Source organism: Physella acuta, unplaced genomic scaffold (assembly GCF_028476545.2).
Source record: "Physella acuta isolate Inbredline_101_S28 unplaced genomic scaffold, ASM2847654v3 ptg000839l, whole genome shotgun sequence".
NCBI lineage: Eukaryota > Metazoa > Mollusca > Gastropoda > Physidae > Physella > Physella acuta.
Window position 1 is genome coordinate 165,743 of NW_026732356.1, and position 52,495 is coordinate 218,237.

The following is a 52,495-nucleotide window of genomic DNA, read 5'->3' on the forward strand; positions in this document are numbered from 1 at the left end:
TAGCATCGAATTACTAGTATCGTCAACAACGATACCGTCACCGCCTTGAGTTATAGTTATAACTATTTTAAAGGTCAATACACGTGTTTTGCTTGTTGCCTGATGTTTTAATAAATCAAATACAAACCAACTTGTCATTTGTCCTGTTTGTAAGAGCTACATAAACGATGTATGTTTTATTTTTTTATTTTTAGTGTTTGCTTCCTATTTCCCGGAAGTGACGTCAGTATTGTTTTCGCGAGCAAGTAAAAATAGTACATTATTTTTATAACAAAAGAAAAGTTCAAACTATGACACAAACAGCTACTAGGAATGAAAAAAATAATAATACTAGTAGTACTATTACTAGCTCGTTAGCTCTAAATGTTTACATTAATACAGAGCTTTACAGATCTACAGTTTTACAGATCTACAGCTTTACAGAGCTACAGCTTTACAAATATACAGCTTTACAGATATACAGCTTTACAGAGCTACATCTTTACAGATATACAGCTTTACAGATCTACAGCTTTACAGAGCTACAGCTTTACAGATATACAGCTTTACAGATATACAGCTTTACAGATCTACAGCTTTACAGATCTACAGCTTTACAGAGATACAGCTTTACAGATCTACAGCTTTACAGATCTACAGCTTTACAGAGCTACAGCTTTACAGATATACAGCTTTACAGAGCTACGCTTTACAGATATACAGCTTTACGTATCTACAGCTTTACAGATCTACAGCTTTACAGATCTACAGCTTTACAGAGCTACAGCTTTACAGATATACAGCTTTACAGAGCTACAGCTTTACAGATATACAGCTTTACAGAGCTACAGCTTTACAGACATACAGCTTTACAGAGCTACATCTTTACAGATATACAGCTTTACAGAGCTACAGCTTTACAGATATACAGCTTTACAGATATACAGATTTACAGATCTACAGCTTTACAGAGCTACAGCTTTACAGATATACAGCTTTACAGATATACAGCTTTACAGATCTACAGCTTTACAGAGCTACAGCTTTACAGAGCTACAGCTTTACAGAGCTACAGCTTTACAGATATACAGCTTTACAGAGCTACAGCTTTACAGATATACAGCTTTACAGATCTACAGCTTTACAGAGCTACAGCTTTACAGATATACAGCTTTACAGAGCTACAGCTTTACAGAGCTACAGCTTTACAGAGCTACAGCTTTACAGAGCTACAGCTTTACAGAGCTACAGCTTTACAGAGCTACAGCTTTACAGATATACAGCTTTACGGTTCTACAGCTTTACAGACATACAGCTTTACAGATCTACAGTTTTACAGATATACAGCTTTACAGAGCTACATCTTTACAGATATACAGCTTTACAGAGCTACAGCTTTACAGAGCTACAGCTTTACGGATCTACAGCTTTACAGAGCTACAGCTTTACGGATATACAGCTTTACAGAGCTACAGCTTTACGGATCTACAGCTTTACGGATCTACAGTGGCACGCGCCACCCAGCCCCCCCCCCTTTTTTTTCGAAAATGATGCATGAAAGAATCTGAGGTGATGTACAACCCCTTACATGAAGCAACGATTGGAATAATTTGGTTCTCCTTGTAGGCGTCAGGCCTGACCCAAAGGGTACACTAAGTCATACATGAACACATCTTGTTTAACACTGGGCTTCAAAGGAAAGTAACAGTGAAGTAAAAGTTAGACAACTCAAAGTAAAGTAACAGTAAAATAAAAGTTAGATAACTCAAAGTAAAGTAACAGTGAAATAAAAGTTAAATAACTCAAAGTAAAGTAACCAACAGTGAAACCCAAGTTAATCAAACTAATCCGTCTGAGTTATATAAAAAATCTTAATGCCTACATGTAAGTTAATCGTTAGGCTATGTAACTCCATAGCATCCTTAATTAACGGTATGCTTGGATGGCTATTGACATAAAATAAAATAAACAGTTTGGATATATTCTATTTCAATATGGTGGCCTGGTCTTCTGCAAATTTTATTTATATTATCTATCCATGGTTTTCTTTGCTATTTTTATAGCACGTATTTAGTTCACAACGACTGTTTGATTGTGTGGCTAATCTTGTAAGTTAAGTTGGCAGATGAAGTAGAGTTATCTGTTTCAGCAACCTCGGCATTTGAAAGGATAATGTGGTCAGCACTATGCCCAGCCGCTTTTGCTTTCCCTAACGTGAGTTAGGTACCCATCAGAGCTGGGTGGACTCAGGGACTTTCGGGTTAACAGTCTAGCTCTCTCCCGCTAGGCCACGCCATCCCATGCCACATACTTAAGTATCTGTCAAATGTTGGTCTCACCACATATATCAGCCAAATGTTGGTATCACCACATATATCAGCCAAATGTTGGTGTCACCACATATATCAGCCAAATGTTGGTGTCACCACATTTATCAGCCAAATGTTGGTGTCACCACATACATCAGCCAAATGTTGGTGTCACCACATTTATCAGCCAAATGTTGGTGTCACCACATATATCAGCCAAATGTTGGTCTCATCACATTTATCAGCCAAATGTTGGTGTCACCACATATATCAGCCAAATGTTGGTGTCACCACATTTATCAGCCAAATGTTGGTGTCACCACATATATCAGCCAAATGTTGGTGTCACCACATATATCAGCCAAATGTTGGTGTCACCACATACATCAGCCAAATGTTGGTGTCACCACATATATCAGCCAAATGTTGGTGCTTTGTTTCATTGTGTTGTCCTAAGGGCTAACTTAAGTGTTTTTTTCTGTCTAGCACGTGTATGTCACAATTTATTTACCCATGACATCAATAGCTTCGTTCAGAATTTCTTCCAGTATTTTCTATGGGGGGGGGGGGGGGGGGTGCCAAAGCACATCTCCCCCCCCCCCCCCACCTTCCTGTAAAAGAAATATAATTCATATAGAAAATAAATATATACTTTTAACAGTGTCCGACCCCCCAACCCGGAGAATAATGTCTGAAAGAAACACTGGTTTTGTTTAAAAAGGTATACAAGGGGTACGCTGAGGTCACATTATGGGTGAGTGTAGGTGGTGTTACCTGGAGGCGGCAGTTGGCCTCGCGTATGAATACATCGACGCCGGTATGGGATTGAGTTACTCGCGGCTTACAATTCGATACTGTAACAGTTTGGTGATTATTGATTCTGATCTTTCAAATATGTGTTCGGGTTGTGTTTGTGTGTGTGTGTGTGTGTGTGGGGGGGGGGGGGTTGTATATGTACAGCTGTGCATGTATGTGTAAATTGTGTATGTATGTGAAATTCTGTGTATATGTACGCGTGGCGTTTAAATAAGTATGAAGGCAGGCAGGGCTTTATGTGTCTTTTTTTACTATATGTGAGAATAATATACTACGTGCATGTATACTTATATCGGAGTATACTGGCGTGTAATATTATATATAGATTAACCCGTGGAGGATTATTTAGGAAGACATAGATAGGATCGTGTTCAAATTTGACGAAATATAGGTGCAACCATTTGAACGTGTGTCGACCACATGCGCGTGTGTCATCCTTTGAAGCACGTGTGTTGACGCGGGTAAACATGACGGCCTATACGACTTATTGATAAGTAAATCAATGACAACTATAGCCGTATATTATGTTCCCTCCCCATCCCCACCCACACCGCGTGAGACAGCCAGTTAAAACATCACCCCACTATGTACGTCTGAAATGTAAAAACAAACAACTAACATTGGAAAGTTTTCAAAGTCGATGAAGGTAAGACAAACTGTTTTTTTATGTTGAAAAAGCTGTAAAAATGTGTTTTCTTAATCCGGTGTGGATATTGAGTTTCCTTATCGCTTGGATTATGTTAGCTGATATTTTAGTTTTTCTTGAAGAGTTGTGGGACGAAAAAAAAACCACAACGGGAATGTTAAGATGATTGATAGGAATTTTTAAAAAATCAGAAATTCGTCATATGCAATATGTATATGCAATATTTGTGTGTTCGGCGTTGTCGTGTTCAACTTTGTGTAACATCATAGGTGTGTTAAAATTGGTGTGGACATCACTGTGTACAACGTAGAAGTGTTTAACATCGGTACGGACAAAATTGCACCATTGCTGCGCACATCATTATTGTGTACATTATTGTAAACGACATTATTGTGTACAACATTATTGTGTAAAATATTTTTGTGTACACTACTGGTGTGTACACTATTGACGTGTATAACATTGTTGTGTACAACATTATTGTGTACAGCATAGCTGTGTTAAACGTAGTGGCGCTTATTGAAAATCAAGTTAACATAGGCTTGTTTTTATATTGATCTGTTTAAACTGTTTTCTGTTTAATAGTGGTCTATTCAATATTGGTCTGTTTAACTGTGGTCTTTTTAGTATTAGTCTATTAGTTAGTCTATTGTTTAATATGAGCGCATTTAACATCAGTCTATTTTTAAAAATTAGTCTGTTAATAATTGATCTGTTTAATAGTGGTCAATTTATTATTGGTTTCTTTAAAACGGATCAATTTAACATTGGTCATTTTGATATTGGTCTCTTTAAAAGTGGTCTGTTTAGTGGTTTAATATTGGAGTGTTTAGTATAGGTCTGATTATAATAATTGGTCTTAAAATTGGCCCGTCTAAAATAAATTGGTTTATTTAATGACGTGTGTGTGTGTGTGTGTGTGTGTAACTGGAGACACGTGTGGTTGTGAAGACGTGCCCAGATGTGGTTTTAGGAGTGTGTGTGTGTGTTGGGGGGGGGGGGGGTGAACATTTGTTAAAATTAAAATCCCATGACTTTATTTACAGACATTGACGGTTATATTCCTGATTACAGCGACTCTCGTGATGAGGGAGGTGGTGGTACAATACAGAGATACAATTATCAGCGAATAAATAATTTCGTAGTTTTAATTTCATACACGAAATGTCTTGCACGTTTTTCAGAACGATGAAAGCCCAGTCACTAATCCACGTGCTGTTTCTGGTCTCCATGACAACCTGGGCCGATCAGAACTGTATGCAACAAGTCCTTAACCCCGCAGATATTTTTAGATCAGATAATGCAACGGCTGTTCCGATTGGTCAATACACAGACGAGAGTCTACAGGCATGTAACAACAGATGTTGCCAATCAGGTTAGCTTAAAGTTTGATTTCCAATATTTAATGGTAAAAAACATCCAACCCTGGCTATGAAAATCAAAATACACCATGGGCATGACGTTGATGTATGCCGGGGTTAAAGGTCAGATGAGATAAATATCTCCGACACAGATGGGATGGTGGCTGAGTGTTTTGGTTGAGTTAGTGGTCCCCTTTCAAACTCACCCCAGGGGTGGGGGGGGGGGGGGAGGTGACCTCGGGATGGGCTGGGATGGTAGCTAAGTGTGTGGTTGAGTTAGTGCTCCCCTCTCCCAAACTCACCCCGGGTATGGGGGGGGGGGGGCAGGTGACCTCGGGATGGGCTGGGATGGTAGCTAAGTGTGTGGTTGAGTTAGTGCTCCCCTCTCCCAAACTCACCCCGGGTATGGGGGGGGGGGGGCAGGTGACCTCGGGATGGGCTGGGATGGTAGCTAAGTGTGTTGGTTGAGTTAGTGCTCCCCCCTCCCAAACTTACCCCAGGGATGGGGGGGGGGCAGGTGACCTAGGGATGTGGTGGAATGTGGGTGAGTGTGTTAAGTTAGTGGTCCCCCGGGGGAGTGGGGGATGTTGGGAAACAAACAACCCAGGGACGTGACGCACTGACGTGTCATTATGTTTCTTCCCACCTGACAGCTAACGTGTAGACATCGCGAGTCATTCTATTTCTACTGAATACCTTCACTAAAATTTAAAAAAATCGATTCATGCTTTTCTTTATAGTTATTTAAATATTCTAGATGCAGACTAGATGACTGGATCTACGGAAAAAAACTAGACGTAGACGCTAAGATCTAGATTCTAGATTTAGACTCAAGATCTATCTACTCTAGAATCTATTCCAATAATAAATTTCTATATTAAACTATTTCAGGCCTTAATTATTTTATAGAAATCTTTGTTTGTTTAGCTATGGAAACTGCTAATTTGGGATAAAATATTTTTGAAAGAATACGCGTAAGTTAAGTTTTTTAATTACGTCTTTTGTTCTAATAAAACCATGAGGTACTAAATAGCTGAGATGATAGTGTACTTGATACCGCGCGGGTGGTACGGGTTCGAGTCACACCAAGGCAAAGTTAATATTTGTTTTTGCAATTTTTTTTTTATATGTGAATCTTCCGATTTTAGAATATAAAGAAAGGAACTATTTCATTCAAATTTGATTTAATTCTAGATCTATAGATCTACTTTTCAAGACGTACGCTATGAAATCTATACAATTTTACAAATTACTTAAAGCCAGGTTTTTAACGGAATCATTTAAGTCTTTTAATCAGTGTGTGCATTTAATTTGGTGTTCTAATGACTAATAATGTATATAATTTGGTTTTAATTTTTCGAATACGTATTGGTAGTCTATGTTATTTTAAATGTGTCGGATTTTTAGCTATTTAGTTATTTCTTTGCATGGTCACTAATATTGTTCAACGTGTAGTAAAGCACATTGCGTTTTGACCAATAACTATTTTATAAAATATTAGGATATTAGTGGCCTTTGTTTATTTAAATGTGCCGGATTTTTAGCTAATTAGTTATTTCTTTGTTTTGTCACTAATATCTCAATGTGTATTGTTGATTTTTGTATCAATAACTATTTTATAACTTATTATTTCCAAATATGTATAACATTAAAAATATATGGGCCTATAATTCACGTGTAGCGGGTACCGAGGGCTAGTATAGGAATATTCGGGAGGGTTTAGGGGAGGGATCACTCCTGGTTTATTAAATAAAATATTTCGATTATAGTCTCGATTGGATGCTCAGACAATAATCTATTAAACTGAATTTTTATCTAAGTATAAATTAAGAATTTGATAAACCTAACAGTTTTCATTTAAATAAAAGTCAAATAATAATTCTAAAATCAACGTGATATAAAGATTAAAAACCAACTAAATTGTACATAACTTTATATAATAATGTCTTATAACTTAATTAAAATGTGTTTTATTAGTACTAAATTTGTGATTATTTGTTATTACGTTTTAAGAACACTGCTATTTGTTGTCTCCCATTGCTAAATTGAAGTTAAAAATGGGAAGTAACTAGCATACATTATTATTAAACTACTTAATTATTAACATTGAACTTTTTTTAACCATATTGATACATAATATTTAATAATAAAAATATATACATGAACTTATTCATATAACATTTTCTAACATAGCGGTTATGTTCGCTTATCTAAATAAATATATAAAATATTTCATCTCAGTGAATGCATTTACCTTGTAGTTCTTGACGTCTATAAGTAAGAGCTGGGGGGGGGGGGGGGGTCATCTTGTAAGGGAATAAAAGTTGCCTGAAAGAAACACTGGATTAGTAACAAGTGTGATTTATGATTTGAACATTTAAAACTTTTGTTTTTTTTCTGGTACAATCAAGAAGTCAATGGAAAAGTAAAACGTAACAGGCCAACTGTGAATATTATATATATATATATATATATATATATATATATATATATATATATATATATATATATATACATATATATATATATATATATATATATATATATATATATATATATATATACTAGGCATACTGCCTAGCTTCGCTTAGGTTTTCAAAAACATTTGATAATTTGAATAGTAATTATTAGGTGATGGATGAGGCGTGGAGTGCTTAAATGTAAACAGTAATGCTAATTTTAGAGAAGATGTTGTAGACATATGCTCTTTATCATCAGCTTCTTGAGAAAGTGTTCGAAAGTACGCAATTTATAACTAAGATGGAAATAGAACTACAGAGGTTCCATGAACAGTATATCTCATAATTTATATTACATTGACTTTTAAAATTAATTTTTTATTTAATTATGATACGAAGCTTAATTAATAACTTATTTTTATCTAAAACAAATGCTATACTTTGTCGTTTTCTGTTTCTGTTTAAAATAGTATACAATTATTTGAAAAATAATTATTTAAAAAGGTTACCTCCCTTGGAAATTAACCGAATGACGTATCTCTGTGTTTACTTTTTTTTAAACAAACAGTTACTATGCTTATATAAGAAAATACGATATATAAACATATTTAACGACTACAATAGCTTTTTCCGACGGGATTAAAGTTTTTTTGTTACCCTCCAGGGTCGGTCTACGACCTCAAATAATATTAACGGGATCGATCGTCAAATTATTTATATATATCTCATATAAGGAGAATTTCACTCGCGGTCATCTTTTAGCACTGGTCGAGGGCTTTGAGTCTGACCAACAGTTTTTCCATACGGCCTAGTCATCTATAGAAGTGTATAAAAAACATTAGCATGATGTACAGAGGTTAAGTAACGTAAAAATTGTGTTGAAATTACCCTGTTTTTTTCCATAAAATACAAAGATTATATAGGGAAATACGACTGGTCAGTTTTGACCCCTTTACGAAGTTTTCCCAGATATGCCGAGTTTTTTGTGACACCCCAAGGCGTTCTCCTACCACCTCACAAAATATCAAGGGGGGTCGTCAGAGGAATTTTTTTTTCGTAATAGAGCTCATACAAAGAGAATTTCACTCGCGGTCACTTTTTAGCCCTCGTCGAGGGCTTTGAGTGTAACCGACAGTTTTCCCTAAAGGTCAAGCCATTGACCTAGGAGCATGCAAAAAATTAGCCAGATATACTGAGCTTAAGTATCCTAGTCTGCGTTGAAATGACCCTCTGTTTTTCCCATAAAATACAAAGATTATATAGGGAAATACAACTGGTCAGTTTTGACCCCTTTACGAAGTTTTCCCAGATATGCCGAGTTTTTTGTGACACCCCTAGGTGTTCTCCTACCACCTCACAAAATTTCAAGGGGGGTCGTCGGAGGAAATTTTTTTTCGTAATAGAGCTCATATAAAGAGAATTTCACTCGCGGTCACTTTTTAGCCCTCGTCGAGGGCTTTGAGTCAAACCGACAGTTTTCCCTAAAGGTCAAGCCATTCACCTAAGAGTATGCAAAAAATTAGTCAGATATACTGAGTATAAGTATCCTAAAGTCTGCGTTGAAATGACCCTCTGTTTTTCCCATAAAATACAAAGATTATATAGGGAAATACAACTGGTCAGTTTTGACCCCTTTACGAAGTTTTCCCAGATATGCCGAGTTTTTTGTGACACCCCAATGTGTTCTCCTACCACCTCACAAAATTTCAAGGGGGGTCGTCGGAGGAATTTTTTTTTCGTAATAGAGCTCATATAAAGAGAATTTCACTCGCGGTCACTTTTTAGCCCTCGTCGAGTGCTTTGAGTGTAACCGACAGTTTTCCCTAAAGGTCAAGCCATTTACCTATAAGCATGCCAAAACTGAGCCAGATGTAAAGAGGGTAAGTGCCATAAAATCCGTTTTGAAATGACCCTCTGTTTTCCCCATAAAATACAAAGATTATATAGGGAAATACGACTGGTCAGTTTTGACCCATTTCCCGATTTTTCCCGGACATGGCGAGTTTTTTGTGACACCCCAAGGTGTTCTTCTACCACCTCACAAAATTTCAAGGGGGGTCGTCGGAGGAATTTTTTTTTCGTAATAGAGCTCATATAATGAGAATTTCACTCGCGGTCACTTTTTAGCCCTCGTCGAGGGCTTTGAGTCAAACCGACAGTTTTCCCTAAAGGTCAAACCATTTACCTAAGAGTATGCAAAAAATTAGTCAGATATACTGAGTTTAAGTACCCTAAAGTCTGCTTTGAAATGACCCTCTGTTTTTCCCATAAAATACAAAGATTATATAGGGAAATACGACTGGTCAGTTTTGACCCATTTCCCGATTTTTCCCGGACATGGCGAGTTTTTTGTGACACCCCAAGGCGTTCTCCTACCACCTCACAAAATATCAAGGGGGGTCGTCGGAGGAATTTTTTTTTCGTAATAGAGCTCATATAAAGAGAATTTCACTCGTGGTCACTTTTTAGCCCTCGTCGAGGGCTTTGAGTGTAACCGACAGATTTTCCTAAAGGTCAAGCCATTTACCTATAAGCATGCCAAAACTGAGCCAGATGTAAAGAGCGTAAGTGCCATAAAATCCGTTTTGAAATGACCCTCTGTTTTCCCCATAAAATACAAAGATTATATAGGGAAATACGACTGGTCAGTTTTGACCCATTTCCCGATTTTTCCCGGACATGGCGAGTTTTTTGTGACACCCCAAGGTGTTCTTCTACCACCTCACAAAATATCAAGGGGGGTCGTCGGAGGAATTTTTTTTTCGTAATAGAGCTCATATAATGAGAATTTCACTCGCGGTCACTTTTTAGCCCTCGTCGAGGGCTTTGAGTGTAACCGACAGTTTTCCCTAAAGGTCAAGCCATTGACCTAGGAGCATGCAAAAAATTAGCCAGATATACTGAGCTTAAGTATCCTAAAGTCTGCGTTGAAATGACCCTCTGTTTTTCCCATAAAATACAAAGATTATATAGGGAAATACAACTGGTCAGTTTTGACCCCTTTACGAAGTTTTCCCAGATATGCCGAGTTTTTTGTGACACCCCAAGGTGTTCTCCTACCACCTCACAAAATTTCAAGGGGGGTCGTCGGAGGAATTTTTTTTTCGTAATAGAGCTCATATAAAGAGAATTTCACTCGCGGTCACTTTTTAGCCCTCGTCGAGGGCTTTGAGTGTAACCGACAGTTTTCCCTAAAGGTCAAGCCATTGACCTAGGAGCATGCAAAAAATTAGCCAGATATACTGAGCTTAAGTACCCTAAAGTCTGCGTTGAAATGACCCTCTGTTTTTCCCATAAAATACAAAGATTATATAGGGAAATACAACTGGTCAGTTTTGACCCCTTTACGAAGTTTTCCCAGATATGCCGAGTTTTTTGTGACACCCCAATGTGTTCTCCTACCACCTCACAAAATTTCAAGGGGGGTCGTCGGAGGAATTTTTTTTTCGTAATAGAGCTCATATAAAGAGAATTTCACTCGCGGTCACTTTTTAGCCCTCGTCGAGGGCTTTGAGTGTAACCGACAGTTTTCCCTAAAGGTCAAGCCATTGACCTAGGAGCATGCAAAAAATTAGCCAGATATACTGAGCTTAAGTACCCTAAAGTCTGCGTTGAAATGACCCTCTGTTTTTCCCATAAAATACAAAGATTATATAGGGAAATACAACTGGTCAGTTTTGACCCCTTTACGAAGTTTTCCCAGATATGCCGAGTTTTTTGTGACACCCCAAGGTGTTCTCCTACCACCTCACAAAATTTCAAGGGGGGTCGTCGGAGGAATTTTTTTTTCGTAATAGAGCTCATATAAAGAGAATTTCACTCGCGGTCACTTTTTAGCCCTCGTCGAGGGCTTTGAGTGTAACCGACAGTTTTCCCTAAAGGTCAAGCCATTGACCTAGGAGCATGCAAAAAATTAGCCAGATATACTGAGCTTAAGTACCCTAAAGTCTGCGTTGAAATGACCCTCTGTTTTTCCCATAAAATACAAAGATTATATAGGGAAATACAACTGGTCAGTTTTGACCACTTTACGAAGTTTTCCCAGATATGCCGAGTTTTTTGTGACACCCCAAGGTGTTCTCCTACCACCTCACAAAATTTCAAGGGGGGTTGTCGGAGGAATTTTTTTTTCGTAATATAGCCCATATAAGGCGCCGGTCAGTCGAGGTCAGTTTTGACCCCTTGTCCGTAGACTTTTTGCCGAACCGTCACCGGCCCTCGTGTTCTATCGCCATAAGGCACCATCGTGCCAAATTTGACGCGCCTGCGGCGCCGGGAAGTGCCCTATCGGGCACCTGACCACTTTGCTTTATATATATAGATATATAGATATATATATATATATATATATATATACATATATATATATATATATATATATATACACACATACCATACATATATATATACATATACATATATATATATATATATATATATATATATATATATATATATATATATATATATATATATATATATATATATATATATATATATATATATATACTAGGCATACTGCCTAGCTTCGCTTAGGTTTTCAAAAACATTTGATAATTTGAATAGTAATTATTAGGTGATGGATGAGGCGTGGAGTGCTTAAATGTAAACAGTAATGCTAATTTTAGAGAAGATGTTGTAGGCCTATGCTCTTTAACATCAGCATCCAGAGAAAGTGTTTGAAAGTACGCAATTTATAACTAAGATGGAAATAGAACTACAGAGGTTCCATGAAAAGTATATCTCATAATTTATATTACATTGACTTTAAAAATTAATTTTTTTATTTAAATATGATACGTAGCTTAATTAATAACTTATTTTTATCTAAAACAAATGCTATACTTTGTCGTTGTCTGTTTCTGTTTAAAATAGTATACAATTATTTGAAAAATATTTATTTAAAAAGGTTACCTCCCTTGGAAATTAACCGAATGACGTATCTCTGTGTTTACTTTTTTTTAAAACAGTTACTATGCTTATATAAGAAAATACGATATATAAACATATTTAACGACTACAATAGCTTTTTCCGACGGGATTAAAGTTTTTTTGTTACCCTCCAGGGTCGGTCTACGACCTCAAATAATATTAACGGGATCGATCGTCAAATTATTTATATATATCTCATATAAGGAGAATTTCACTCGCGGTCATCTTTTAGCACTGGTCGAGGGCTTTGAGTCTGACCAACAGTTTTTCCATACGGCCTAGTCATCTATAGAAGTGTATGCAAAACATTAGCATGATGTACAGAGGTTAAGTAACGTAAAAATTGTGTTGAAATTACCCTGTTTTTTTTCCATAAAATACAAAGATTATATAGGGAAATACGACTGGTCAGTTTTGACCCCTTTACGAAGTTTTCCCAGATATGCCGAGTTTTTTGTGACACCCCAAGGCGTTCTCCTACCACTTCACAAAATATCAAGGGGGGTCGTCGGAGGAAATTTTTTCTTGTAATAGAGCTCAAATAAAGAGAATTTCACTCGCGGTCACATTTTAGCCCTCGTCGAGGGCTTTGAGTGTAACCGACAGTTTTCCCTAAAGGTCAAGCCATTGACCTAAGAGTATGCAAAAATTTAGCCAGATATACTGAGTTTAAGTACCCTAAAGCCTGCGTTGAAATGACCCTCTGTTTTTCCAATAAAATACAAAGATTATATAGGGAAATACAACTGGTCAGTTTTGACCGCTTTACGAAGTTTTCCCAGATATGCCGAGTTTTTTGTGACACCCCAAGGCGTTCTCCTACCACCTCACAAAATATCAAGGGGGGTCGTCGGAGGAAATTTTTTTTCGTAAAAGAGCTCATATAAAGAGAATCTCACTCGCGGTCACATTTTAGCCCTCGCCGAGGGCTTTGAGTGAAACCGACAGTTTTCCCTAAAGGTCAAGCCATTGACCTAAGAGTATGCAAAAATTTAGCCAGATATACTGAGTTTAAGTACCCTAAAGCCTGCGTTGAAATGACCCTCTGTTTTTCCAATAAAATACAAAGATTATATAGGGAAATACAACTGGTCAGTTTTGACCCCTTTACGAAGTTTTCCCAGATATGTCGAGTTTTTTGTGACACCCCAAGGTGTTCTCCTACCACCTCACAAAATTTCAAGGGGGGTCGTCGGAGGAATTTTTTTTTCGTAATAGAGCTCATATAAAGAGAATTTCACTTGCTGTCACTTTTTAGCCCTCGTCAAGGGCTTTGCGTGTAACCGACAGTTTTCCCTAAAGGTCAAGCCATTGACCTAGGAGCATGCAAAAAATTAGCCAGATATACTGAGCTTAAGTATCCTAAAGTCTGCGTTGAAATGACCCTCTGTTTTTCCCATAAAATACAAAGATTATATAGGGAAATACAACTGGTCAGTTTTGACCCCTTTACGAAGTTTTCCCAGATATGCCGAGTTTTTTGTGGCACCCCAAGGTGTTCTCCTACCACCTCACAAAATTTCAATGGGGGTCGTCGGAGGAATTTTTTTTTCGTAATAGAGCTCATATAAAGAGAATTTCACTCGCGGTCACTTTTTAGCCCTCGTCGAGGGCTTTGAGTGTAACCGACAGTTTTCCCTAAAGGTCAAGCCATTTACCTATAAGCATGCCAAAACTGAGCCAGATGTAAAGAGGGTAAGTGCCTTAAAATCCGTTTTGAAATGACCCTCTGTTTTCCCCATAAAATACAAAGATTATATAGGGAAATACGACTGGTCAGTTTTGACCCATTTCCCGATTTTTCCCGGACATGGTGAGTTTTTTGTGACACCCCAAGGCGTTCTCCTACCACCTCACAAAATATCAAGGGGGGTCGTCGGAGGAAATTTTTTTTCGTAATAGAGCTCATATAAAGAGAATTTCACTCGCGGTCACTTTTTAGCCCTCGTCGAGGGCTTTGAGTGTAACCGACAGTTTTCCCTACAGGTCAAGCCATTTACCTATAAGCATGCCAAAACTGAGCCAGATGTAAAGAGGGTAAGTGCCATAAAATCCGTTTTGAAATGACCCTCTGATTTCCCCATAAAATACAAAGATTATATAGGGAAATACGACTGGTCAGTTTTGACCCATTTCCCGATTTTTCCCGGACATGCCGAGTTTTTTGTGGCACCCCAAGGTGTTCTCCTACCACCTCACAAAATTTCAAGGGGGGTCGTCGGAGGAATTTTTTTTTCGTAATAGAGCTCAAATAAAGAGAATTTCACTCGCGGTCACTTTTTAGCCCTCGTCGAGGGCTTTGAGTGTAACCGACAGTTTTCCCTAAAGGTCAAGCCATTTACCTATAAGCATGCCAAAACTGAGCCAGATGTAAAGAGGGTAAGTGCCATAAAATCCGTTTTGAAATGACCCTCTGTTTTCCCCATAAAATACAAAGATTATATAGGGAAATACGACTGGTCAGTTTTGACCCATTTCCCGATTTTTCCCGGACATGGCGAGTTTTTTGTGACACCCCAAGGCGTTCTCCTACCACCTCACAAAATATCAAGGGGGGTCGTCGGAGGAAATTTTTTTTCGTAATAGAGCTCATATAAAGAGAATTTCACTCGCGGTCACTTTTTAGCCCTCGTCGAGGGCTTTGAGTGTAACCGACAGTTTTCCCTACAGGTCAAGCCATTTACCTATAAGCATGCCAAAACTGAGCCAGATGTAAAGAGGGTAAGTGCCATAAAATCCGTTTTGAAATGACCCTATGATTTCCCCATAAAATACAAAGATTATATAGGGAAATACGACTGGTCAGTTTTGACCCATTTCCCGATTTTTCCCGGACATGGCGAGTTTTTTGTGACACCCCAAGGCGTTCTCCTACCACCTCACAAAATATCAAGGGGGGTCGTCGGAGGAATTTTTTTTTCGTAATAGAGCTCATATAAAGAGAATTTCACTCGCGGTCACTTTTTAGCCCTCTTCGAGGGCTTTGAGTGTAAACGACAGTTTTCCCTGAATGTCAAGCCATTGACCTAGGAGCATGCAAAAAATTAGCCAGATATACTGAGCTTAAGTATCCTAAAGTCTGCGTTGAAATGACCCTCTGTTTTTCCCATAAAATACAAAGATTATATAGGGAAATACGACTGGTCAGTTTTGACCCCTTTACGAAGTTTTCCCAGATATGCCGAGTTTTTTGTGACACCCCAAGGTGTTCTCCTACCACCTCACAAAATTTCAAGGGGGGTCGTCGGAGGAATTTTTTTTTCGTAATAGAGCTCATATAAAGAGAATTTCACTCGCGGTCACTTTTTAGCCTTCGTCGAGGGCTTTGAGTGTAAACGACAGTTTTCCCTAAAGGTCAATCCATTGACCTAGGAGCATGCAAAAAATTAGCCAGATATACTGAGCTTAAGTATCCTAAAGTCTGCGTTGAAATGACCCTCTGTTTTTCCCATAAAATACAAAGATTATATAGGGAAATACAACTGGTCAGTTTTGACCCCTTTACGAAGTTTTCCCAGATATGCCGAGTTTTTTGTGACACCCCAAGGTGTTCTCCTACCACCTCACAAAATTTCAAGGGGGGTCGTCGGAGGAATTTTTTTTTCGTAATAGAGCTCATATAAAGAGAATTTCACTCGCGGTCACTTTTTAGCCCTCGTCGAGGGCTTTGAGTGTAACCGACAGTTTTCCCTAAAGGTCAAGCCATTGACCTAGGAGCATGCAAAAAATTAGCCAGATATACTGAGCTTAAGTACCCTAAAGTCTGCGTTGAAATGACCCTCTGTTTTTCCCATAAAATACAAAGATTATATAGGGAAATACAACTGGTCAGTTTTGACCCCTTTACGAAGTTTTCCCAGATATGCCGAGTTTTTTGTGACACCCCAAGGTGTTGTCCTACCATCTCACAAAATTTCAAGGGGGGTCGTCGGAGGAATTTTTTTTTCGTAATATAGCCCATATAAGGCGCCGGTCAGTCGAGGTCAGTTTTGACCCCCTCTCCGTAGACTTTTTGCCGAACCGTCACCGGCCCTCGTGTTCTATCGCCATAAGGCACCTTCGTGCCAAATTTGACGCGCCTGCGGCGCCGGGAAGTACCCTATTGGGCACCCGACCACTTTGCTTTATATATATAGATATATATATATATATATATATATATATATATATATATATATATATATATATATATATATATATATATATGAGTATATTAATATATCCTTGATGATATTCAGTGTCTTGCAATGTGGCTGTGGTCGACGATTCTGATGTCAGCAGAGGATGTGAGCTCTACGCATGTCCGTCAACAACCTCGTGTAACCTGACACTTCAAGCCGGACAACTCGTGTTTGTCCGTCAGCCGCCGGGTCAAGTCAACGACAGCGACGTCCTGACCGACGACAGCAGCACCTTCCCGACGTCGGCACCTCTCGCTGAGGGACCTGTTACACAGGGACCTGCCACACAGGGACCTGCCACACAAGGACCTGAGGGATCTGCCACACAGGAACCTGCCACACAGGGACCTGCCACAAGGGTACTGGGGGTGATCCCCTCCGCTGGCGACGACTTGCTGACCCCCCTCCCCACCACGCTCAGCACGCTCACCTCCCCCAAAGCCACGCCCCTGGCGGACTACTTGACTCCGCCCACCGCCGAGATGACCGCTGTCAATCAACAAGCGTCCAGCATCAACTCCTTGACTCTCACTGACTCGCCGACGGCTGGGTTTGAACTCCCGACCTACCAGACCACGACCATCACTACGGTTCCCATGGTAACCGAAAACACCTCGACACAGCCCAGCCTAGCAGCCAATGACTCTGACGCCGAGGGAGAGTCATACATCAGCGGCGTGGACGCTCGCGTCAGCCAAAACAACTCCTTAGAAGGTAGTGAACAGTCTATCGCTACAACATCCCAGCTTTACAACATTGCCCCATCATTTACACCCACGCTCTTATTTACAACAACGACGGTGGAGATCACTGACGTCAACGCCACTAACGTCGTTTCAGCATCGTCATCGCTTGACGTCACAGAGGTTACTTCCGGTGACGTCATCCTCGTCTCGCAAGCTCCGAACAGCATGGTTGAAGCTATTCAGCTGACGATGCAGCTATCGACCACCGTGCCGCTAGACACACTCTACTACTCGGCCACTGTTGGTCCAGGAAGTGACGTAGCTGAAACGGAGCCAACAAACTCTTCGCTCTTCAATGACGTAGTGTCACAATCAGCACCAGGTAGGTTACTGTAGAGTGGAGATATTGCTATGTTTTAAACAGGGTTTCTTTCTGACATTGTTCTCCGGGAACATGGGAGGCGACTGTTCTTACAAATTTAGTTGAAGTGTGTCGTCATTGTGACGGAGGTAAGGGTATGTGTGTGTGAGGGAGGGGGGGGGGGGAAGGGGGTGGCGTCTCTTTGCAACGTTGTTTTTTTTTAAAGCTGGACAAAATTTGTATAAAACTGCTGAGCTTAAGTGGGCTTACTCTTTTACTACAATGATGATAGTACTCCGTTTTTGCTGATTTCTTCTTTTATTGTTAAAGACATTTTTTTTTAAATCAAGGGGAGTAATTCCCTAAAGCGTACATCTGAATCAATTATTTGTTGCTTCCCTTTGAACTTTAGTTAATGTCTGTTCATACTTGAAAACTTCTTTAGTTATATCTTACGGATTCTTATAATTCTGTTATTTCGGCAATTTATTAAAAACATGTACAATATATGTGACATGTAATGGAAAAGTTACCGTTACTGTCTATTGACCGTACCCTCGTTCCCCCCTCCCAACAGTGGTTGTCATTGTTGGATATTACAATTGTAGGTACAGTCGTTGTTGGGTATTACAGTTGTAGGTACAGTCGTTGTTGGGTATTACAGTTGTGTGTACAGTCGTTGTTGGGTATTACAGTTGTAGGTACAGTGGTTGAGCATTTCAGTTTTAATAAAGAAAATCAGTGGAGTACTATTATAGTACCAAACACAGTACGAACAGAATACCAAGAGAGTAACAAGAGAGTACTAAGAGAGTACCAACACAGTACCAAGAGAGCACTAACAACATCACATTACTTAAAACATCACTATCACAGCCCCATCACTGTATCAGCAAAAAAAAAAAAAACGTCGATACTATACTTTTTAAAGTCGAACTGAGCGATTAAAAGAACGAATGTACAAGAAAAATGTTTTTCTTTTCTTTGAAAGCATAATATATCCGGTCTTCTCGAATCATTTATTTCATGTGTAGGCTGTTTCCGTGAAAGAAAGCTTAAGCTGCAAAATTAAACATCAGCAATGTATCTTATATGTTGACTTTTTTCTAATAACGTGTAGGAAGATGCTAAAATCATTTCACTTTAATGGACTACCCACATGTTTTGTGTATTTAAAAAAAACCAAACTTTCTGAAGTTGGTTATATTGGGAATAAATGAAGAAATCTGATTCTGAGAGCTATTATATGGGCGTCTGTATGGGTAAGGGGGGTGGGTTGTTGAGGGCAGTATACCCCCCCCCCATTACCACATGATGGAAACTTATGAGCACATTTTACACTTAGTTTATTTCTATCAAATTTTGTGACTCATATGTGCATCACGTATGTGGCTAAAGCAGGGAAAGCATTGTTTATGGATTGCAATTACTTCAATCTTATGGATAACATTGACACTGTGGATAACATTGAAAAAAAACTGTTTTATGGATAGCTTTGACAAGATGTTTTATGGATAATATCGAAACTGTTATATGGATAACATTGACAAACTGTTTTATGGATACCATTGGCAAACTGTTTATGGATACCATTGACATTGTGAACAACATTGAAAAACTGTTTTATAGATAACGTGGACAAACTATTATATGGATAATATTGACAATCTGTTTTATGGATACCATTTATATCAAGCTTGAATAACTAAGATAACGTTTTCAATCAGTTTTCTCTATCTCTCACTACTTATTGCTTGGGAATAAATTTTCACTCAGACATGTCACTTTGACCCGAGCATAAAACCAGTCTGTTAAAGTTCACGCCACGTCTGTCTTAGATTTTTCAACAGGAATTTTAATTTCAATTAATTATTTACCCTAGAATTTTTTTAAAAATAACAATTAATTATCGGATTAAATATATCTATTAAATATGTTCTGTTATATTTTGTTATAGATTTTGACCTCGTGACTTAAGTAATTCTACATGTAATGAGCAGGCTCACTCACGTTGTTTTGTTACTCCGCAGGTAATGGGTCTCACGACTCAACAGTTTCAGCAAGCCAACAACCAACAGATATTGAACCAACGGGGTATTACACTGACCAGGTGACCGAGCTACCCACTAGCCCGCCGAGTGACCAAGTGACCGGACAACCTAGCATCCCGCCAACTGAGTCACCAACCGTCCAACCAACTACCCAATCAAGTGGTCAGCCGGTCCTATTATCTAGCGACCTAGTCACTGATCCACCAAGTATCCGACCCACTGACCAACAAACGGGCGTACCAAACGAGGAAGCGGAAGAAGAAGCGACATTATTAGGCGGGAAATCGGCCAACGAGTCAGGAACTACAACGGTACTTAATTATCACGGAACGTCCGAGGCGATGATTGCGATTTTAATTAGTGTTTTGGCTTTGGGTTGCGTCTTTGTGTTGACCATTGTTGGTGTGTTGGGGAAGAGAATCTACGACGGCTACCAGAAGAGGCATTATTCTAGATTGGACTACTTGATTAATGGCATGTATAATTAATTAGTTGTCAGATGGATTGATGGCATTGTGACAGACAGCTTGTAAGAATGACAGACAGCTTGCATGATTAACAGACCGCATGAATGACTGGCTAACGGCTTTTATGACTGACTGACTGACGGTATGTAAGGTTGACAAACGACGCGTAAGACTGACTTACAGACAGCATATATGATTAACAGACATACATATTATTGACAGGCAGAGAACATATTGTTATGTTATTTCTCACCATATAATTCTCTATGTACATATATATAATCTCGTTTTAACTGATGCGACCAATTCAAGTTTCTTTACAATACATACGAAATACATGTTAATTAATTTTACAAACGACTTAGATGTTTACTAATTTACATGCGACATACATGTCAACTAATTTAAAGTTGAATCGTAATTTATGTGAATTTATTTTCAGCAATGAACATTAAAAAAAAAGATTTATTTTACCACGGTGTCTCAATGTACCATTAGGTTATGCATGCTTTAAAATGCGTAAGTTTGGTAAAATTTGGAACCACCTTAGTTTAATGTTGCACGTGCTCAGAGTTTCTTTCAGGCACCTCATCAGGGGGTCTGCCCCCACCCTACTCAAAGAAAATCAACCGCACCCCCCCCCCCCCCGAACGAAATAATGGAATTTATATGGAAAATATATACTATTACCAGTGTCCGCCTCCCCCCCCCCCAGAAAAAATATATATTTATGATCAGCCCGCTATTTGATGAAAGAAAGTAAAGGTAAATATGTAAGTGTAGATGTAGCTACAGGTGTAATTGAGCAAACCACCTTTGGTTAAATTATCTGTGAATACAAAGCCCTGTTTGACAAAATGCCTCTGGACAACCCTTCGCTGTTGTCAAACTACGTGTGAGCTAATCATCTATGGTCGAAGCATATTAGGTCAACAGCAGCTATGTATATGTGATCGGAAAATATTAGCAATTTATGTTTCTATGCATTTTAGAAAGAGCGGTGGCATTTAAAAAAAATATTTTTATTGAAATATCCAGAATTGAAAAGTATATATTTGTCTCTGTATACACACAGACTCATACACAAATCAGGCATGTAAGAACAAACACACACATACACACATACACACATAGTCATAATCATCATTGCTGAAGGAACTGTGTGGAATTTTTTGTGTGAGCATTTGTTCAATTTGCGCATTGTTCTGTATGCGCATTGTTCTGTGTGCGCATTTTTCTGTTTGCGTAAATTTCTGTATGCGCAAATTTCTGTGTGCGCATTTTTCTTTGTGCGCACTTTTCTCTTGACGCATTTTTCTTGCTGTCCTTATATAAGTAGATTGTTAGACATTGGCCTATGTCAGGGGTCGGCAACCTTTTGAGACGGAAGAGCCAAAAGTTACAATTTTCAAAATTTCCCACTAACATTTTTATTTTAATATTTGATTATTTGATTAGGACTAGGTAAATAAATGTGATTTGTTATTTAAAATAAATATCCATAAATATGAAATAATATTTATTCATATAAAAACATACACATGTTTCGCAATAATAATGCGTTTAGTAATCAAATAAAATAACTATAGGATTATCCCAATCCACTTGAGAAGAAGTTAACTTTTTTTTCTCTCTTTAAAGTAAAGACATCACCGGCTCAGGAGGTGTCTGCCATTAGCCAGTCAGGCCTCAACGCGGCTAACTTTGACTAACTGGCTTGAATATCGGTTTGATAACAGTGTATCGGTCGCTTCTGTCCTTTCGTTCTCACCAGGCTTATTTTCCACCCCACTGAACGGAGGGTAAACTCGTACTCCATAGTCAGTACCCGGCTCAACAGTTGGAAGCTACTACGTCACTCAGGTCAAATTAATGATTACTTACACATAGGGAAATGCATTCTGAATAAAATAACATTTCCCATTTAAAAAAACATTCAAAAAAGTCGGCACTTGGGCAGTGGCAAACATGGGATTGTTATGAGTTTTGAAAACGAAATAATATAACTATTAATATTTGTGCAAGGAGCCGGAGAGCCGCATCTTGACGGCAAAAGAGCCGCATGCGGCTCGCGAGCAGCAGGTTGCCGACCCCTGGCCTATGTCAATTAACATATAGCAATTTAAAACAAAAATTCTTTCTAGTTACTTCCCATTTACAAACTCAATAAAACTATGGGAAACAAACAAAAGGAAAATAAATTAAAATCATCAAAACGACTGAGGGATTCAGCGGCTTAAAATATGTGTATATTTTAATATATAACCACATGTATACAAATTTAGTTGTATAATCGTTGTAAAGATTTTAAATTTTATAGATATTACAATTTTTATTTAAAAGTAACTTAAATGAAAAATCGTTTAATGTTTTAACATTTAAATTTTAAATATTATGAAATGTCCAACGTTAATGCTGTTTGATTTGAATTGATTTTTTGTTGGTTATATTTATAAAAAATTCAAATTTCGACAGGTAATAGATTAATAGATAATTATATATTTTACAGGTATATGAAATTTCACCTGTATATCTGAAACAGTATTCAAGTTATAGGCTTTGGAAAAACCAAAAGTAGAATAAATTTCACTTCCGTTTACCGGAAATCGCTGAAAAGTTGATACAGAACGAACATTTTGATGTCATACTTATTTATAAAATTTCATCAACACAGCTGTAACGGTACTCAAGTTATCGTGTTCACAGACACACACATACACACATACAGACAAACGGACACAATTGCAAAACTAAATTTACTCGCCTCACGAAGGAGTAAAACGTCGAGATTTTGTAAAAATACTTCCTCTACACTTCGTATACGCGAAAGTAAAAATGATGAAGAACAAAAATGTTAATTAATAAAAAAAGTTATGTGGATATACTGACAACCCTCCAAGTTTTGTTCAAAGCAAGATTGGCGAGTCTAAAGACGATGGTTTGCAATCTCATCGAGTAAATCTTTCGCCTTTTACTAGAAACAGTGGAATAGCAATAAATAGTATATATATATATATATATATATATATATATATATATATATATATATATATATATATATATATATATATATATATATATATATATATGTATGTATATATAAAAAACTTTTTTTATGTTATACACATCACACCATCCAACACCACCACCATAACCAAATGTTTAGCGACGCCCCCACCCCACCCCACACCACAACACCCCCCCCCCCCCCCAAAGAAGTCTCCACCTACGTATAGTTTCGCACACTTCTGTTAATGGAATTATTAATATTTAAAAATCTGTTTTCTGGTTAATACAATTTCGAAATGGAATTAAAAGACATAAGAAACAGATTATGTGTTTTTAAAAAAATATTTTTTATTATCTAATTCGTCAAGGTGATTATAAAATAAAAAAAAAAACTTAATTCATTTTATAATGGCCTCTAGGATAAAAAGTCAAGCATTAAATATAATGAATAAGATATTTTTTAAAATACAAAACTAAAGCTCAAAGGAAACCAGTCGAAAATTATTTTTTTGGGTGTTTTTTCATATTTGTAATTTTTTACCGTCTTTAGCTAAAATTTACATAGAACATACAATTATTTTTAATTTATTTTTGTCCAAACACAAATCAAGCATTTGAGATGCAAGACATTTTGCAGTTATTTAGTGACTGTACAAATGAGGTCAGGACAAATGATCTAAGACAAAATATCATAGGCAAATTATCTCACGGACAATTCTTCTCAGGACAAGTCCGTTAAAATCAATCTAAAATCTATACATATTTTGCTGTGATATATTTTGTAACTTATGTTACAACCCTCAGTAATTCTTGAACCTATGACCCCCCATCAGAAGTAAAAAGTCATGACCAAACAAACAAGTTCAGAAGTCGAGTCTTGTTGAACACTTTACACGTTGAGTACATAAAGGTTCATTATCTTGACCATTTCTAAGGCTGCCGTAAAGAATCACCATTTTCCCATATCCCACAAGTACAAGAAAAATCCCATTGCTACTATTTAACACTCAGCGAGAAATCACCCTCACCCCAGTTTTCATATTAAAAGGCAAAAAATTTTATTCGGAAATTTAAAAAAACTAAGAAATCCCTGAATGAAACTATGATCCACCAACCCAAATGGAGTTAGTAACCCCCCGCCCCCCCCCCTCCCACCGGACAACATTTAAAAAATATATAATTTATATAGAAAATATATACATGAATGAGTATCTACCTACGTGATTTTCAAGAGCTCCCCCCCTCCTTTAAATGCTCCACGTCGGAGAAAAAAATGTCTGAAAGAAACCCTAAGGCTGATCTTGAATTCTAAAATTTCAAAACAAATTTAAATAAAGTAAAATGTTTATAGAAGCGACCAATATCAGATTCAGCAAATTACGCTGACATTAAAACTATTCACGTTTTTTGAAAGCAAAGCGTTTTAATGTAAAGAATCTTCACGGTTTAAAAGGATAAAAACAACGCTTTCAATTAATCTTTAAAAAACTCACTGTATTAAATACAATTTAATACATAAATCAAGCAAAAACTTGACATTTCTACCTTGGGTTTTCCCAGAAAAAAATCAATAAAATGTTTCTTTAAGCCTTACATTTTTTAGCAACATATTTTTTAAAATCTAGATGTTTATACAGAAAGTTGAACAATGCTGGCACTTATTGCAAGTTTATTCTAAAGCAGATCTACGGTCCAGACATTCATTATTGTTGTTTATATCTTGCCTTGAGAGCTGGCAGGTATCCGAATATCTAGGTGCTATGAACCCGGTTATCTTAAACTCAGAGGCGTAGCGACCCTTCCCGGCGCCCGGGGACAAACTTTCAATTTGGCGCCCAATAGGGAGCAAATTCGATTTGCACCCCACTCAAACTTTCGATTTGCACCCCCCACCCCCTCAAACTTTCGATTTGCACCCCGCCCCCCCCCTCAAACTGTTTATAATGCAAAAATGCAGCTAAAATGACATTTTAATTTGTTTTTACAACCCATTTTGGCGCCCCCTAAGGTCGGCGCCCGGGGACATATGTAACCCCTGCCCCCCCATCGCTACGCCTCTGCTTAAACTACGCCTATTGTAGGATGCAAAGTATCCGAGTATCTAGGTGCTATGAAACCGGTTATCTTAAACTACGCCTATTGTAGGATGCAAAGTATCATAGTATCTAGGTGCTATGAAACCGGTTATCTCAAACTTCGCCTATTGTAGGATGCAAAATATCCGAGTATCTAGGTGCTATGAAACCGGTTATCTTAAACTACGCCCATTGTAGGAAGCAAGGTATCATAGTATCTTTGTGCTATGAAACCGGTTATCTTAAACTACGCCTATTGTAGGATGCAAAGTATCCGATTTCATTGGAGTTTTGTAGCTAATTATAGAGTAAAATACGTCATTAAAACAATGGCACATATCTGTACACGTTGCAAACCCGGTAACAAGTAGAAATGTATATATATATATATATATATATATATATATATATATATATATATATATATATATATATATATATATATATATATATATATATATATATATATATATATGTATGTATACAACCCTTGATAAAAAAGCTGTAATTATAATACAAATAAGAAAAAAAATCTTTATATATACTAGTAAAATTGTTGGATGACTATTAAATCTCTTAAGCATCTTTTAGCGACAAACGTTTATATAATAGCGAATCACATTTTTTTTCGGACATCATTATTGGCTAAAATATTTGTTTTGAAACTGATAAGCCCATCTAAAGGGTATTATCTACCCTAATTAGCATCCATCGTCTATCTTGTAGGTAACATTCGTGACTACCAGCTCCAATGACGGACCACTTCAACTGTTCACACCGAGTCAAAACTGGTGCTATTGTGTTAAGTTAACTTTAAAATAATTTGGAGCGGCTAATTCAATTTCAAAGAAGTTTACATATTATTTTTTTCGCGTAGTAATTGGAGATGGATTTGTGTGCATAATTTGAAAGAAATCGCTCTATTAGAAATGGGTCAAAATTGATTTGTAAACCAACTTCACACACACACACATGGAGATCCAAGGCAATTCAAGTTTAGAAATAGCTGCGTATAAACAATTTATTGGCTAATAATGACTTTGACACAGGTTGAGGGGGGGGGGGGTTCCTTTCTCTTCGCCTAAATGCCGTACTGATGCTTACTTAAGTTACAGAAAACTCAAGGCAAATCTCTTTCCAAAAAACACAAAAAAATGACAAAGTTTATTTAATAAAAAAACACCCATACAAGAACATAATTAGACTACTGCTATAGCTGCCCATGACATAGTGATCAACTCCCAACAAACTCCACCTCTACTCTTGGTGTTACCCCTCTGCCACTATTTCCTCCACCGGTGTCTCAACGCAAACTTTACCTTACATCTGATTAGTCACGCTAAAATTACAGCTCTGAGCAGTTTATTTAGTCACGTGACTGTAGTCTTAACCCTGATCAGTCATTACTGGACGCTTCCGGTCTAATTGTCCAGCTTGACCGCTAGTTTTGTAACCCCCCCTAGCCTAGCTATAATAAACACAACCCTGAGTCACCACATGTTCAGTAGGTTCAAGCGACGACATACTGGATCTTATACCGCAACCTATATAAGCAAGTTAAAAATAAAACAACTTCAATAAATGATGACCTCATACCGTTTTCACGCGAACGATACAGAAGCCGAATCACATTCGGTGTAGGCAGACTCCTAGTTCCTGATCTTTTGAACTCAAACACCACCCCCTCCTTTCCCCTCCCCTCCTCACATTTTCAACAGGATAAATAAATTCCTCAAATAAATTAGGATTAAAATAAGATAGTATTAGGAAGATTCGTTAAGTAAACTGTTCGCTTTTTTTTTCTTTCTCGCAAGGACAGTTTGATTTACGATTAGGGAAGCTAAGATGGAAATTGCGTCAATTAATAGATTAATTAATTTTTTTTTTAAACGGATGAGAGAGTTGGTTTTGTTGTTAGTGCTAAAAGCTGGCACGGAGTCTAAAAGCAGGATTAACATTTTTTTTTTTAAATACAGCTTATTTTAATTTTTATAAAGTGGTGGGGGGGGGGGGGGAAGAGTAGGGTGGAGGTTTAAAAGAGACAGGAGTAAGAACTAATGCTAAGGTGGGTGTAGGTTAAATGAGTGCTGTTAGGGCAGTGGTTCCCAACCTTTTTCGAGTGGCGACCCCCTTTTATAAAAAGTAAGTGACCCGCGACCCCCATAGAATTAAAAAGCCGAAATTAGTATGGAAATTAATAAGAACTAAAATAAGATTTTCTAGTAGACTTTCAATATGAACTACTCTTGATCAGAGTTTCTTCCAGGCATCTCTTCGGGGGGGCGAAGCCCCCCCGAAAAATTTTTACCGCCCCCCCGAACGGAATGAAATTTATATAATTTATATAGAAAATATATACTTTTAACAGTGTCCGCCCCCCCGAAGAAAGTTTACCGCCCCCCCGAAAATTTCAAGTGCCCCCCCGGAGAAAAAAGTCTGGAAGAAACACTGCTCTTGATAACTATTTTAATAGCATGAGTAAAATTGCATACTATTCACTAGACCTTCGTGGTTAAGTTTTTAATTAAAACAATTTTTTTGTTAACGCTAACCTATGTCATTATAATTATCTTAATTTTGTTTATAATCAAAGAATAGTGTTGAAAATATATTCTCGAAAAGTCAATCCATTTTACGTTTGGGTATGAATAGTGAATACTACACCAAAATTGTGTCTGCAGTTTTTCATCTTACACGGAATCATTCTGCAAATCAAAGAATTCATCTTGTAATTCATCGGAATGCTGGTAACATCAAGGAAAGAAGAGAATGGGTAATGCGTAAATGCAGATTCTTCTTTTTTTAGCTCAGAGAAATAGCGATGCAGTTCGTTTTCAAGAGATTCAAGATGCCCAGAAATTGCTTCTTTCAAAATTTTAATTATCTCACAATCAGATTCATCTACCACACCGCAGAGTTTCTCAAATTTACAATATTTCCAAGATTTATTTTCTTTACAGATTTTGCAGCTTTGATAAAAATGCCCCGAGATTAGCATGGTATAATATTCGTTCATTTTCCCTGAAGCTTCAGGTTAAGTTTATCTTGATGTTCGAACACATCTGCTAGGTATGATACTCTCTCCAACCACTCTATGTCGTTTTAACTATACCAAAAAGTTTTGTTTCCTTCGCACTTCCAAGAATAATTTGATTTCAGATTTCAATTCAAAAACACAATTTACAACATTTCGTTTGACAGCCAGCGTACTGTAGTGTAGAAGAGCAGAACCTCGTGATCTATATTAATGTTTTTGCTCAGTTCTTTGAAGGCTCCAGATTTTATATAATTTACGACTTATACTAGCAATGGACTCTTGATGTCGATTGGTTAGAGCAGTGCTTAGGGAGCTAAATATTTTCTGTTTTCTGAAAGCCCGATTATGAGCTAAATATAGATGGCGCACCAACCGTACAAACCCCCACAGCCGTTCTAACCCATTTTAATCATCCAGTTTCAAAAAAATGTATTTATTTTCTCCATGCTATCTTCACAAAAGAGCAACTCTTCTTTGCTATCATCCGCATGAATATAGACACAGACCAGCAGCTGCGAACACGAACTCACGTCTGTTGATTTATCAAAAAGCAAACAATAGTGTAAGCTTAATTTCGATTAAAAAAATGTGGTATTTAACATTTACGTACATGCAGCGTTTGATGAGATTTTCTCCAAATTTTTTTTTTTTTTTTTTTTTTGCTTGGCATTTTTTCTATCGCGACTTCATTTGATGCTTGCATTAATGCTGGTGAAAACTTCATGTTCGATCAAGTCTCTGGCGTTTGCAACTAGCTTCTTACCGACGAAAGAACTCCATATATCTTTTGGTGTGTTCCGAATTACTCGTCTCAAATGGCATTTTAGTTTTGAAGATTTCATAGATTCGCGACTGAGAACAACTTTGCACAGTGCGCTTTGTTTCTTCTCTATTACATTTCCAGTGATGTTAATGAAGCCGAATTACAAAAATTCTTTTAAATATTTATGTTTTGTTTCAAATTACTAAGGTTTAGTATACCAGTTGGCGACCCCCCAGAAAGACCTTCGCGACCCCCAGGGGGGTCGCGACCCCCAGGTTGGGAACCCGTGTGTTAGGGAGTTGGCTTGTAATGTGTTGCCTAGGTTGTTAAGTGACGGCGTAGTTGGATGGTAGAGCGCTGGACTGCTGAACCAAACGTCTGGTGTTCGAATCCTGGGTCTGTGTCTCTAGCTTTGATGAGTACCTGGATCACGTCAATGAAACTTAAGGCGACTCGGCATAGTGCTGACCACATCATCTCTTCATATGCTAAGGTCACAGAAAAGGATGAATTCGACTAGATGGACCGCTGGGTTTGAAAGGGTAGTTTTACTAGATAATTATTAGGCGTATAGCTTTTTAGTGATCACGTGGTTTTGACCCAGTACACATGATATATGTGACATCGTAAGTTTATGATCTATAGCAGGGAGACATGATTTATGTATTGGTGAGATTTCTTTTGTGTAAATGAAAATAAAGGTTTTAATTGAAGAAGATGAAGCGCAGAGGATTAAAATACACATCACATTTTTCATATGTTAATCAATTACAGATAAGACATACAATGGTAATATATTCAACACACATACATACCCAATACAAAAAATACACACCCAACACACTAGACACACACACCTGCCACATCAGACACATACCCATCACACACACAACACAACACAACACACACCCAACACACACCCAACACACAACCAACACACACCCAGCACACCCATCACACACCCAACACACACCCAACACACACCCAGCACACCCATCACACAACCAACACACACCCAACACACACCCAGCGCACCCATCACACAACCAACACACACCCAGCACACCCATCACACACCCAACACACACCCAACACACACCCATCACACACACAACACACAACACAACACACACCCAACACACACCCAACACACAACCAACACACACCCAGCACACCCATCACACACCCAACACACACCCAACACACACCCATCACACACACAACACACAACACAACACACACCCAACACACACCCAACACACAACCAACACACACCCAGCACACCCATCACACACCCAACACACACCCAACACACACCCAACACACACCCAGCACACCCATCACACAACCAACACACACCCATCACACACACAACACACACCCAACACACACCCAACACACAACCAACACACAACCAACACACCCAACACACCCAACACACTTATCTCACAACCAACACACAACCAACACACCCCAACACACACTCAATATACTAAACAAACACCCGTTTGACACTAAACACATATCTGGCAGATACCTAATATATCATACAACCAGATACCCTCCGACACACAGTGGACACACCCGACACACAACTAACAGACACACCCGACACACAACTAACAGACACACCCGACACACAACTAACAGACACACCCGACACACAACTAACAGACACACCCGACACACAACCAACACACACCCAGAACATCCAACACGTACCCAACACACACCCTACACACACCCAGCACACACCCAACACACACCCAACACACACACAACACACACCAACACAAACCCAACACACACCCAACACACACCCAACACACCCATCACACCCAACACACACATATGTCCAGTACTTGTGCACGCCTGTGTATGAACTGTGTCCATTAAACTCAGCCTAGAACACACCCACACTGAAGTACATCTTGACCTCTCAGAAAAAAATACCAACCTTACAATTAACTTGACAGGCACACATAGAATCTGTCATCTAAATGACAATCAGACATAAAATCTGTCATCTAAATGACAATCAGACATAAAAGCTGTCAGCCCAACGACAGCCAGATGAAAGGAAGTCATCCAGTTCACATTTGACCCAATGCCACAGAAATCGTTACAGAATCTTTTTGTTCGAATTTCAAACGTCATGTCACGGAAAACTGGGCCCTTGTTTTTCCAAGAGTGCAATGAAAGCCCCCCCCCCTCCCCCCCCTCCCCCACTTACCCTCGCATACCGGTTTTTTTTTACAAAAAGAAAAACCGTGGCAAAATTATTTAATAACCGCTAAAACATAATGCGTCTATTCATAATGGTCTGCAACGAAAATATGATTTTTTTTTTAAGACGAAGAATTTTAGTCAGCAAACATTAGTTACAGAAATAGAACCAGTGATTTGTCTAAAGAAACATTAAGGTTAATAGCTCTGGTTGGCGGAGAAGGGGAGGTATTTGTTTAGAAAGACGGAGAAGGGGGGGTATTTGTTTAGAAAGACGGAGAAGGGGGGGTATTTGTTTAGAAAGACGGAGAAGGGGGGGGGGGGTATTTGTTTAGAAAGACGGAGAAGGGGGGGTATTTGTTTAGAAAGACGGAGAAGGGGGGGGGGTATTTGTTTAGAAAGACCGAGAAGGGGAGGTATTTGTTTAGAAAGACGGAGAAGGGGGGTATTTGTTTAGAAAGACGGAGAAGGGGAGGTATTTGTTTATAAAGACCGAGAAGGGGAGGTATTTGTTTATAAAGACGGAGAAGGGGAGGTATTTGTTTAGAAAGACCGAGAAGGGGAGGTATTTGTTTATAAAGACGGAGAAGGGGAGGTATTTGTTTAGAAAGACAAAGGAAGGTCTTCACGCATCTAATCTTGGTAGTGGTCGAGAAGTCTTTAAGGTAGAAGACCGTATTAGATTTTCACAAATCTATAGCATGAAAGGTCTTTAGAAACATGAACATGAAAATCTGAACATGAAAAGAATTTGAAGGCGAAAAGTCTTTACAAATCTAAACGCTAAAAGTCTTTACAAATCTAAACGCGAAAAGTCTTTTAAAAACTAAACATCAAATGTCTTCACAAATCTAAACGCAAAAAGTCTTTTAAAAAGTAAACATCAAAGGTCTTTACAAATCTGAACAGAACAATGTAAACACGAACGGAGTTTAAAAGTCGTAACAATGAAAGACTGATATATTTATTCACATTAAGGTCTTTATAAAGATACCTTGTTCTCAATTAAAAAAATAAGACAATGCTTATCTTTAATAAAGAAGATATGAAGTCGCTCAAAAAAGAAACACAACAATACCTACGTTTAAGACCTATTGAGCAGAGAGAAAAATATTCAAGACAATTAAAATTAATTGTCATTTCACACCATCAGAAACTGAATATCTCATCAAGCCTCGTCCTGAAGGTTCCATCACTTCACGTGACGTGCCTCCCACAATCCTGCTTTGATTTTAAATCAAATCTTTGCTTTAACTTCCCGTACAACTGTTTAAAATTCTCTTTCATCTGACTTTCAGGAAACACATTTTGTTCTTTTCTCACCGTAGGAAAAAAAAGTTTCGAAAAATCATTTCCGGTAAAAGATATTGACAAAAACATCCATCAAATATATTTCCAGCTATAAAAGTACACATTACGATTTATAACTGGTGTTTTTTTTTTATAAATAGTTTTTCTAATTCTTTTGTTATTCGATTTATTTAATCGTACAAAATATTTAAAGAAAATACATATAAATCGTCAAATAAACATATAGATAAAAATGGGTCGAAACTTAAACATACGAAGAATTATGGCGGCCGTACCAAGTCACGTGAACAAAATCAACCAATCACTTTAACCCGCCTTTAATCTGCATGCCATAATTTAGGTATAAAAACGAACCATTCAGATTTTTTTTATCGCAAATGTAAATGTTTCATTCGGTTAATGGTGTTTGGCTATTTCTGAAGTCAGTTTAGCATTTCGGTGATTGGTCTTGCAATGATTAACCGAGTGACGATGTTTGCGCAGTAGCGTGTGTTTATTTGGTGAATTACGGTAGAGGGGTTTAAAAACTTGGGCCAAACAAGGCCATTTTCTTTCATCTTCGTCTTGCTGTGGGGAGTGATAAAAGCTTCACGGAATGAAGAAATCGGAAAATGGGGTTTATATACAGTTAGTTTCAAAACGATTATATAGTGGGCCCATGCGTTAGAGGCGAATGGGGGGGGGGGGGGGTAAATTGTAGTTGAGTATATGTTGGCGTGGAGTCATGATTTTCAGGAGAGTAGTGTATGAGGGCGTTTGTAGAGTGAGTGAGTGCGTAAAGGGCAAGGAATGAGGGCGTTGATAATGAGGGAGGAGGGGGCAGAGGGACAGCAACCTACGTGCTCTAAACGTGTGTAATGGCAGGGGGGGGGGAATCAATGGATAAGGACGTTGATAGTAGTGGGCGATCAAAAGAGTGCCGAACTAGAAGGTGTTATTTGAGGTCAAAGGTGTTGGTATTGTATGTCTGTTGGGAGGGGGGCACGCTAAAATAATAAGCGCAGCTTATAAGGGTATTAGAAGTGCTAATATAAGTAGATCTATTTGAGGGTGGGGGTGTAGGGTGGTGGGTGAGGTAATCGTTTTTCCTTGAACTATTTAATGATCTCGTAAAAAAATAAACTAATGATTTTCTCCAGCGTGAGACAGGCCGTTTTAGATATAAAATCTCCCAAAAAATATTCTTTAAATGAGAGATAAATAACTCACTCCCACATAAGCTATTATGTTATCACGATCCAAAGTTCAACATTTTTTCGGACCACTTATCATTACAAAAATAAACATATTTCATCGAAACTCTACACTTGAATAGACAATTTTCTAAATAATCTGTTAACAATGTACGTAACATTTCTATATATATAATCTTTTCAAATTTCCATGAAATTTATTTAAAAAATTAGAAAGAAAAAAACGAAAGGTTTCCTTGTTGGCGAAAAATTAATTTTCCTGTCTCTATCCGTTTACAGTGCAAAAGAAATGTTTTTACAATTTTTTTTTCAGAAATAATGATCCATGTTATTCGTCCTTGTGGTAAAAAAAATGTCTAAGAATTCAATGGCAGATTCCAATGTCTAGAGCTAATGAACGTCCTGTGATGCCTTTTGCGTGCACTCACTGTTTCTTACGATAAAGAGCGGTTAGGTTTCCTCCCCTTTCTTCTATTCTCATGTGCCCGGACTCGAGAGAACTTAACGCTCTAATGAAACCATCTTTTTGCGGAATATTTTATCCGCTCCAAATGTAGACATTTTTAATCCGGTCCGGAATGGATAAATTTATTTTCTATGTTTGAAAAATTAAACCCCTTTAAAATAATACAATCTTATTCGTTTCTTTTTTAAATTAAAAAAAATTAATAGCAATTTTAAGTAAAATATTCTACATTAAAAGCATGATTTTCAAAACACATTTTAACTTTTTTTTTGTTGTGTCAACATTTAAATGCGCGCGCATGCGTATGTCACAACTTCCTCTACATCAACGAAACAGTCTAGTTTTTTTTCTCTCTATTTAATAATGTGATTATAATAATAAATAAGGATTACGTAGTTTGAGGATTTTGAAGCAAGACAATTTTTAAGGAGAATAAGCTTAAAATATATCGTCCCTATTTTATATACAGTTAATTATTCAAAGATGATATTTTTTTAAAATTGTAAACGTGGAAAAGGATAACGAATGGATAAAATGACGTTTGCTGCCTATAAAAAAAATCATTTTTTGAAAGCATTAGAGATTGTGTGTATGTGTGTAGCGTACATATGTATATGTGGACGCTATACCGGTGTGTATTTTTCTTTAGTAAAGCAACGCCCCGTGTGCTCATTTGCCCTTGATAACCAGTTGTGCTTTATGCTCATTTACTCTAAATCGCCATTTATTACGTGTGTTCATTTGCCCTTTATAGCCGTTAGTCCCATGTGCCCATTTGCCTATTATAAAACAAATCTCGCCGTGTGCTTATTTGCCCATTAGACCTACCTGCCCTCTTTAATCACTTGCCCTTGTCTATGAGTATGATATCTCTACGTGTATATGTGTGTATGTGTTTATGTGTGTGTTTGTGTGCGTGTGTGTCTTCCATATCTCCATCTCCTCATCTGTGTAACTATAATCTTATATTTCCATCTGGATATTGCGAGATCTTGCAATTATCTGCATGGCGTCCTGCAGATAATACGCCTGTGAACCTGCCCGCCTGTCATTAACCACATCACAGGCGGCTAATGAGCTGCCTCTGATCGTGTCACGTGACAATGGCTCCTCTGTCCAGGCTGACCCAGGGATGAAACGCAACAATGTCCGGTCGTAGATGGAAGCCGCTGGGCGGTGCCTTGTGTCCAGTTTAGGCCGAGTTGATTAGCGAGACTAATCTAATGAATGTAATCCTTGTGAGGTGCTTAGAGAAGATTATTTACGTGAGTGGATTAGCGAGCGTAATCCACATGGGTAGGTTAGCAAACGTAGTCCATAAGAGATAATTAGCGAATGTACTTTAAGAAAAAAATGTTTGCGAATGTAATACATGTACTTTTATTAGCGAACGTAATCACAAAAGTTAGCGAACATAATCCAAGAAAATTAGGGTTTTCTGGCTCGCTCCTGGTTGTAGGCTCCTGGTTGTAGGATGAATGGCCATTTGTTGCTTATATAGCCTACATGTCATTTCGCTGAATGATATTTTAAAAAGGGGCATGGGGGTGATGTTGGTTTAAAGTGTTGGGCATGTCATTTGGTCTAATGTTGGTTTTAAAGTGTTGGGCATGTCATTTGGGCTAATGTTGTTTAAAAATGTTGGGCATGTCATTTGGTCTAATGTTCATTAAAAGGGTTGGGCATGTTATTTGGTTTAATGTTGGTTAAAAGTGTTCGACATGTAATTTGTCTAATGTTTGTTAAAAGTGTTGGGCATGTCATTGGTGTAATGTTGGTTAAGTGTTTGGCATGTCATTTGGTTTAATGTTGGTTAAAAGTGTTGGACATGTCATTTGGTCTAATGTTGGTTAAAAGAGTGGGCATGACATCGCAATACAGCAAAATTTTAGTGCGAGTTGTCTGAAATGATTTTTCTTGCGAGCTTTTCTGCAAAGTTTTTTTTGACGTTTTTGTAATGAGCTTTATCTAACATGGTTTCTTGTTTTTTTTTAAAAACTGGTTTATGTTTTTTTTTTTTTTTTGAGTCTGATGTAAAATTTCAGTTTCGAATAAAGAAACAATAAATCTCCGCTTAAGCCTGCAAATCCAGAAAAAAAGCGATCACACTAAATGCATTTAATCCAACGCCTTAATCGATATAAATAAACAATATAACTGTAAAATATTTAAAATTTTGAATTTCTAAATGAAATTAAGGGTTAAGCACAGGATTACGCAAAGAAAAAAAGGTTTAACAAAAGTGAAATCCCAGCAATTTGAAGACAAAACGGTCGCAACTTTGTTAAAAATTATCAGATTCAATAAATGATGATTTAATATTGATATAAAATTCACTTTTTTGTTGGAAAAATTTCTCCAGCTAAGCTAAGAGAAGGTGGAAGCTTTTTAAACCGTCATTATAGGTTTAATTCGTGCTTTGTTTTGTTTATAGACAAAAAAAATTTCTATAAACCCGTTAATTTTTTTTCAGAATTTCTTGCAGTATTTGTGTATTTGCTCTAGGAGTTGGTTTTAATTAGAAGAATTTTGATTTTCTTTAGTCAACCCACGCAGAAGCGTTAATCTTTAAGCTAATTTGTTCAGCAGATTAAAAAAAAGCTGATTAAAGCAGTTTCTCTCTCTCTTTTAATTTGATTTAATTGACCGTCCAAGTTTCTGCATAGTGTCCAGGTACAATCAGCATATGGAATACATGCATGCCGTGCACACATCACATAGCACTAAAGGAGTGGAGTTCAGGGCCAAATTTAGACCCTTAGCTATGTTCATTATGGGGACAGTTACTAGTCCATATATTACAAAGTCAGGAACGGCGTTGCCTAGCAGTAGAGCAATAGACTGCTACTCTGTAAGTCACAAGGTCGAATCCGGGTTCGTTCCTGAGTTCACCCAGCTCTAATGGATAACTAATTCACATTAGGGAAAGTAAAGACGGCTGCGCATAGTGCTAACCACATTACCCCTACATATGCCGAGGTCACAGAAACAGGTGAACTCTACTTCACTTGCCCCATGGACCGTCAGGTTCAAAAAGGAAACTTTACATATTTCAAAGTCACTGCCAAAGAAATAAGTTTTTTAAAAAAGAAGTTCGGAAGTTCCTCATCAGGTGTCTGACGACTCTGACGATGAGTTCGGCTCTAGTGTGTCCAATGGTACCGGATTACACATTTGATTTGCTTACCAGTTGTTCGGCGTTGCTGTCTAACACAGAAATTCGGGTATCCTGCGTGTTGTGTATCCACAGCCTAACTGAAGTAAAAAGACTACTCGGCCACCACTACGGTTTGAAAAAAAAATAAAATAAAAGAACAGATACATTTTAAGACAAAATGCCTACCGCGGTTGGTTATAAACATATTTTCGATGGGCCCCACAAGAAAGCGGGGCCCTTAACAATAGCTTGTTCAGCAGATATGTAAAATACTGCACTTGTGTTTTTTGTGTTATATTAGGGCAAGGGTGGCTGGGTTGTTGTTTTATCATTTTGTCATATTGTGTTTAACGGAGTGTGTTGATATATAACAACACGGCATAAGATTGCGTTTTATAATATTTTTTTTCTTTATTTTTTTCTTATTTAGAATGGTTGGATGAATCAGTTAACGAAACGGGCTTAAATATTTTTTTATATGCAACACAGAATGCGGCTCTAATTGAAGCTGTAATATGCAATTCTTCTGAAGATGATGCTATTTCCATAAATGATTTTTAAAAAAAGTTTCAATTTTTTTTTTGCAGTAAAAAATTGTGCTTTGTATGTGTAAGAGGTGTGTGTGTATGGTATGTGTGTGTGTATGAAGTGTGTGTGTGTTTGTGTGTGAGTGAGAGGGTTAGATTTAAGAAGGTTGGCGTGGTTTCCTAGAATAGTAAAATAAATGAGTTGTGGTATCTATGAAAATGGTCTACAACGTCTTATGAAATATGTATATTGATATATATATATATATATATATATATATATATATATATATATATATATATATATATATATATATATATATATATATATGCGTGTGTGTGTGGGCGTTTATTTAGCCACATAGAGAGCTTGGTCGCCATGGAGTTAACCAGTAGACACGGCGTGGCGTCCTACAGACGCCATTGTCTCTGGAGTCTACCAGACTCCCCTAATGTTACCCGCGCCCCACTGACCAGTAGAAGATTTCAGCAAACCCCTAACCATCTTGTGCCCCCACCGTGATGAAAATGTGATATGAATAGAAACCACATGACATACGGGGGCAGACAAAAATATTGGGTGAAAATTAGGAATAAAATAATACGAAAAGATTTTGAGTTTTTTTTTCTTTCTTGGGTTTTCAAGAAAGGGAGGTAATAAAAGCCGAAAATGAAATTAATGCTCGATGAGTTATCTGTCCGCGGAATAAAGTAAGAACAGGTGTCTGGCTTGTCGATGAGATCGGAAAAAAATTCAATCACTGCTTATTTCTAATCAGATTGTGTTTTTTGGGGGAGAAAATTAGCTTCGAGATTTTACATAATATCAAACAATGGGGATAGGGGGAATAACTCCATCAACGATAACGAAATCGGTCAGTTTTTCTATTACCAGCCCACATCACTGAGAAAACTTGCACATTAGGATATAAAAAAAAAATCAACATCTCAGCACTTTCTGTTTCAGATGTTTGGACAAATAAGCGCCCGAGGGTCAGATTTTTGGAGAGATGGGTGCCCGGGGGGTGAGGCCAGGACACATCAGACAGGGCTGCAGACGAGGGAAGATAGGCGCCCACGTTTAGACAGGCTGTCTACAGCTTCCGGCGTTTGTCGGACATGCGCGTAAACAGTTGCCAGATAAACAGATTAATTTTGGCCACTTGTGTAACCTCTGGCCAAAAGACACAGTGTCAAAACAAACGCCAAGTCTATCCATAAAAGTGCATGTGTTCCATAGTGGACATATTCTTAGAATGTTCAATCATTATGCTATTATTTGTCAATAAGTAGAATATTCAACATATTCTTTGTGTAATGCAGTGGATGAGCGGTATCATTGTCTCAACATACCTTGAAGTCGCCTATCTATTTCCTATCGATCAAAACGTCAAGGAATCAATATTAAAATCAATATATAAATCAATATTAAAAGTAATATTAAAATCAATATAAAAATCAATATAAAAATCAATATTAAAATCAATATTAAAATCAATATTAAAATCAATATTAAAATCAATATTAAAATCAATATTAAAATCAATATTAAGATCAATATTAAAATCAATATTAAAATCAATATTAAAATCAATATTAAAATCAATATTAAATCTATATTAAAATCAATATTAAAATCAATATTAAAATCAATATTAAAATCAATATTAAAATCAATATTAAAATCAATATTAAAATCATTATTAAAATCAATATTAAAATCAATATTAAAATCAATATTAAAATCAATATTAAAATCAATATTAAAATCAATATTAAAATCAATATTGAAATCAATATTAAAATCAATATTAAAATCAATATTAAAATCAATATTAAAATCAATATTAAGATCAATATTAAAATCAATATTAAAATCAATATTAAAATCAATATTAAAATCAATATTAAAATCAATATTAAAATCAATATTAAAATCAATATTGAAATCAATATTAAAATCAATATTAAAATCAATATTAAAATCAATATTAAAATCAATATTAAAATCAATACTAAAATCAATACTAAAATCAATACTAAAATCAATATTAAAATCAATATTAAAATCAATATTAAAATCAATATTAAAATCAATATTAAAATCAATATTAAAATCAATATTAAAATCAATATTAAAATCAATATTAAAATCAATATTAAAATCAGTATTAAAATCAACATTAAAAATTTGTTTTGTGATTGTTTACTTTTTGTCAACAAGACTTGACTATTTGGTTTCAAATTTAAAAAAAAATCAACTCCCCTGCATGTGTAATAAATTACGTACCGGTATTCACACAAAGGATCTATAAGAATAAACATTAATAAAAATACATTATTTTTAAAACAAGGAAGTAAACCATAATGTTAATTAGAGGTTATTTTTGAAATCGGTCCGTTCTCCGATAAACATTAAATTGAATGGGATTTATATATATATATATATATATATATATATATATATATATATATATATATATATATATATATATATATATATATATATATATATATATATATATATATATATATATATATATTTATTTATTTATTTATATAGTGGTGTGTTTGTACATCGGCTATATTTGTAGGCTATAATAAATATTTTTCTGTACGACATTTGAACCAGTTCAGGAATTTCCCTGCTAAACTTCAAAAGGTAACCAAAACAAAAGATCTAAAATGTCACAAAAAAAAAAAAAAAAAAACTGACATCGTACACACGTCTTTCAACCGAACACCCACAACAAATCGCATCTTAGGATCCCGCCCACGTCTCATGCAATATTCACCACAGACCAGTAACCCCTACCCCCCCCCCCCCACACACACACACACACTCCCAAGTCTTTAGGGAGAGGATTTAAACTGACTCGTATAAAAGTGAGTACCAACTAAAGCCTGTGTTTGTGCTCAACTTGGAAATTTTGAGATTTTAAAACTTTGACGTGTACAATGTCTTCACCTCTCTATAAATATGGCAGGTGAAGTAGAGTTATTCAGTAAAATATATCGCAATAAAAGTCACCGTTCAAGAACCTCACTATTTCAACTTGCCCATAACCTGCCCGGTTAGGGCTATATGATATTCCATTTCCCGTACTCGCGTACTAGCTATGAGCTTTTATTCATATTCAGAAACTCGACGACACAGATTCTTTAAAACTTGTATTAGGCTTAGATTGAGATCCGTGGTTATGCGTCGCGTTGGATTAGGATAATCTCTTGTGTTAGAGTATCCTCGATACACGATATATGAATACATGTCTGGCTAAAAAAAAGGTCACACCGAAAATAAAATAAAAAAATATATATATAAAAAACAGAATTATAAAATCATAATAAATCGTTACATAATGTCATCTTCAAAACATCTGCCCAGCTTATTCTTACGTCACAGCCAATCATAGAATACCCGGGCATTCCGAGTTTCTATGGATACATGAAATGAGGAACTCAGCCCAGAGAAGAAACGGATTAGCAGACGAGAGTTTCTTGAAGGTTAACATGGCGCTGTGTGCGGCAAGATGGCGTCTGATAGCAAATCTGGTCACGTGATGAAATCAGAGCTCAAACGTAAACAGATAAAGATCCCGTCAGAGTTTGGAGCAGCGGCCACAGGAGATTTACACGAGCAGACGGGAACATGGCGGGCTTTTCGGCTGGCGTCTGCTGCACAAGCTGGTTAGAACGTCGACTTTAAGAATATTCGGATCCATAATGGACGTCGTGCTTTTTTTAAAAAATAATTTTACCCCCCCCACCCCCCGTCAGACATCGTCAAAAAAAAAACAAAAAAAAAACAGAACTCCAACATTAAATTCACATCTCCACATACAACCTGCTTAAAATTGGCAGTTTTTTTTTTTTAAAACATCCATTTCTTTCTAAATATTCTATGAACACAAAAAAAAACAGACTTTTACAAACGCAAAATTACTGCTAAAATTCTGTTTTCACACTACTAAAATGCAAAATGAAGACGTCACACTTTTTGAACGACCCATCTCCCAAGTCGCAAATCGTCACTAAATTCTTCATCCCCCCTCCCTCCACTCACATAGGGATGTGACGTCATATATTAATCACCGAAAGAGAACTTTTATACATTATATATATATATATATATATATATATATATATATATATATATATATATATATATATATATATATATATATATATATATATATATATATATATATATATATAGAGAGAGAGAGAGAGAGAGAGAGAGAGAGAACAAATTTGGCGATGTCTCTCTGGTACGGACAAACTGACCTCTGATTTGGTTGTCAGGTCAGAAGTCTGGCTAAACAATTAGAAGTGACGTAGTTATTTCCCTTGATAGGAAGTTAAAATTATTTAATCCCTTGAAATAGAACTCGATTGGTTGAAATAATTTTCTACTGCTAGACTTTTTTTTAACCCATTAGTTTTTCTTTCTACTGTCTCGCTGTAATCGTTTACAGATTTTTAACTGTGAATAAAAATAATTAACTAAATACACTTGCCCATTCACCGCAATAAATTTGTGATCGGTTGTTCAACACGGTTAAGTGAAAAACAACACATTTTCCCATTAGCCGAAACATTTGTTTTTGATATACGGTTAAAAAAATACAGGACACAAAAAAACTAGATACTTGCTGGATACTACTAGATACTAGAAGTTATGATATGGTGCTATTTTGCTCCTTGGTACGGTGGGATTTTGTTCCTTAGTACATTGGGATTTTGTCCCTTGGTAAGATGGTATTTTGTTTCTTGGTACGGTGGGATTTCTGTTCCTACTCTATGCAAAATTTGTTTAGTCTGTAGTTTTTTGGTATGTAGGCGTAGTTGTCTCATTTTTATTGTTTGGTAGACGTTTTATCGGGGAACGGGGAGAGGACCCCCCTCCCCCCCCCCCTTTCATCAGATCACCTCACCCAGCTCTGTAAGTATTTTGGTAAAAAAAAAAACTTAACAAGCCCAACTCTCGTAGAGTAAAATTCTAGCCCATTCTAAATATTTGAAATGTCTATATATAATGTGTTCTGGGTTTCACTATTATATGTATCTTATGGTATGGTAATCCAACATAAAACAAGACTTTCTCTATACTTCGTATATACGAGAAAGCAAAAAGGCAAAATATCTTTGTGAAATCAATACTCAGTGCAAAAAAAAAAGCTAACAACAAACAAAACGTGATTAGAATTACCATATTTTAATGACCGTAGTATGTTCTAAAAATATGTTGTTTAAAATATTATGAAATTAGACAGACGTGTCTCTCATTAGCGATAATGAGTGTACGCAATTAGCGAGATTTTAAATAAAAATGTATCATTATGTATATCTGGTTGGTTTTTTTTAAAAGTGATGAGTTTACAGTAAGATGTTTGTGAGATGAGTGTGTGTGAGTAAGTGCAAGTGGGTGAATGTGTGTGAGCGGGTGAGTGTGTATATGTGTGAGTGTGTGTGTGTGTGTGTGTGAGTGTTTGTGAGTGTGTGTGTGTGAGTGTGTGTGAGTATGTGTTTGATGATTGTGTGACTGAATGCTTTTCTGTTTGTGAGAGAGTTTTTGTAAGTGTGAGATTGAATTCGTGTGTGTGATTTTATGTGTAATGTGTTAGTGTGAGTGTATGTGAGTGTCTGTGTACGTGTGGCTGAGTGTGTACATGTGAATGTGTGTGTGTGTGTATCTCAGTGTCCACGCTACAGAGTTGATAGTGGACAGTTCAAATTGAAATTTAACTTATAAACGCACTGCTTACATTAACGAAACCCCCCCCCTCACCTCACCTTACACCACCCCTCCTTAACACACATCTCCTGCAGTCGCGCTGGTTACATTTGAATGTTTACTTAGTGATCAACAAAAATAATTCTTCGGATTTTATTTTGTTTTTGGTGATGAAGTCGCTGTTTTGTTTTTAGTCATTTTAATTGTTTAAGTCAATTATTTAAATGTTTACTGTTACATTGTTTCATTGCTATGGTTACAGACTCATGACTTCTCTAGTTACAAGAGACAGATTAAGTGGGGAGGGATGGGTATGTGTGAGTGAGTGTGTGTGTATGTGTGTATGTAAGAATGTGTGAGTCAGGGAGAGTATGTGTGAGTATGTGTGAGTATGTGTGTGTGTGAACGTGAGTGTGAAGGAGAGTAGCTGTGTGAGTTTGGGGGTGGGACGGGGAAGGGGGTTCTGTGGTACCCTTTGGAGTACAAGCAAGGTATGGTAACCGTGAGTTCAAGAGGAAAACATCAGTAACTCACACCCCAGCTGTCTCTGTAAGAACAAGTCTTGTGCAGGTATTATATGTTTTATTGAGCGCTTTTAACGGAGACAAATTTACACTACTTTGATGGATGACGAGGGGGTGGGGGCACCTCTGGGGTCAGCCCTGATAATCTACAAGGGGGGTGGGGGCGTATCTAGGGTCAGCCCTGAGAATCTACAGTGGGGTCGGGTGGTGAACTTGTGTTAGATGCCCAAACTTGTGTGGTGCTGATGACATGAGAGTAAGCAACAGATGGTGATGTCTCGGCAAGAGTGAGAGACAGAGATAAAGAAAAGAAAGAAAGAGAAGAAAGAAAGAAAGAAAGAAAGAAAGAAAGAAAGAAAGAAAGAAAGAAGAAAGAAAGAAAGAAAGAAAGAAAGAAAGAAAGAAAGAAAGAAAGAAAGAAAGAAAAGAAGAAGAAAGAAAGAAAGAAAGAAAAAAAAAGAAAGAAAGAAAGAAAGAAAGAAAGAAAGAAAAAAAGAAAGAAAGAAAGAAAGAACAAAAGAAAGATAGAAAGAACGAAAGAGAAATGAGATAAACAGAGAGATTAATTAAAGTATGAACTACTTTAAACTGTATCTACACTTAATTAGTAAACTCGTTAGGTCAAATGGCAATCTGAAATATAATTTTACGTTGTAAATTAAATTTTAAGCATCCGGATACATTCCTAGGTATGTCAGGCTCAGAAAAAGTAGAACATTGTGGAAAATCAATTCTGGTTTTCCTACTCACGACTTCTAGTTTGATCACTAGATGAAAGGGCACGATCAGAGGCGTAGTGGGGGGGGGGGGGACGACATATGTACCATGTCTCCTGTTGCCGACCTTAGTGGGGGCGCCAAAATGGGTTTGAAAAAACAAAATGAAAGTGTGCAAATCAAAAGTTCGAGGGAGGGGGGGGGGGTGCAAAGTGAAAGTTTGAGGGGGGGGGGGGTGCAAAGCGAAAGTTTGAGGGGGGGGGGTGCAAATCGAGAGTTTGAGGGGGGGTGCAAATCGAAAGTTCGTCCCCGGGTGCCGGGAAGGTTCGCTACGCCTCTGGGCACCATCACCATCTTTAAGGTGAGACTAGACCATCACCATCTTTCCAGTGAGACCAATTCATTACAATATTTCTGGTGAAACCGATACATCACCATCTTTAAGGTGAGACCGATACCTCAGCATCTATCTGTCCAAGCCTAAAAGTCAATGTTGAATGTTCGATACCTGGCACAATATTGAGTACTGCGGTTTACATAGCCATTTTACCTATCAAAAGTAGAACATGCGCAAATTTCCCCTTATAGTCGTTGAAATTAAGAAAGAAGCGGCTCTTTTTCAGCTATGTAATAAAGCAAGCGATGCATCAGTTACTGAAAGATATGGGACTTGATTCACACGTCAACAAAGAAGAAGAACTACCTGAACTAACACAACACCATTCCTGACAATGTAATACATTTCTCCCTGCACGTATTCCCTCAGTTAACCAGATTTAAAAGCGCACAAGTCAGACCACCTTAAACCAGACCCCCTTAAACCCAGACCCCCCCCCCACCCCAGGTTTTTAAATTTTCGTCTCATCTCCGACTGTCGTATCTCGCCTACATAGTCCCCCCCCCTTACCCCGCCTACACCTCCTACCAACGCAATAACATTTTCCTCTGCTCGGAAGTTACAACCACCCATCACACGATTTCATTAGCTCCAGCCCACGACAGTCCCCACAAATTATCTCCCTGGACCTTGGTTTGTTTAACCGCCCTACCCTAGAGCCCAGTAAACCATGATTCGCACCCCTCAGTCAACCACCAAATCGGCGGAGTTAAAAAAAAACACGACCCCAACACATAAACAATGGAGAGGAAAAGCCAGAGATTTACTACCAGGGACAGTAACTCTGGAATAACCTCCTCGTTTTCTAATCAGGACCTAGTTTTATCGTTTTCCCTGAGCGGGAGAGTTGGCGTGAGTTGGATGTAAATAAGAACTGAGTACCTACTAGAAGACGGTGCTTGAAGGGAAACCAGAAATCTCTGGGATGGGTCCCTGTTTGTCGATCTGTCGGTTTATCGCTCTGGGTTTTATTAGAGACTGTGTAAGATAAAAAAGGTGGGATCAACGCTCTAAACCTAGTGGCGAAATTTGATGAGGTTATGGCGAATGGTAAGGTAATATAAAAAAAGGTGGGATCAACGCTCTAAACCTAGTGGCGAAATTTGATGAGTTTATGGCGAATGGTAGGGTAATATAATAGAGGTGGGACCAACGCTCTAAACCTAGTGGCGAAATTTGATGAGTTTATGGCGAATGGTAAGGTAATATAATAAAGGTGGGATCAACGCTCTAAAACTAGTGGCGAAATTGATGAGCTTATGACGAATGATAAGGTAATATAATAAAGGTGGGATCAACGTTCTAAAACTAGTGGCGAAATTTGATGAGTTCATGGCGAATGTTAAGGTAAGATAAAAAATGGTGGGATTAACACTCTAATCCTAATGGCGAAATTTGATGAGTTTATTGCGAACGCTAAGTTGCAAATGGAATCTAAGAAACTGATGACTAATGTTGAGCCTATTCTTATCGTATGTTTTCATCCTGCTTATGTAGCGGTAGAATTTATCATGTAATGAGATGTCTATGCATGAGACATTATGTAGTATGTATTTTATAGCACTGATTTTCATATAGAACCCAAATAAAGTGCATGGTTTAAAAACAAATATATTTTCTTTAAGGCACTATGTAAATAATGTTTATTTTCCCTTAAAGGTGCAAGCAAAGTGCATGTTATCTTAGGAGTACTATGTAAAGTACTCCTTCTTCTTCGTTCTTAATTGTAATGTTGGAAGGGAAAAAAAACGTCAAACACAATTAAGTATTTCATGTCAACTCGTTGATTACGATTTCAGCCTGCTTTTGTTTTTGGATTTGTTTCCATAGCCTTTGTCCCACCAAGAACAAAACTACAAGACAGCTGTTGTTTGATTTTGGAGTTATCTCTCCTAGATGGGTTGCAGGCTGTCCCCAGCTAACGAGCCTCATCTGCTCGTGGGTACGATTTCGAGACTTTTCGTTTTGACCAGTATGAGATTTACCGACCCGACCCTATGAAATTTAACAAAGTTAAAAATTAAAAGCACAATATCATAATATGAGTGTTTTTTATTGAGTTCATAAAAATAGACATAAACAGTCTGAGCACAATGTAATATTCAAATCGTCGTAAATTACATGTTAAAGTACACACGAGAATTATCTTTACTATCAGAGCAAGGGCGACAAATATTTACATGCGATTGTGAAAAAACCCATTGTTTCCTAAAATAGCTGATCTAAATCAATGCTAGCAGTATATTCCCAACGCTAGGAAAATGGTTCTTTATAGCTGTAAGACGGGGGGGGGGGGGGGGGGGGAGAGTATCATAAATCATCAAAGCTATTCTGTATGCAAATGTCTCATTAGCACATCAGGCATGTCTGATGTTGTGGGTTACAAATGCAGTTTGACAGATGAGCTCAGCATGTCGTTTGGCTTGTTTGTTGGACGTGTTGGATGTACATCATGTTTGACAGATGAGTTGGCCATGCTGTTTGGTTTGTTGGATGTGCATGCTGTTTGACAGACGACTTAAGCATGCTGTTTGGTTTGTTGGATGTACATCATTTTTGACAGACGACTTAAGCATGCTGTTTGGTTTGTTGGATGTACATCATTTTTGACAGACGACTTAAGCATGCTGTTTGGTTTGTTGGATGTACATGCTGTTTGACAGACGACTTAAGCATGCTGTTTGGTTTGCTGGACATGTTGGTTTACATCCTGTTTGGATTTTGGATCTACATGTATGTTGGACTTGCCCCTTCTTCATCTAGCTAATCATAGAACCTGAGCCCAGTGGCGTAGCCAGGTATTGGTCATGGGAGGGGTTCACATATTTTTCCATATGCATAAAACCACTGCCTGAGCCCACATTCTAATCACTCAACCCAGGCCACGTCTCTGTGTCTAAGTCCAAATCATCTCATTGACAGCGGATTGTCGTGTATTTGAGCGTTATCTTGTAGCAATATCAATAACAACATACACGAATGCTGTATACACATTCACAACTTTTACGATTGTGATGAAGAATTTCATGAAACTTTAAATTACGATGTGATATTATTTCCTGAAATGAAAGTTTTCGTGAAACTTTCAATTACGATGTGATATTCGTGATGTTCTTTCCTGACATGAAAGATTGCATAAAACTTTAAAATTACGACGTGATGTTCCTTCCTCAAAAGCTGGCATGAAACTTTAAGTTATGATGTGATATGAACGATGACATGAAAGTTTAAATCACCAGGCGCCTCTGATCAAATTATTCACAGACCTGCAATCCTGGCAGCGTCACCAGACCGTAAAACATGCATTGATGACGTCATCTGTCTCCCAAAAATTATCACCCCCTGGAAATATGCTGGCAGGTCCCTCCCACGCAATGACTCCTTCCCCTCCCCCCTCTCATCATTTCCTTATTGCATGATGTGATACGGCTATTTGTGGCTTTGATGAAATCATATCTCAATACAGCCGATAGGGGCGTGGTCGTCGATACACAATACAGCCGATAGGGGCGTGGTCGTCGATACACAATACAGCCGATAGGGGCGTGGTCGTCGATACACAATACAGCCGATAGGGGCGTGGGGTCAATACACAATTCAGTTCAATACACAATACAGCCTAAAGGACAGTTCAATACACAATGCAATTGATAGAGTTCAATACTCAATATAGTCTAAAGGACAATCCAACACACAATACAGCCTATATCAGGGGTTCCCAACCTTTTTTTTTTTTTTTTACTCTAGAGCACATTCTAAAATATCGGTAGGGTGGCGGGCACCACCTATTTTAAATCGACAAACTCCTTCCATAACTTGTCATTTTCCCATAATTTTTTTAATTTTCTTATTTTCTTATAGTCATAATGTATTAATAAATAATAAACAAAAATTCTGTCTCTGTCGAATAGTGAGAGGCGGGCACATTCGAATCGTTCAGCGGGCGCCATGGCGCCCGCGGGCACAGGGTTGGGAACCCCTTGGCCTATATGATATTTGGAAACAATTTGTTTGGTCTCTACCGCGACGTACAGGGAAGTTCATCTGCTTATGTTGACCTTGAACTTGATAAACTCGTGCCGTCCTGGCAGCTGGATTACGTTTCCACCTGGACTTGTTGTCAGACGATGAAAGATCTAGAACGTAACGTGAGACATTTTGTCCCGGGGACATTTTAATTGTCGCCTTGCTGTGTTGGCAGATTGCGATCGGAGAGAAATTATAAGAAAATCTGCTTCATATTATAAAGTCGTTTTTTTGTTTTTGTTGTTATTGCGAGATGGGATATTAGCTGTCTGGATAATTTCCGTAATTTTCTTGTCACGGGGTGAAATGTGACACCTTACGTCACATCATGAAATGTCGCCGTTAAGATGACACGTGATATGACGTAAACAAAGTCTCAGCTTTTTGTCACACTGAGTTGTGACAATATGGGTGACATGAACACAGGACATCACTTGTCACATATTTACGGGTCGGGAGGAAGAACGTATGATTGCTAACTCTAAAAGTCCCGAGTTCGAACCCCTTGGGGAGATAAAGCTTTCAAGCAGGGGACAGCAACCCGTCAAGAAAAAACTTCTGAATTAAAAAACTGCCGACTTGCAGATTGTTCTTCGGTAGATAAAGCTGTGAAAGCAATCCAGAAAGAAAAGCAGGCTGAAATCAAATTCAACGGGCTATATGGCGCGTAGTATGTTGACACGGAATAGGCTACTTAATTTTGCTGAAGGCAAGACCCTCCAATATTAAAATTAAAAACGAAGAAGAAGAAATATAAGTCACATATAAGTATGATGAGGCGTGTCACTTAAAAGTTATGAAGAAAAAGAAAAAGTCACATATAAATATGCCGAGGCGTGTCAATACAAATGTGTAACAATGTGTTTCTTACAGACAAATCCTGGCAATTTTCATCACATGATTTAACATAAACAACACTCAGCTATTTTAAGCCGTCCACACACTCAGGTCAACGACCTCTCCCTCCCTCACACACACACACACACACACACACACACACACACACACACACACACACCACCACACCATGACAAACACATGTTCAGATAATTTATAATATCTCTCTTCCCTCCCCCCTCCCACCACGGTAACCATCATCCACCAGGTCGATTCTCTCGTCCATCATCGATCTCCGCAGGTCAATCATATTTCTAATGAATAATTGATTGATTCACACACTCCACAAAACTATTTCACAACCTGATCATTATTTAACACCGCGCCGTGTGGTATCAAAATCGAGATTATATTTTTTAAATTTAGTTTTTTTTTCTTCATTAATATTTCATCTCCAGTAGGAAATACCTTACTCTTGTACCCCCCCCCCCCCCTCGCATTAAACCACATCGCTTTGTTTATTGTCGTGTTTGTGCATTGATAATTGTGTCATGCGCATGTCGGGGGGGGGGGGGAGAGGGGAGTAACCATGTATACACAGATAACGGACAGGAGCAGATAATCACATCATGATTACAGGATCTGTGAGGGCATGAAAGTTACCTCCCTTAAAAGGATCTCTTCTAAGACTGGGCGCAGCCCTAGCAGGAGTTGATATCCGTACAACTGTTTTCTACAAACAAGTAGACGATGCGGATTTTTTTTAAAAAAAAGATAATTTCTGCGCTTAAAAAAATATTGTAATCATGCAAGGATAATTAACGACCTTCATTCTTTGGTCTATTTTTTTTTTACTTTCTCGTATAAAGGCTATAGAGAAAGTATTTAAGTGTGCACACACATCAAATGGGATCTTCACTGTTCTCGACGAATTACACATCCCTATAACGTACACGTAATATAAAGGATGTGTATAATCGTGAAAAAAAATAAATCTAAAACGACTTTTTAAAATTGTTTTACATTTCACATTATTTACAACCTTCCGCAGCCGGAAATTAGTTTTGCACTCCTGTCCATCTCTATGTGTTTGTGTGTATATGTATGTGTGTGTGTGTGTAAACTCGATAACTTGAATACCGTTTCAGTTAGGCCGGCGAAATTTCATTTATAAGTATTATATCAAATTTGCAGTTTTCTTTTAATTTTAGAGTGATTTCCGATAACCGGAAGTAATACTTACTCAAATTCAGGTGTCTCAAAAAGCAAATAACTTGAGTACCCATCAAAGTTAGGAGGATGAAATTTCAAATACAAGTATTAGATTGTATGCACACATTTCTATTGGCTTTTTTTTTTTCGATTTCCGGTAAACGGAACTTGTATTCAATCATATTTTCCCAGATCCACGACAACTTGAGAAATAATTTAATTAGTTTGATGAATTTTCTTATATAAGATCTTATACTTGGATACTCTCATATTTCGAGTCACCTCCTTCTTTCCTCTATTTCCAGTTTCTGAAAGACCGATAGCAAAAGTAAAGTCGGTAGACGAAATAAATTTCATACAAAGTTATAAGATCTTACTCTCTTGAATTCTTGAAACTTTGAATCATTAACGGTGACCGGAAATAGTATACGCTATTTCCGATTTCTAAAAAAAAACAACATAAGAATTTGATAATTTTAGATCACTTTTGTTGTCCAATTCTTTTTCCTACACGGTTCTAAAATTTACATTCTATCAAAAGACCCTCTCTCCACACAACTGATGGACCTGAACGACAGAACGTAACCTGTACATCAGTGTCGCAGGAGCTGCCTAAAGGAAACCAGAGTTGGCAATCCTATCTCTCCAAGATAGGTTGTTTTCCCCAGCTAACGGAGCCTCATCTGCCACAGAGTTTGAACTCGAGACTTTCGGGTTAGCAACCATGCGCTTACCCGCCCGACCACTCCGTTCCATAGTGTTTTATTATAATGTTGTTTTTCTTTCGTTTATATGTTATTTTCTTCATTCAATTCAACTTTTTAATGTAATGAGCAATGTGGGCTGTTGCAGTGGCGGAACTAGAAAAAATGGGCCACCCCGCAAAAAATTTTTTGGGCCCCCATATATATATATATACATATATATATATATATATATATATATATATTATAATATATATATATATATATATGTATATATATGTATATATATATATATATGTATGTATATGTATATGTATATATATGTATATATAT

At 37.4% G+C, this 52,495-nt stretch overlaps 1 protein-coding gene across 2 annotated transcripts; it reads left to right on the forward strand.

Moving 5' to 3' along the window:
* The first annotated feature begins 3,566 nt into the window (after positions 1-3,566).
* LOC131951929 (mucin-2-like) lies at positions 3,567-20,712 on the forward strand. Of its 2 annotated transcripts, none has more exons than XM_059314382.1 (4): positions 3,567-3,750; positions 4,935-5,125; positions 16,741-17,751; positions 19,761-20,712. In XM_059314382.1, exons 2-4 carry the CDS (start codon positions 4,939-4,941, stop codon positions 20,267-20,269), a joined length of 1,707 nt encoding a protein of 568 aa, XP_059170365.1. In that variant the 5' UTR covers positions 3,567-3,750; positions 4,935-4,938; the 3' UTR covers positions 20,270-20,712. The 2 variants fall into 2 exon arrangements, with proteins under 2 accessions (XP_059170365.1, XP_059170366.1); XM_059314383.1 differs by lacking the exon at positions 3,567-3,750 and adding an exon at positions 4,025-4,075.
* The last annotated feature ends 31,783 nt before the right edge of the window (positions 20,713-52,495 follow it).

What these genes read in the sequence shown, in the direction of transcription:
- LOC131951929 (XM_059314382.1), top strand. Translation starts at nt 4,939, where the DNA reads ATGAAAGCCCAGTCACTAATCCACGTGCTGTTTCTGGTCTCCATGACA. An exon ending in CAACAGATGTTGCCAATCAG is followed by an intron (nt 5,126 to 16,740) that starts GTTAGCTTAAAG and finishes GATGATATTCAG; the next exon opens with TGTCTTGCAATGTGGCTGTG. An exon ending in AGTGTCACAATCAGCACCAG is followed by an intron (nt 17,752 to 19,760) that starts GTAGGTTACTGT and finishes GTTACTCCGCAG; the next exon opens with GTAATGGGTCTCACGACTCA.